The sequence below is a fragment of the Capricornis sumatraensis genome, chromosome 1 (genome assembly GCF_032405125.1).
Source record: "Capricornis sumatraensis isolate serow.1 chromosome 1, serow.2, whole genome shotgun sequence".
NCBI classification, from domain to species: domain Eukaryota; kingdom Metazoa; phylum Chordata; class Mammalia; order Artiodactyla; family Bovidae; genus Capricornis; species Capricornis sumatraensis.
Genome location: NC_091069.1, coordinates 35,720,733 through 35,792,821, shown reverse-complemented (window position 1 = coordinate 35,792,821; position 72,089 = coordinate 35,720,733). Strand labels below are relative to the sequence as shown.

General features: G+C 41.3%; 1 protein-coding gene, 3 non-coding genes and 1 pseudogene across 4 annotated transcripts; 1 reads left to right on the top strand and 4 right to left on the bottom strand.

Moving 5' to 3' along the window:
* Positions 1–24,926: 24,926 nt before the first annotated feature.
* Positions 24,927–62,412, bottom strand: WDR43 (WD repeat domain 43). The gene is made up of 18 exons (XM_068965502.1): positions 62,188–62,412; positions 53,347–53,484; positions 50,198–50,319; positions 44,667–44,787; positions 43,748–43,887; positions 42,436–42,538; positions 41,851–41,915; positions 39,151–39,322; positions 37,536–37,622; positions 36,502–36,633; positions 34,772–34,903; positions 32,316–32,402; positions 31,701–31,732; positions 30,587–30,650; positions 28,438–28,551; positions 27,881–27,950; positions 26,508–26,557; positions 24,927–26,406 (listed from the first exon to the last, which is right to left on the bottom strand). Exons 1-18 carry the CDS (start codon positions 62,410–62,412, stop codon positions 26,215–26,217), a joined length of 2,046 nt encoding a protein of 681 aa, XP_068821603.1. The 3' UTR covers positions 24,927–26,214.
* LOC138093885 (small nucleolar RNA SNORD53/SNORD92) lies at positions 36,231–36,306 on the bottom strand. Its single transcript, XR_011146168.1, has one exon. It is a non-coding gene; the product is annotated as a small nucleolar RNA SNORD53/SNORD92 (small nucleolar RNA).
* Positions 36,974–37,051, bottom strand: LOC138093880 (small nucleolar RNA SNORD53/SNORD92). The gene has a single exon (XR_011146167.1). It is a non-coding gene; the product is annotated as a small nucleolar RNA SNORD53/SNORD92 (small nucleolar RNA).
* Positions 44,176–44,260, bottom strand: LOC138093893 (small nucleolar RNA SNORD53/SNORD92). The gene has a single exon (XR_011146169.1). It is a non-coding gene; the product is annotated as a small nucleolar RNA SNORD53/SNORD92 (small nucleolar RNA).
* LOC138087566 (large ribosomal subunit protein uL15-like) lies at positions 45,522–45,973 on the top strand (annotated as a pseudogene).
* Positions 62,413–72,089: the final 9,677 nt, after the last annotated feature.

Genomic DNA, 72,089 nt, shown 5'->3' with positions numbered 1-72,089 from the left:
CTCCACCGTCCAAGAGGCCTCACTGATTTTATGCAGCTGTGCAAAGAGCCACTCACCCAAAGATGCTAAGAATCTTCCCAGGCAGATCCCCCTCCCGCGTTCTTTACAGAAGAATCAGCAGGCATGTGTAATACAGAGCAGAGAGGGTTGGCTGGAGGCTGTTCACACATCCAGGAGGCCTGGCAATTGAATCGACATACACTTGCCACTTGCACCCACTCCCGGCCTTCCTGGCCCTTTCCTGGGCTTCTCTCCTCTTCTCAGAGACATCACTGAGGTTGAGCCAGTAGGGGACTCTCCTGAGGCCCTGGGAAGAGCAGCTGGCAGTAACCAATCTCCAGGAGGGCCAAGGAGGACCAGGCAGTGAGGAGCAGGAACAAGATCCCCCGTGGCAGACACTGGCCCTGAGCCCACAGGCCTGCTGGGCCTCTGGGGGAGACCTTCACCATGGCCCCTCGGGAGGCAAGCTGGTCAATGGGACAGAACTTCTGAACTCCTTCCAGCAGAGGCCCCAGGAAGGAGGCACACCCTCGAAACCAGGACCAATGGCTGCAAGAAGTGAGGAGAGACTTAACTCCGCTTTGCACTGGATCCATGAAGAAAGGTTGGAAGGCACGAAGAAACTGGCATGAAGATGAGGAAACAGATGGGGAAGCTGAGACCCAGCATGGTAAGCCCTTGTCCATGTCCCACAGCTTGTCAGTGAGAGCAAGTCATCAATGAGAGTGCCAGATAGGGAGGAGACAAGAGGAGGCCAGCCTCTGTGTCCCTTCACTCCACCAGGGGTTGGGGGGAGGGGGTGGTTGCGTCTCCTCCCACACTCACCCTCGCATCACAGTGGGAGTCAGAGCTTCTGAAATACAGACCCGATGGTTGCTCCCCAGCTGGACACCTCTCAGGGCTCCCAGTGTCCTTGGGGTAAAGGCCACACACAACACCGCGGCCAACAAGCCCCTCCAACCTGGTCCCAGCTCTCTCTGCTCCTCACTGACTTTCATATCTAATTTTATCTTCTTTCTTAAAGAAGCCCCCAAGTTATTTAAGCATCATTCCCCACAGATGTAGGCAGATGCTCTAGAGAGACCTGCTAGCCAGGGCAGAGCGTGGAGGAATCCAAGTGGGTGGGAGCTTTCAGGGAAGGTGAGGAGAAAGGAGAGACCAGATCACAGGGCCTCCAAAGCCACCTTCAAGAGTGAGTGCTCACAGGCCCCAAACACGTGGCTCTTAGGCCTCTTAAGTAATAGCTCTACCCCCAGCCCCACCACAAACACACACACACACAAACACACGTGTGTTTGTCTGCCTGGTGAATCCTTATCCATCTTTCAGGACACACACACACATACAAGTGCTTGCCTGCCTGGTGAATCCCTACCCAACTTTTAGGACACAGGTTGTGACAGGTTGATCTGAATCTCCTAAAATTTAATACATTTTAGTACTGGCCTCCAAGAACTTAGAATGAAACCATATTTGAGATGTAATTAGCTAAATTAAGAGATGGACCCCAAATCAACATGACTGATGTCCTTATAAAAAAGGAGACTTTGGACACACACATAGGGAGACCGCCTTGTGAAGACTAGAGTGATGCTGCCACAACCAAGCAACTACCACGAACCAGGAGAGCGGCCTGGAACTTCCTTCCCCAGCACCTTCAGTGGCAACGGGCCCTGCCAACAGCTGATTTTGGACTTCTGGCCTCCAGCACTGGGGACAGGACATTACTGCTGTTCCGAAACACCCAGGGTATGGTGCTCTGTGCTGCCTCCCCCCAACCCTGCTCTGTGCTGCCCCCACCCTGCTCTGTGCTGCCCCCACCCTGCTCTGTGCTGCCCCCACCCTGCTCTGTGCTCCCTCCCCCCAACTCTCCTCTGTGCCCATCAGCAGATGGAGGCTCACCTTTCTGGGCTATACCAACAGGCCCTCTTGCCTTCTGATTCCCTCGGGTTTAGCTAATGGAGGCGAGAGAAGAGGGGCCAAAGTTTGGCTTCCCCCACTTCCTCCACACAGTCCTGCTCTTCACATGAAAGTCCTGGCTCCTGCCAGGTGGCCTCTTTGTCTTGGAGGACTTATAACTACTCCATTCACGTCCATGAGTGATGGAGGTTCCCAGTGTGACCAGCAAGCTGCTGTACCACCCTGCAGTTTTTCCATATCCTGCCTGCACCTGCATAAACCCTCTTGACACTTCATTCCAACCACCCAACTTGAGGATGCTTCTGTCTCCAACCAGTCCCCATGTTCCTATCATCGCACTCTTTGCTGAGCTTGATGACTCCATGTCTGTGTCCCTCCACCTTCTGCAAGCTCCCTGAAAACAAAGGTTATGAGTGATTATTTACAAACATTCAGCTCAGGGATTGGAATGAAAACTGACCTTTTCCAGTCCTGTGGCCACTGCTGAGTTTTTCAAATTTTCTGGCATATTGAGTGCAGCACTTTCTCAGCATCATCTTTCAGGATTTGAAATAGCTCAACTGGAATTCCATCACCTCCACTAGCTTTGTGCATAGTGATGCTTTCTAAGGCCCACTTGACTTCACATTCCAGGATGTCTGGCTCTAGGTGAGGGATCACACCATCGTGATTATCTGGGTCATGAAGATCTTTTTTGTATAGTTCTTCTCATGCTAGTAAAGTAATGCTCAAAATTCTCCAAGCCAGGCTTCAGCAATATGTGAACTGTGAACTTCCTGATGTTCAAGCTGGTTTTAGAAAAGGCAGAAGAACCAGAGATCAAATTGCCAACATCCTCTGGATCATGGAAAAAGGAAGAGAGTTTCAGAAAAACATCTATTTCTGCTTTATTGACTATGCCAAAGCCTTTGACTGTGTGGATCACATTAAACTGTAGAAAATTCTGAGAGAGATGAGAATACCAAACCACCTGAACTGCCTCTTGAGAAATCTGTATGCAGGTCAGGAAGCACCAGTTAGAACTGGACATGGAACAACAGACTGGTTCCAAATAGGAAAAGGAGTGCATCAAGGCTGTATATTGTCACCTTGCTTATTTAACTTCTATGCAGAGTACATCATGAGAAACGCTGGACTGGAAGAAACACAAGCTGGAATCAAGATTGCCGAGAGAAATATCAATAACCTCAGATATGCAGATGACACCATCCTTATGGCAGAAAGTGAAGAGGAACTAAAAAGCCTTTTGATGAAAGTGAAAGAGGAGAGTGAAAAAGTTGGCTTGAAGTTCAACATTCAGAAAACGAAGATCATGGCATCTGGTCCCATCACTTCATGGGAAATAGATGGCGAAACAGTGGAAACAGTGTCAGACTTTATTTTGGGGGGCTCCAAAATCACTGCAGATGGTGACTGCAGCCATGAAATTAAAAGACGCTTACTCCTTGGAAGAAAAGTTATGACCAACCTAGATAGCATATTCAAAAGCAGAGACATTACTTTGCCGACTAAGGTCCATCTAGTCAAGGCTATGGTTTTTCCTGTGGTCATGTATGGATGTGAGAGTTGGACTGTGAAGAAAGCTGAGCACAGAAGAATTGATGCTTTTGAACTGTGGTTTTGGAGAAGACTCTTGAGAGTCCCTTGGACTGCAAGAAGATCCAACCAGTCCATTCTGAAGGAGATCAACCCTGGGATTTCTTTGGAAGGAATGATGCTAAAGCTGAAACTCCAGTCTTTGGCTACCTCATGCGAAGAGTTGACTCATTGGAAAAGACTGTGATGCTGGGAGGGATTGGAGGCAGGAGGAAAAGGGGACGACAGAGGATGAGATGGCTGGATGGCATCACTGACTTGATGGACGTGAATCTGAGTAAACTCCAGAGTTGGTGATGGACAGGGAGGCCTTGAGTGCTGCGATTCATGGGGACGCAAAGAGTCGGACACGATTGAGTGACTGAACTGAACTGAACTGAACTGAACTGAACAGCTCAGGGCACAAGGCCCAGACTACCCAGAAAGCACTGAATAAACACTTGACATGAATGAATTAAATGGACTAACCAACCATGCAGTATCACAAGCCAGGAGAAGGGCTCTTGAAAATACCAGAGACGTCGTCCCCACCACCTCCACAGCCCTTGTCTACCCAGAAAGCAGCTCAAGATCTCAGAAACTTACACTCTGTAATTTCCCATGCTGATGAATTTTCTCAATGGAAGACGATTACATGTTGACCCTATTCTCTCAGTAAAAATGTCACGGAGGTTCTCCTGGTCCTTATTGATTTGCAAAATAAATTAGATTGCCTCGGTCCAGCAGTGCCCAGACCTATATGTTCCATTGTAAAGTATTGGATTCCCTGGTTTAAATATACAAAGAGGCTTCTCCATACACAGCTGGGCACTCAGTAGGGACTTCACTGAGGGGTGCAAGCGCCCACACTCTTCCTTACTCCCGGCCTCCGCTCATGCTGTTCCCTCCACCTGGAAGGCCCTTCCCACACCTCTACATACACAGACCGCCCCTGGTCAGCCCTCTCTGGGGATCCCTTCCTTACTCTCCAGGGCCTCCTCTGCTTCTTTAGTCGTGTTGTAGCTCCACACAGCACACCTCGACCTGCTACGTGGGAGACCCAGGTTCGATCCCCGGGTTGAGAAGACTCCCCTGGAGGAAGGCATGGGAACCCACTCAGTACTCTTGCCTGGACAATCCCATGGACAGAGGAGCCTGGCGGACTACAGTCCATGGGGTCGCAAGAGTGACTAACACTTTCACTTTTCACTTTCCCTTTACCTGGACATGCATGCAGATACATACACACACATACACACACACACACACATTCACACACACACTAGGCTGTGAGCTCCTTGCCCACACAGTTCAAATCTTCAGATTCCCTAGAAGCAGCACCAGCCAGAGGGCACAGCAGACACTCAGAATACACAGTGGGAGTGACAGTGTGAAGGGGAGGGAATGGTTAGAGGGATAGAGTTCCCCTTCCCTACAGTGTTAACTGCTTTTCCCAGGAGCAGGCATGGGGACTGTTATCTCCAGGCTACAGACCACTCTGGGCACCACATTTTGGGTGGCAGATGTGGGGAGGGGATTCTAGCCCTTGGTTGGCACTGCCTTATTAAAAACTAACACTGTCCTAGCCACTCAGAAAGGTTAGGTCACATGGACCACTTGGGACAAGGCCCCCCTGGGGACCCCATGGAGGAGAATGCCTAGGCTCAATTTGTAAAATGAATTAAACTGCCTCTTTCTTTCTAAGCCTCCAGCAAGCAGGGCCCAGTAGAAAATGGAACTTCCATCTCCATTCACTGGCAGTGAGACAAGGCTTGGCAGTGTGAGGCAGTGACCTGCTTCTACTGGGATGGTGTGAGTGGGATCCAGTGGGAAACTGAACATCCATCCCTACTTGGGTCTGTGGGCTTCACCTAAACAGGGTAACTGCTTGCAGAGAAAGGGTAAATAGGATCTAGAGTCTCCCAACATAACACCCAACACCCAAATGTCCAGGATAAAACTGAAAATTACTCATCATACCTACAACAAGGAAAATCTCAACTTCAATGAGAAAAGACAATCAATGATGGAACAAGATGATATGGATATTGGGATTGTCTAACAAGGATTTTTAGCAGCATCATAAAATGCTTTGATTATGAACATGCTTAAAACACATTAAAAAAATAGGAAGTTTCAGCCAAGAAATATAAGATATAAAGAAGAGCCACCTAGAAATTTAGAGCTGAAAAATACAACTGAAATAAATAACACAATGTAAATATGACTATCAGAGGAAATAATCAGTAAAATTAAAGATAGAGTAACAGAAATTATCCAATACGAACAACAGAGAAAAAATAAACTGAAAGGAAATGAACAGAATTTCAGGGACCTGGGGGATTACACCGAAGATGTAACATTTGTACTGTTGGCTGAAGAAATGAAAGTGTGGGGCTAAAGGATACTCAAAGAAATAATTGCTGAAAACTTCTCAAACTTAGTGAAAGACGTTAATCTAGAGATTCAAGAAGTTGATCCAATTCCAAACAAAATAAACCTTAAAAAATCTGCTTCAAAACATGCCACAATCATGGAATGGATTGTCATGCCCTCCTCCAGGAAATCTTCCCCACCCAGGCATGGAGTCTGCACTTCTTACAGCTCCTGCATTGGCAGGTGGGTTCTTTACCATTAATGCCACCTGGGAAGCCCTATCATTACCATATCCAATGTCAAAAAAAGAGAGAGAGAGAGAGAGAGTGAGATTATAGGTAAATAGAAGAAATTAAAACTCTTGAAACGAAACAAAATGAAACAGCATATTTGAGGCATTTTAGGCTACTGCTGGGGCTTCCCAGGAATGAAAACATGACCGTGAGGAGCTCTAGACCACGTTACATGAGCAACACAGAAGGCATAGAAAAAAAGCCTCCAGAGAGGAATGTGAGGGCGCCACTGAGCCGCTGATGGGATGTGTGTGTGTGTGTTAGTTGCCCAGTCGTGTCCGACTCTTTGCGACCCCATGGACTGTAGTCCACCAGCCTCCTCTGTCCGTGGAATTCTCCAGGCAAGAGTACTGGAGTGGGTAGACATTCCCTTCTCCAGACTGAAGGGATAACAATCCACAGTGGATTGGGCTCGGCTCCGTGACTGCAGGGGCTGGGACACCACTTTACAGATGTACAGGAAGGTGAGCTTCGTAACAAGCTCGCAATGGATCCCGCAGGAAGCAGTGAAGTCTCCAACCTTAGGCCTGTGTGAGGAGAAGGCAGACAGCCCTCTTCCAGGCTCTCCCAGCCAGCCTCCCATTCCCCAATCCATTAGCTGTGAGTGTAACCAAACTGACACCATCTTGGGTCCATTCAGTTCCTCCTGTCCTTCCACTGACCCTCCCCAGGACTGCACTGAGCAGTAAATCACTTCACTGTTGGCAGGGGTTTTGTAATTAATAGATACTATTTAATAATCATTAGAACCAGGTGGACTCTAAGCTCTGTTAGTCCCTAAACAATGATGAGGAACTTTGCTGATATTTTCCCAGCACCCACGAGACTAGTTACCTGTCATAAATCTTGACTTAGAAATGTGTGTCCAGTTTCCAGGCACCTACCCCCTACCTTAGGTTAACTTTCAAACTTTGCAGCTTCTAGATAGTTGTCTGCCCAAACCTACCCTGTCAGTAAATTACCCTGTAATAAACTGATCCATTGATTATATGGAGCTGCCTGCCTCATTTTTCCTCAGGATACCTTCTCAGTTCAATGGGCATTTTTCATTCTTTCCAACCTCCAACAACAACCTCACTAAGAAGACTTACAGCTCCGTGATTCTGGAATATGGGGGAAATGGGCCACACAGTCCTCTTCATCTCAGCTAGATCCTGTGTTTCCGCCCAGCTGTATTCTGAAATCATGCTATTGGCAAGACCTGCATTAGGACCAGTGGGAATCTCCATTTCAGCCATTCCCCAGGTTTGTTTTATGGAACAAAAGTGAGTGCAAAAAAAAAAAAAAAATTCTGGTAAAGAATGTTTGGGAACATGAACTTAGATAATGCTGCAATAGTTTCTCTAAATATACCACATCTCTGGGCATTTTCACACGTTCTATGTGTTGTAATGTTCCAATAAAGGGATAGAGTATGGGAAAGCCCTGTACGGATTCCCTTTATGGGCTTCCCTGGTGGCTCAGACAGTAAAGAATCCACCTGCATTGCAGTAGACCTGGGTTCGATACCTGGGTCAGGAAGATCCCTTGGAGAAGGAAATGGCAAACCACTCCAGTACTCTTGCCTGGAAAATCCCATGGGCAGAGGAGGCTGGTGGGCTACGGTCCATGGAGTCACAAGAGTCAGACCCCACTTAGCAACTGAACCACCTTGGGAAATTCCCAAGGATCCAGTGATAGAATCAGCACTTTCACTGCTATGGCAGTCAAAGTTCGATCCCAGGTCAGGGAACTAAGGTCCCTCAAGCCAAGCAGCGAGGTCAAAACACAAAACAGAGCAGAGTATGAACCGATTTCCAAATGTATGTAACCACAGACCTGTTTGTTCACGAACTACCTCTCAGGACCAGAGTCTTACGGAACGTAAGTTACAAAACAATGCTCTGATCTGTCTCAAAGTTTCCAAAGCAACCAGCCCACGACTTAAGCCCAAATGACTAACAAATTTATAAATCAAATCATATTTTACCCCTTGGGCCCATCAAGACAAATCAGATCTCAACAAAGCTGTCCAGATCAATCAGGGTGTGGCTCTCCCCCTCCATTTGGTACCAGAACGTCCTTACTTCTCTACAGAGAAGTTTTCAGAAGCAGATGAGGATGAAAACCCCTTCCCATAAAAAAATACCTCAGAGAAGACATGCCAGCAGCCTCAGGAGTGAGGAGAGAGAGGGAGGAGGCCTCCCCACCACCAGAAAGTTCCGTCAAGCATCTCCCCTGCCCCCTCCACCACCACCAGTCTTTGGGGGCAAAACTGTCAGCTACCACAAATGCAAGCTTTTTGAGCAATTCGGCCTTATCTGGAATATGATGGATTTCCGAAGCCTCCCACGCAGTACCTGAGGGGCCAGGCTTCAGGGAAGTTTTCAAAGGCAGGAAGGCTGGGTCCTTGTTCTCTTGCCTTCAGGTCTGCCGATCTGCAGCCTCGAACCATAAGCTGGGGCTCCCTGGGAGGGAGAGATGAGGAAGAGACATACACATCTCTGGAAAGGCAAGCTGGGGCCAGCCAGAAGGACAGCCAGGCCCGATGGTCCCTGGGCACTGGCTCTGTTTGACGAGGATGGGAAGAAAAGACTCTTTTTCTCACTGTTCCCCTGGGTGACAGTTACCATGGATATAAATCAAATTCTGGTGCCTGTCATTGCCAGTTGAATATTAAGAGTGGACTCTCTCTGAGCCACTGTCACAAAAAGATACATACACGTGGGAGATGGCGACTGATGGCGAGCTCAGGTCTGCTGCCTGAGTGATGCCTGCTCCAGGGAGCCCACCTTGGTTTCTAACAACACACGTGCACTCACAGGCCCACGCAGTATACCCTCTTGTCAGGGGGAAATAACTGGACATAGATGGATACTGATTAACTCCCTTTACCCTTCATTAGGGCTTTCCTGGTAGCTCAGCTGGTAAAGAATCCGCCTGCAATGCAGGAGATCCCAGTCCAATTCCTGGGTCGGGAAGATCCCCTGGAGAAGCGATAGGTGATCCACTCCAGTATTCTTGGACTTCCCTGATGGCTCAGATGGTGAAGAATCTGCCTGCAATGTGGGAGATCTGGGTTCAGTCCCTGGGTTGGGAAGATCCCCTGGAGGAGGGCATGGCAAACCACTCCAGTATTCTTACCTGGAGAATTCCATGAACAGAGGAGCCTGCTGGGCTACAGTCCAGGGGGTCACAAAGAGTCAGACACAACTGAGCAACTAAGCACACCACAACAGCATCCCTCATTAAGATTCAGGACACACAGAACTCAAAAGGACACTTTCCCAGAATGTCCCAAGAAAATATCCAAAAATAAGCCCCTGAGAGAGGGCTTTGTAAGTCTCATTTAATCATCAGAGCTACGGTTTATTATGTGCTTCCCAGGGGGCACTAGTGGTAAAGAACTCACCTGCCAATTCAGAAGACATAAGAAACGCGGGTTCAGTCCCTAGGTCAGGAAGATCACCTGGAGAAGCGAATGGTAACCCACTCCAGTATTCTTGCCTGGAGAATCCCCATGGACAGAGGAGCCTAATGGGCTACAGTCCATGGGGTGGCAAAGAGTCAGACTGGACTGAAGCACTGTTTAGTATTGGTCAGTTTAAGCAGTTTATAAATATTAGCTCCTTTATCCTCACAATAACATTTGGACGTAGACTCTCTTATTATCCTCACTTTACAGATGAGGAAACTGAGGCTCAGGGAGGTCACCCAGCAAACAGGGGTAGGGCCAGGATGAAAGCTCAGCTTGTCTTCTTCCATAGCAGTTCTACTGCAGCATCAGTTTCTGGGGTCCAGACCCAGCCCTGTTCCTGTGAGCTTATGCAAATCCCATTTTCTCATTTCTAAAATGGGAATACAAATATTCTCCCTGTTTATGTCCAAGGATTGCTATAAGAATAATGTCAAAACACCCCAAGGAACCTAGAATTGAAAGAGACACGTGTACCCCAACGTTCATCACATCACTGTTTATAATAGCCAGGACATGGAAGCAACCTAGATGTCCATCAGCAGATGAATGGATAAGAAAGCTGTGGTACATATACACAATGGAGTATTACTCAGCCATCAAAAAGAACACATTTGAATCAGTTTTAATGAAGTGGATGAAACTGGAGCCGATTATACAGAGTGAAGTAAGCCAGAAAGAAAAACACCAATACAGTATACTAACACATATATATGGAATTTAGAAAGATGGTAACAATAACCCTGTATGTGAGACAGCAAAAGAGACGCAGATGTACAGAACAGACTTTTTGACTCTGTGGAAGAGGGAGAGGGCGGAATGATTTGGGAGAATGGCATTGAAACATGTATAATATCATATAAGAAACGAATCGCCAGTCTAGGTTCAAGGGGCTGGTTCACTGGAATAACCCAGAGGGATGATAAGGGGAGGGAGGTGAGAGGGGGGTTCAGGAGTGGGAACTTGTGTACACCCATGGCGGATTCATGTTGATGTATGGCAAAACCAATACAGTATTGCAAAGTAAAATAAATAAATAAATAAAAGAAAAAAAAAGAACAATGTAAAAGATAATCCAAGTTTAGGAAAGAGAAAAAGAAAGGATATTAACATTCAGTGATCACCTACTATGTGCAGAGCAGTCGCATTTTTTTTTTACTTACAATGGCTAACCTCTAGTTCTACAAGAAAGACAAGGAAGCTAAGGGGAGAGCCACCGTCAAGGACCTCACCGTCGGGAAGTCTGGATTCCAACAGAGGTTGATCTGGTTTCAAGATCTTTGGTTTTTATGTTTCATTGCTTGTTTTTGTACATCAAGACGCCGTGAGTACAAGAAGAACCCATTAGCACTAATAACCCAGATCTCCTTGGTACTCCAATCCTCTAGTCTCTGCCTTACAGGTGTGGGCATGTCCTGCCTCACTGGCCACAGAAAGGTCAAAGCCTCTGACCTCCCACCTGGGAAGGTGGCCATCGTGGGCTAAGACACCCCACCTCTGAGTCCTCTGAGGTACCCCCTGACAGGCAGTGACAGACCCAATACTATCACCTATGAATGGCACTAAACCAGAACTGAAGGTCACATGGCCAATCTCAATCCCCAGAGGCAGCCGGCAGACTTTGAGGAGTCCCCAGAGCTCAGCTAGAACTCTCCTAAAACCATCTGTGCAGAGAATGTCCTGACACTTCGTCATAAATGGGCATTTGCCATTCTTGCCTCCAACAGTGATGGCACGTTCTTCCAGTGAGATCGAGGAGCAAATACCCTGTATTCCTCTCATGTTGATCTTCCTGGAGCTCTTGGGGCTGATGGAGGCAGAGTGAACCTGAGGGGAACTGAGGGGGTGCGGGGAGGGGGAAAGAGTGCCTCTGGAATGCTGATTGAACTGCAGTAATGGAAGCAATGGCTCTTTAAATTTTATTTATTACTTTCTGGCTGCACTGGGTCTTCAGTGCTGCGCTCAGGCTTTCTCTAGTTGCGGTGCGCGCACTCCTCTTTGTGATGGTGACTCTTGCTGCCCAGCACCAACTGTAGGTGCGCAGGCTCAGTAGTTGGGTTGTGAGAGCTCTGTTGCTCCCAGTGCGTGGGATCTTCCCGGATCCCACATGTAGGTGGATCCCTAACCACTGGGCCCCCAGGGATGTCCAGCAATGGCTCTTTAAGGACTAAGTGGGTGACACAGAGGAGTGCATCCCCCAGAAGCACACCCAGCACACACACTTTTCTTAGGGTATGTGGTTGGAGGAGAGTCAAGATGGCCTCCCCTCCACCAAAGAGACACACAGCGGAAAAGCGGCAGAGGAGGGGAGCGGAGGGGAGGGAAAGACAGACAGACACGGAGAAAATATCCATGACAGCTGAGCACACCTGACTGTGGAAACCAGGGGCTCATGGATAGAGTTTTCAGTGTCCTGGAAAAACATAACAGCTAAAGTGTCTTAAAAAAAAGAGAGACTTTAGCTGGAAAATATATGAAGATAAAGGGAATATACACTCTGAGGGCTGGAGAAGGCGACTTTGTACTTGACACTCTGCTGGCTCTCTGATCTGGAGCCGGTTTTGTAATACCTCTGAGGTTTTTTACTGAACACCTGTGTGGTTTTGGTCACTGGACACATTACAAATTTTATTCGTCTTCACAGTCAGCCTCTGAGTCACACTTATCTTCATTTTGTGGATGAGGAAATTGCAAAGGTCTCAGCTAGAGTCTGGGTCCTCACGACTCTAACCTCAAAGCTTTTGCCATGCTCACTCCGTGCTGACCAGTGGCCACTTCTGATCTGGCTAGTAGAGGGCATTTTGTGAAAAGAGCTACAGAACTTTAATTTGTACCTTCTTCTTTTTTTAGCAGGGTAGCTTATTTATTTCTTTTTAACTTTAAAAGGTCCAAATTAATAAATAGTCCAGACTTGAACAAAATTCTTGAAGTCTGACAATCCATAAAAATAATTCGGTCTTTGCCCACTCAAACAGTGCATTTGATGACAAGCCCCTTTGAGGCCTAAAAATATGATACTAAATCTGTCGCTGTTTGTTCTTTTTCTCTTTTTTTCCTTTTTACTTGGGGGGGAGGTTATATAAAATTTTTTCTCTTTCAAAATTTTACATTTGCAGACTTGCAGAATTTTATATATATACACACACGTACACACAGTTTTCTTTTATGTGTGAAATTTCTCAAATCCAGAGTCTTACAAATGTGTCTGAAATGTAGGAGGCTCTCCTATAAAACTCATGAGTTGTCATAATGTGGACAAAAAATAGTTGCCATTTCTCCTGTGTTCCTGGGGACCAGGCAGCCGTTATAAACCATCATTTCAGTGGATAGTATAGTCTTAGTTTCATACTTATAGATACATATGCACATAGAAAAGTCTGGAAAGATATATGCTAAAACATTATTTCTGCTTACTTCAGGATAGAGGAGATTATGGATGATTTTTAGTTCAATGGGCATTTCAAGGATTTTCTGCTATGAACATAGATTATTTATATGCATTTTTAAATTACTATAATAAAGATTATGTAGCCACATAAAAAAGATCAATAATCAAAAGTTAAATGAGACTTCTCTTTATGACATAAGAGAATAACATAGGCCAGATTTACCCTCCCACAATAAACAATTAGAAAACCAGACAAAACATATGAAACACTTGTTCAGACAATGGACAACAGGTAGCACAGTGAGTCCTAAAAGAAAGGAAACAGATGAAGTTAGGCTGGTAGGAGTCCTCGCTTTCTTCCTGGAGGCGCCCTCCAGACCACACAGCAGGGACAGAGAACCCCAAGCCAGTGTGTCGAGGAGACAGAGCTGGGGGTTCAGAGAAGCTGAGATACCTGGAAGTTGAAGGACTGAGTTCTGATGGAAAGAGGCAGGGAGAAAAACAACAACAACAAAACCCTTCCCAGGAGTGCCCTTGAGTTTTACTGAATACAAGATGCTCACACGTAGAATGAAACTCCAGGTCAAAGAGCTACCAAGAAACACTGAGCTGAACTGCTCCCAGAGATTACACAGCGCTTAAGTCTCAACTAACCAGGAAGGAGAGAGTCCTTGTGATAACTCAGGGCGTTCACTAGGGAATTCAGTAGGACCATGTGATGAATATGGCAAACCCCAGAGCCATCACTAAAGAAATAAAACAGAGAAGTAGAGCAAATTAGCGAGTAGTGAAGATAAAGTGGAATTTTTAAAATATTCACCCAAAGTCACAAAAAGAGGAGGAAAGGAGGAACAAAGAACAGAGGAGACAAATAGAAAACAGTTAGCAAAATGGTACACTTAATCCCAATCATATTGATGACTACATTAAATGCAAACAGTCTAAACATTCAAAAAAAGGAAGAGAGTCAGACTGGGTAAAAGCCAGACGTAATTATATGCTGCTGACAAAATGAAAGTGAAAGTTGCTCAGTTGTGTCTGAGTCTTTGCAACCCCATGAACTATACAGTCCATGGAGTTCTACAGACCAGAATACTGGAGTGGGTAGCCTTTCCCTTCTCCAGGGGATCTTCCCAACCCAGGGATTGCACTCCCGCCTCCTGCACAGATGGATTCTTTCCCAGCTGAGCCACCAGGGAAGCCCAAGGATATTGGAATGGGTAGCCTATCCCAGAGTGGATCTTCCCAACCCAGGAATCAAACAGGGATCTCCTGCATTGCAGGCAGATTCTTTACCAACTGAGCTACTAGGGAAGCCCATGCTGCTTACAAGAGATACACTTTAAAATTTAAAACACAAGTTAAAAGTAAAAGGATGGGAAAAGATTTTTGTGCAAACAGTAAGCATAAGATAACTGAAGTTGTTACATTAATATTAGATGAAGTAGACATTAAGATAAGAGATATTACCAGGTATGAAGAAGGGCATTTCATGATGACAAAGAGGTCAATTCATCAAGAAGATACAGCAATCTTAAATGTGTCTGTAAGAAATAACAAAGCTTAATATACCTACAGAGAAAAATGGAAGAACTGAAGAAAAACAGACAAATCCACATTTATAGTTAATACTGCAATAGACTTCTTTTGATAATCAATAAGATAAGTAGATGCAGAACATAGAAAACCTGAACACTATCAAAAAAAATTTTAAGGGGTATATACTTATTTAAATATTTATATGTTTGGCTGAACTGGGTCTTAGTTAGGGCATGCTGGATCTTCACTGAGGCATGTGGGGTCTAGTTCCCTGGCCAGGGATCAAACCCCTTAGCCACTGGGCCACCAGGGAAGTCCCTCAAACAATTTGACTGAGTTGATATTTACAGAACAATTCAGGCTTCCCTGGTGGCTCAGTGGTAAAGAATCCACCTGCAATGCAGAAGACACACATTTAATCTCAAGGTCGGGAAGATCCCCTGGAGAAGGAAATGGCAACCCACTCCAATATTCTTGTCTGGGGAATCCCATGGACAGAAGAGTCTGGTGGGCTACAGTCCGTGGGGTCACAAAAGAGTCGGACATGACTCAGCGACTATACAACAAACGTAAACGTAGAACACTCCCCCCAACAAGAGCAGATACGCATTCTTTTCAAGTGAATAAGAAACATTCACCAAGATAGATTGTATAACGGGGCCCTAAAACAAGTCTTAATAAGAATTTAAAAATAATTTACAGAGAGGAAGTTCTCTTACCACAATAGAATTAACTTAGAAATTAACAAAAAGATCTTTGGAAAGTCCCCAAGTATTTAGAAGTTAAAGATCACCCTTCTAAATAATCCCCGAGTCAAAGGAGACCTCACAAATTGAGCCAATATTTTATAACTTCAAATGGAGTATAGTCTATAAAAATATTGAATCACTATGTTACACACATGAAACATATAATATTGTAAATCAACTGTAGTTTTTAAAAAGGAGAACTCTTAAGAGAAAAGAGAAATCAGAGAATGTTTTGTATTGATTGAAAACACAGCCTATCAAAATTTGTCAGATACAACTAATCTCCATCAACAGAAGGGATAAACAAATTGTGGCATATCCATACAGTGAAATACCACTTGGCAATAAAAAGAACAAACCATAGATACATGCTACAACATCAGTGAATCTCAAAACATTCAGTTGAGTATATTTCATTGGCAGCTCAGCAAAGGAGACAAAGACAAAGAGAACAGACTGTGGATATGGTAGGGGGAGGAGAGGCGGGACAAATTGACAGAGCAGCATGGAAACATATACATTACTGTATGTAAAATAGATGACCAGTGGGGTTTGTTGTATGATGCAGGGAGCTCATCCTGGGGCTCTGCAACAACCCAGAGGGATGGGATGGGGTGGGAAGTTCAAGAGGGAGGGGACATATGTGTACCCATGACTGATTCATGTTCAGTTCAGTTCCGTTCAGTCGCTCAGTCGTGTCCGACTGTTTGCGACCCCATGAACCGCAGCACGCCAGGCCTCCCTGTCCATTACCAACTCCCGGAGCTTACCCAAACTCATGTCCATTGAGCCGGTGATGCCATCCAACCATCTCATCCTCTGTCGTCCCCTTCTCCTTCCTTCAGTCTTTCCCAGTATCAGGGTCTTTTCCAATGAATCAGCTCTTCGCATCAGGTGGCCAGAGTATTGGAGTTTCAGCTTCAACATCAGTTCTTCCAATGAACACCCAGGACTAATCTCCTTTAGGATGTTAGTGTACAGCAGAAACCAACACAATATTGTAAAGCAATTATCCTCCAATTAAAAATAAATTAATTAAAAAAAAATAATGCTGCTATATCTGCTCAATGTTATGTGGCAGCCTGCGTGGGAGGGGAGTTTGGGGGAGAATGGATACGTACATGTGTATGGCTGAGTCCATAAGAGTCCAAAGCTCCAATACCGTGGCCACCTGATGTGAAAGCCAACTCACTGGAAAAGACCCTGATGCTGGGAAAGATTGAAGGCAGGGGGAGAAGGGGATGACAGAGGATGAGATGGTTGGATGGCATCACTGACTCGATGGACATGAGTTTGAGTAAGCTTCGGGAGTTGGTGATGGACAAGGGAGGCCTGGCGTGCTGCAGTCCATGGGGTCGAAAAGAGTCAGACACACTGAACAACAACAATGGCTGGGTCACTTTGCTCTCCACCTGAAACTATCACAACATTATTAATCGGCTATACTCCAATACAAAGTAAAAAGTTTAAAAAAAAAAAAAAAGAAAAATAGTACATTTATTGATTTTATCTATATGAAGCTCTTTGAAAGATAGCTAGCTATTCCATAGTGTCAGAAGGCATATCAATGGTTGCCCCAGACTTGTTAGGAGGGGGCACATTTGGGTCAACTGGACATAGGCACAAGGGAACCAATTGGGGTGATAGATGTTTCCTATATCTGGATCGAGTCATGGTTATACAGGAGTAAACATTTGCTGAAACCTATTTACTATATACTTAAAATGCTTTTATTGTCTGTAAATTATACCTTGATAAAGATTTTTTTAAAAACTACTCTGACTCATAGTGGGACAGTGTGTTACTATCTTAGCTCCCGATGAGTTGCAATGTAAAATACACAGCAACACCTTTGGTGTCTTCAAAACTATTAAAGCTAAATCTAATCAAGCCTTAAGATCCATGCTGTTCCATACCATAGCTACCAGCTATGTGTGGCTATTTAAATACAAGTTAATGAATGAAAATTAAATAAAATGTAAAATCCAGTTACTCAGTCACACTGGCTATATTTTAAGTGCTCAGTGACCACACGTGGCTAGTGACTACCATATTGGATGTTGCAAGGAACATTTTCATCATCACAGAAAGTTCTGTTGGGTAACACTGAGATATAACATCCAGATTATAGAAAATACAGCGAGAGGGAAATGAATTAAACCCACAACAGTGAAACAAATCTAGCCTGTGTCTCATTCTATTAATACAAGACAATAAGCCTGGTCTCTGCGATGTGTCATGTCAGAAAAAACTGAAGGGGGAAAGGGGAGGAGTCAGTCTTAGAGTCTCAAGTAACCAAAAAAGACTTAATAGAGGATTCCCTGACTGACGGTCTGGTGGTTAGGACTCTGCAGTTTCACTGTTGAGAGTACAGGCTCGATCCTTGGTCAGGGAACTAAGATTCCCACAAGCTAAGCAGCAAGGTCAAAAAAGAAAAGACTTAACAACCAAATCCAATGGGTGCTTTTGACTACCCTGGCTTGAGAAAAGCCGACTATAAAAGATATCTGGGCAACGATTGGGAGAAATTGAATATGAACTAGATACTAAATGATATTAAAAAGCACTCTTTGATTCTTTTGGTGTAATATGGCATTGTGATAATTTTAGAGGTCCTAATTTTTAGAAAATTTACACTGAAGTATTTAGGAGTAAAGTGTCATGACATCTCCAACTCACTTTCTAAAAGGTCAGCCAAAATAAACACACACACAAATGCAGATGAAGTGAAATATTAACAACAGTTCAACCTAAGCAGTATGCATAGAGATAATGATACTACTCTTTTAACTTCTGTGTATTGAAATTTTCATAATGTGGGAAAAGAAGTTAAGAGAAAAAAACTTTGCCTCCACACTGTCATTGACAGTGTAAAGTCCTGGTTTTCATGGACAAAGTCTACTGGGGAAATGAATGTAGTTGATGAACAGTATTGTGATTTTTCTCTGATTTTGCCTTATTCTAATTACTTCATTTTTGAAGGAAATGCAGGGAAACATCAAGCTTCCTATGCTCCCTCTCACGGTGGTTTCCCTGATGGCCCAGATGGTAAAGGACCCACCTACAATGCAGGAGATCCAGCTTTGATCCCTGGGTTGGGAAGATCCCCTGGAGAAGGAAATGGCAACCCACTCCAGTACTCTTGCCTTGAGAATCCTATGGACAGAGGAATCCATGGGGTCACAAAGAGTCGGACACAACTGAGCGACTAACTTTCTTTACTCATGTTCTGGGACTCAGAGACTAAGAGCTGCTGCTGCTTCCCTGTCAGCTGAGCCCATTGTCAGACTGGTGTTTGGTAGTCCAGGATGGAGGTAGACCAGTTGCCTGCTCCGCGGGTGCTGCCCAAATCAATATATCTGGAGGTGCTGGCCCACAGCCTAGACATTCTATCTCCTCTGAATTGAATTCACTTTTGGTCCCTCTCATGATACATGCTGCTGGGCTATAGACATTCAAGATTCTGTTCGGGGACCAGGACACCAGAAGAGAGAGCTGGAAGCACCTCAGACCCTTTCTGGGCCAAGCCCAGAGGTGGGGTTCAGAAAACAGAAGCCCCAGGCGCGTCATGGGAGTTTACACAGGAAGAGAAGCTTTTTCTCAAGATGCCGGGCTGCGATAAGAAATTTGCACAAAGCAAGGCTGACACCTAGTGGCTGTTTTCTGCACTGACATCCCTCTAACGAGAAAGTGCTGTGCTGTCACTTCAGTTCAGTTCAGTCACTCAGTCGTGTCCAACTCTTTGCGACCCTATGAATCGCAGCACACCAGGCCTCCCTGTCCACCAACTCCCAGAGTTCACTCAAGCTCACGACCATCGAGTCGGTGATGCCATCCAGCCATCTCATCCTCTGTCGTCCCCTTCTCCTCCTGCCCCCAATCCCTCCCAGCATCAGAGTCTTTTCCAATGAGTCAACTCTTCGCATGAGGTGGCCAAAGTACTGGAGTTTCAGCTTTAGCCTCATTCCTTCCAAAGAACACCCAGGGCTGATCTCCTTCAGAATGGACTGGTTGGATATCCTTGCAGTCCAAGGGACTCTCAAGAGTCTTCTCCAACACCACAGTTCAAAAGCATCAATTCTTCGGTGCTCAGCTTTCTTCACAGTCCAACTCTCACATCCATACATGACCACAGGAAAAACCATAGCCTTGACTAGACGGACCTTAGTCGGCAAAGTAACGTCTCTGCTTTTCCTGTCTAACTCTGTGTGGCCCTTTCGACTGTAGCCTGCCAGGCTCTGTCCATGGGATTCTCCAGGCAAGAACACTGGAGCGGGTTGCCATTTCCTACTTCAGGGGATCTTCCCGACCCAGAGATGGAGCCCATATCTCTTACATCTCTTGCATTGGATATAATGTAAAAATACGTTCTTAAGTCTCCTGCATTAATGTAATGTAAAAATACATTAAATGTATTTTAATACATTAAAATGTTTAATACATTTTAATATATTTTAATACTTTAAATACAAATGTATTTTTAATACATTAAAATATATTAAGCTTTTTTAATGTATTGAAATACATTTAATGTATTTTTTGAATCTGTTGTTTTAAAGTAATGACATTCATTGAGTAAACCTTGGAACATATCAAAAAGCATAAAGAAGGAAAATAAAACTTTGAGATAATCATTTGTAATGTTATATTGTATCTATCTCCTTTTACTATTTTTCTCTTTTTTAAAATAAATATTCCTAGCATTTTACTTATTTATTTAAGCCACTGTATGCCACACAGGATTTTAGTTTCTCAACCAGGGATCACACCCGTGCCCTCTGCACTGGGGAGCATGGAGTCTTAACCACTGGACCTCCATTTGTATTTTACAATGTATTTAAGACTTTTTAACATATGAAATGCATTTATGTGTCTTAAAAGTACATTTAAAAGATTTAAGTTCACTTTCTTAGCTGTGGAAAAGAGGAATTGTTCTTATTTTGTCTGAATTTTTTTAAAATGCCAGGGATAGAAAGAGATTTCCCTTGGAACTTGTGCCCCTCCTCCTCTTCCATAAGGGAAAATGCCCAACAATTAATTGTTCCAAAACTCAGCCCTCTGCCAGGCCCTGTGCTCCAATGTATGTGCTCACAGCATCCTTGCAACAAACCACATTGCCCTTACTCTCCTGTCACAGGCCAAGCAAAAGAGAGGTTTATCGTCACCATGCTGCAGTGTGGACTCATCGTCGGAGCTTCTGGTCCCAAATCCAGTGTCTCCACAACAGACTGATGGATTGTATTAGTGTTTGCTCTTTCATTTCCTGGATTTGATCCTTCCACAAAAATCACCAATTAAGAGATTTTGCCAGTTGAACCAGCATGTACTTAACGATACAGAACTACACACTTAAAAATGGTTAACATGGTATGTATATTTTACCATAACAAAAGAAAAAAAAGTGAGGGGAGCACAGTCTTTGACAGGTTGGGAATAATTAACAAAATCAAAGTTTGCTGATGCAAAGAACTGACTCATTGGAAAAGACTGATGCTGGGCAAGACTGAAGGCAGGAGGAGAAGGGGACGACAGAGGATGAGATGGTTGGATGGCATCACCAACTCAATGAACATGAGTTTGAGTAAACTCCGGGAGTTGGTAATGGACAGGGAAGCCTGGCGTGCTGCAGTCATGAAGTGACAAAGAGTCAGACACAACTGAGTGACTGAACTGACTAAAAATAGTGAGCTTGTTTCTTAGTTGTAACCATGTTTTGTGGTACTCATGGTCCCTGAACCACGAGAACGCACCCTAACAGGGAGCCCTCAGTAGGTGCCTGAGGAGACACAAACACCAACCTTCTACCCACAGTAACAGTCCTGTTTACTACAGGAAGGACCAGAGCAACACAGGGAAGAGTTCTGACCCTTTCAGTACAGACGATACACGGTCCACTACGCTCAGCTATTAAGACCATCCAGCTCATTTTTCCATTCCAATTCCACACTCTGGTGCAAAGACAGTCTTCCAATTACAAAACTGGTTTTTACTGCATGACTTTTCTGTGCAGGTCACCACTCAATACGGGCACTGCTCCACTGGAGAGATGTAGTGTATTTCTATTAATAAATACACCATTTAAATATCAATTTCTCTTGGAAGCCTGGCCAATGTTCTGACTGTATGAAATTACAACAGCACTATGGAGGACAAAATGAAGTTTCTGAACCTGTAAGGCTGTGGCCCAGTTTTGGACCATCACATCCACAAAGGGCCCGCTGAGGCGGCTGCCCAGTTGTCCCTGACCTCAGAGACTGCACTGCCTGGCAACCACAACCCTTCCCCTCTTTCAAACTAGAACAAAACATACAACAAGGCCAAAGGCAAGGCTGTAACAAGATGTTTTCCTTCACATTTATTTCCATTAGGAAATCCCTTTTAAACTTCAGCATCCAAAAAGTATAGTATCTCCTCGCCCTTTGAGCCATTATTACCTAGAAAGAATATGCCAGGCAATTTTCTAAGTGATGACTTTCAATTTGGGGATTTTTCATTTGACACTCCTCACCTCATAAAGTGCAATTTATAATCACCCTGTTCTTCTCAGAACTATTTTCATCTTTTAAAATGACCCACACATACACATGAATATTCATTATACTGCTGACAAGTACAATTTCACTTTCTCACACCAAGTCAGCCGCCCCGTATAGAAGAGAGGGCGCCACCTAGCCTATGCTTTCTTCCACACTGTTCCTTTTGGAATGATGCCTGGTAGCCTGTTTACAATGCTGTGGTCTTTCATTCTGCCTGTCTTGTGATCCGGTGTACAACCTGGACACAAGGGCCGGTGCTGAGGGGCCACTGAACAACATGGTACTGGATTACAAGGAAAACGAATTTTACACCTGAGTTGCTTTCAAAGAAAGGATCAACAAGCAGCCATAGGAAGGGCATCACAGAAACCTGGCAAGACCCACCAGGAATATCAGTTACTGCTGAAAGAAACTATAGCTGAGGGATGTCGTGAATTCAGATTCAAAGAAAATGGAAGGGCAAGCCAACCCGATTTTGCCTACCTCACCTTCACCCTTTGTGTCCCTTGGGGTTTCTAACTCTGATGCTCGGGTCTCTTCCTTCGCATTTACTCCCTGGATAAGCTCACCTGGTCCTGTGGCTTTACTGACATTTATGAATCTCTCCCTCCACCCAAACTCACCCCCCCTCCCCACTCCCCGTCCCAAATCAACTGGGAATGGATTTATATTCCCAACAGGTATCTGTAACTTAACATGTCCCAAAGCCAATTACTGATCTTCCTTCCCAAGACAGTTCCACCCACAGCTTCATCCTGGTCTCCTCATAACAAGTCATACCTGACTCCTTTTCCTCACACCTCACCAAAATCCTACTAGTTCTAAACTAATCCCTGAAACAACCAATTATCACCGAGTCCGTTACTACCACCCTAGCCTAAGTCTCCATCACCTCTCACTTACACATTCTCCCTTTCTGGTTCTTTTCCAGTCACACTGGTCTCCTCTCATGTTTCAACACATCAGGACATGTGCTGGCCTCTGCTCCTGCCATTTCCTCTGCCTTGAACACTCTTCCACTGATACCCGCTTAGCTAACTTCCTCACCTCCTCCTAGTCTGTGTTCAAATCTCATCTTCGCAATAAGCCCTATACCGACCACGTATTTTAATTATGCAACTGTATTCCCCCATACCAACTCATGTCCTTACTCCTTTCCCTGGTGCCTCAGACAGTAAAGCGTCGTCCCGCAATGCGGGAGACCCAGGTTCAACCCCTGGGTTGGGAAGGTCCCCTGGAGAAGGAAATGGCAACTCACTCTACTCTTATCTGGAAAATTTCATGGAATGAGCATGGGGTTCCACAGCCCATGGGGTCACAAAGAGTCAGATACGACTGAGCGACTTCACTTTCACTTTTCCCCAGTCACCATATCTTCTAACATACTGAACAGAATTACTTCCTCTCCATACCTTACACATCGTATATTGTCTACTGCTTTAAAAATTTTTTTACTTCTGGCTGCGTTTTGCTGCTGCTCCATGGGCTTTCTTTCAGCAAGGGCTACCCTCTAGCTGCAGCGCACGGGCTTCTCATTGTCGTGGCTTCCCTTGCGGCAGAGCACAGGGTTCTAGAGCATGTAGGATTCAGTAGTTGTGGCCCATGGGTCTAGTTGCCCCTTGACACGTGGACTCTCCCAGGAGCAGTGATTGAACCCATGTCCCCTGCATTGGCAGGTGGATTCTTAACCACTGAACCACCAGGAAAGTCCCTGTACTTTTCTGATAGAATGTCAGCTCTGTATCATGTAACTGAATGACAATAAACAAGCAACTAAATAATCCCTGAGAGAGTAGGCGATCGGTATGTTATGTGATTAAATGGACACTGCTGAGAATTCACTTCCACAAAAATCATAACAGCCAGGCTTCCCTGGTGGCTCAGACAGTAAAGCGTCTGTCTGCAATGCAAGAGACCCGGGTTCGATCTCTGGGTTGGGAAGATCCCCTGGAGAAGGAAATGGCAGCCCACTTCAGTACTCCTGCCTGGAAAATCCCATGGATGGAGAAGCCTGGTAGGCTACTACTGTCAAAGGGGTCACAAAGAGTCAGACACGACTGAGCGACTTCTTCATGTGTGTATATATAAAATATATACATATATATATCAATGTACCCAAAATGATCTCACTACATAGATCCCATTTCTGACCCTAAGGGCTTCAAAAATCCCAAACCTAGAGCCTCACATCTACTTTCATTGAATACATTCATCCATACCCAGAATTTATTTTTACAAATTAATCTCAAATATTGTCACCTATTTATAGTTTTCTCACCAAAAACATTTGAACAAGAATCTACATAAGGACATTTTATAAGGACATGTAGGACATTCTATAACACAGCTTAAATTATGTGGGTTTACTTAAATATCAAAATCATGAAACACACAAGGGGGAATATTCTGGATTAACAAAGCAATGACAACCAAATACAGTATGTGATCCTTGATTTGATCAAGGGCAGAGGGTTAATTTTTCAAAATAAAAAAGCTAAGAAAAATTACTCTCAAAAAAAAAAAAAAAAGACACCACCACATCCTCAAAACTCTTGACTGGATTAGGAGCAGAATACTCTGAAACTAGGAAACAGTCTTCGTAAGTTTGGGACTTAACTCTGGATTTGTCTAAAACAAGAAATAGTGAGCATCCACCACAGTTCTCTAGGTGGTCGGGCAGAGAGGAAATCTGACTCAGACCACTGAGCAGGGCCTGACGCATGACCACATGCGCCCTTGACCATCACGGCAGCCTTGGTCTGCAGGAGCACGGCCCGGCCAGGTGGGACTGGATCAAGGAGCCACCACTGGGTTCTGAAAGTTCTTAGGTTCTTCACTTTGATACAAATTCTAGATTATCCAAAAAGCCTTGAAAGCATGTGCCTATTAATGCTAGTGGAACAAGACCCTTTTTTAAAAAACCTTCACACCGCAAGCCCAAACCTGTAGCTGTGTTCCCCTGCATATACCACAAGACAAGCACTGGGTAAAGATGAATATTTATTCACTTTACAAAGAGAATGGTATTAAATTGCCATAAACAGCTCCATTTATAGACAAATATAACTATACATTACACCAGTAGCTGACTCTAACTTTCCCAAGATGCTTGTATAGCTCCAGCTCCACTAGTTGAGCACGGAAATCTGCCATTGAAGTGACAAGTCCCTCAGAGATAATGGTTTTATGTTTTACATATTCACAGGTGGGAAAAATAAACCCATCTCCCCAGCCCTTTCTTAAGAGTTGAGCTTCCATCTGCATGTTCCCTACAGAGCACTGAGCAAATACTGGCTCATTCTTCAAAAAAAAAAGTTACTGATAATTTGAAAAGGCTTTTATAGCACACAAAATACTTCTTTATACATACATAAAAAATCTTGAGTCAGATTTGTTTTCAGGTAAACATACCCTAACACTGCCAAGAGTGGGTGATGAAAAGGAACACATTAAATTACGGAATTATAAAAATATTTTCTTTGGAAAAAAATTCCAACAAGGTCATCATTAATATCTAAAACCAAAGAGAAAAAAATAAACAATTGTTCTTTGATCCATTAGTAGTTTAAATAAAAATGAAAACCTCTTCAAAAGCAGCTGTAACTGAATCTTTTAAAAAGTTGCAGGTAATGAGCACTTCTAAATCTATACACTGGTGATTCTTTACAGGCAACCTGCAGTCAAGAAAAATCCTTAATATGGCTAATTCTTTACTTTTTAATCATCATGATTTCTGTGTATTTTAAAAAAATATTTCACATGACAGCTTGAAAAATAAGTGGTTGTTTTGGGGAAGCACTCCATATATTCAATCTGATTCAAATCAGATTACCACAGTTGAGAAGCTAGGAAAACTGGTAATTATTACTTTTTTAATCACAATCATTTTTACTCCAGTTTTCAGTTTATCCCTTCATGTTTTATGAAAATGTACCAAATTAAAATTGTCTCTCTAGTGCTGCTTTGTACCAGGATGTGATGACAGATACCAACCTGAGACAGGAGCTGCCTCCTTCATTAAGGTCCAGTTCTTGAACCCCTACGTGGGAAATGTCTTTCCATTTATGTCAATTCTTGGCATATCCAATCATACTAGGATATTATATTATAAAAATATACCATATATTGGACACTCATGTCAGTACATTGCAGAAAATGTGTCTATTTACTGTGTAAAGTTTATTAACATTTGAATGAAACTCTCTTATTTACACAGTTAGGTCTGGGGTGCTCAGGACAGCAAAGTGGCATAGGAACCACCATTAGGAATCTGGAAATGTGCGGCGGTCCTTGGCGTCTGTCAGACAACCCTCCCCAGGAGAACTCGGCAGCAGTGGGTAAGGTGAGCCAGTTTACACAGTTCGTTTGGCCTGCTCTTTTCTGTTCATTCTTCTTCACTTTCATTCTCAGGATCTAAATCAGAATCTCCATTTAATTCCTTTTCACTTGCCACATCTCTGTCCTCACCATTTTCCTCATCTTTGTCTTCATCATCCCCTTCTTCCTCTTCATTCTCTTCATCAACATCCTCATCTTTTTCACTTGCTTTCTCATCCTCATCTTCATCCCAATTATCCTGGTGGAAACAGTAAGCAAAGAAAGCATGATTGAAGGCCTCGTTCTTACAGAGTACAAGGATATAGGGCATATTAATCTACCAGGAAACAAATTACTCACATCAGAATCCTTATCTGCTATTTCATCATCAGATTCCTCTTCAGAAGATTCTGTAAGAAGAGGGAAACCTAGTTTTAATTTTGTGATCAAAGCAAAAGGCACAGCACTGAAAACTAATAAATGGAATCAAACTCCTGAATTTACTTTTAGAAATGTTATTTAGCTGTCCTCCATCTAAGGATTATGTCGTACTTCTGAAAGGAGCACAATGTTAGGCCAACTATATCTCAACAAAAGTGGGGAGGAAGGGTGGGATCACAAAAAGTATAATTAATTCAGGTATGTTTTTATGTTCTTCAGTTATGTTTTATAGCTTTCTCTATAAAGGTTTTGCTTCATGTTTTAGAGGTATTTCTAGATAGTTTTGTATGCTGCTGTGAAAGGGATCTTTTTTCCTAATACATTTTCCGAATGGGACATTATGGACATACATTACTGGGACATCATAATGCTACCAATTCCTTTTTTGCTAGATCTTGGTATCCAGTAAGCTTGCCTATTTGCATATCTTAATAACAGTGCAACTGCAGATTCTGCTGTATTTTCTATGTGGAGAAGAATAACAACTGCAAGGTCCAATGTTCTAGAATTCATTTCTTTCGTAAAGTACAAGGCAGGATATCCAAAAGTAGTAAAAGTACACTATTGTCTTGTTAATGACTTTATGGGAATGCTTCTAAACTTTATGTCTGATGTAGATTTATTAAGGAAACTCCCTTACTTAAAATTCTAGGTTACTTAATATATAGTGCTCATGGTAATCTGCTAATGTGGTAACAACTACAGTGATAAGGTTGCTTGACGCTATTCATGTTATAATACATTCTACTTGGCAACGAAACATGACTTTACTTCTATAATTAATCTGCTACTTAGGATATTTGAGGATGGCCTAAAATGATATTTTGACTACATTTTTCTGGTTCTGATTCATAAAATGCCTGAATTATTCGTATATGACAAAAATGACTTGTTCCTTAAAAGACTAATAAAATTCATTTATAAAACCTGTGTCTGGTACCTTGTGAGGCAAGATTTTGACTAAGTAAATTCAAAACTATTACTTCAAGGTTTCTCTTTCCAAGTCAATTTTGGTCATTGAAGCTTCCCAAGAAATTACCTATACCATCCAGGTTTTCTGTATCTGCATGGCTGTTCATGGTGTCCTTCTATTTAAATCTCTTCCATACCTAATGCTCTTTTTTTGTCACTATATTTGTGCCCTCTCTTTCATTTGATCACATTTTTGCCGGTTTCGCCAAGGGCTTGTCCATTTTATCGGGGAAGGTGTGCCAAAGCACGATCTTACTCACAAATCACAGAGTTGAGTCAATGTGAAAATGAACTGTTCAGCATATACCCTAAGTCTTTACCTTCTTCATACACCAACTTTGCCTTCTGAGCAGGACAAGTCGTTTCCTTTGTCTTCTCGGACGCTGTGACCTTAAAGATAATCAGGCGCTATTGTGAAGTGGAGCGTAAACTTACCTCAAGCATCACCCAACCTCCCCAACAGTGAGCCCACCCTCAGCCACTGTAACGGGCGACCCTAACATGACGTAGTTCAAACACCAGGCAAAAGGCAAGTGCGTCAAATACAAGAAAGAATTGCTTTGTGTAAGCTGAAAATGCTTCTAAGGTAAGATTTCCTTCTGTGACCAAAAGCTGTAGCAATACCCTGCGACTCTTGTTCACAGCACCACAACCATTCTAACTGTATTAACAACTGAAACATTGATGGTGATGAGTTAAAGCTGACACAGGTACTATCAAGTACATAACACTGCCTAGTTAAAAATTAGATCTTCATCTACCAGTTTTTGTTTTAACTGAAATAGGGCACTTTCAACAGTCAGGCAAACAATCCTTATTCCTCTCTCCATTACTCTCACATTCAAATGTTTAGCACAAAACAATCTGATCTACTCACTTGTGTGATTAGAAGGATGAGCTTTCCATGAAGGTGGGAGAGCTTCTGGAAAGTTTTTACTCTGCTTTCCATTAACTGGTACAGTGTCCCCAGCTGGGGTACCAAGTCAGGCAACTACAAAAAGATGACAATAAAAACGATACTTTGACACTATCATAATAAAACATAGATAACAAATACAGAAGTCATGCTCACATATGTCTGCCTATTCAGCCCCAAAGAAATGCCTGCACTTCTAACGGCAGTGGCAGCCTATCACATAGCCTAGCAAAATCTCAAACTTTCAGAGGCCTTCACTGTACTAACAGCAAAAACAAATAATACATCTTTTAAAAAGAATGATAGAAGGTCAGCAGAAACTGCAAGGCAAGACAAACTGCAGGGTGGGACCTCTTTGTGTTCATCATACTATTTTTGAAAACATCAATATAAAGCAGACACGAAATAAAAAGTACCCTCAACCACATATTTCTTAAAAAGGACTTCACTCTGAAACTTCCTCTCTGATGATATCACAGGATCAACCTCTACCATTAGGACCCAGTAGCTACAGGAAGCTTTTCAGAGCTTCCAGAGACCCACAGGACAGAGTGACAGACCACAAAGCTGACCTTAGAGTATTTCAAACATACTTCCTGTTAATGAATCCTCTGACTTATGCTTCAGAAATTAAAGCAGGAAATTTCTTTATCCGTCCCTCCAGAGCTGTAGAAATAGGGACTCCACTCTTTGTCCTTTAACTAGCCTTTACTTGCCCTCCTATCCGACACTAAATAAGAGTATTTTATTCAAATGTTAAATTTTAAACAATAAAAATGAGTGTGTGTACATTACTAAAGCCCCCATGCCTAGCAGTCTCTGACTTAAGACAAAGTGCTTAAAGATACCTGATAAGGAAGAAATTAAGGGAAGGTGGAAGAAAAGCACTGTTCTCTGAGGAAGAGAACCGTTTTGGGCTGCAGAGTCTACCCTATACTGTACTTTCATAGTCTATTTTGCCCTGACCTACGTTATACAACTACCATTCCAGTAGTTGTAACTTAAGGGTTGAATCCAGAAGGGATTCACTTCAAGTCCTCCTAAGGCTGTTTTCACCTCTAAGCAATTCAACAAGGTCACAAAGTAAGTGCTGTACTATGCTTGTGGTGATCTCTCCATTCCCATCACCATGCCACTCAACCACCACCCCCCAATCTCCCAAGGCTTCTGTAAGCTAGGAAAACCAATATGCATTCTGTTTCCTGTCTCTTCCCCCACTTTCACTCCGTGACAGAGATCACCACAGACGTTCAGAGAATGAACTGCCAAACTCAAAACAGGTTATCCAGTAGTCTTTCCTATCTCAAAGTACTGAAGGAAAAGGAGCCTGAGAACAAGGGACAGTGATCAGGCAAGAATCGAGTGAAACTGTGCTAAGAAAGGAAAAACTAAAGAGCAATTAAGAATTTTCAACTCTCCATTAAAATCTTTCAAGAAAACCTACTGAAAGATGCTAGATAATCAAATAAAAGGAAGAAAAGGCCAACTGCATGATTTTATTTCTAGTTTAATGTAACTGAATTAATGATGTGGTAATAACACAACTTCTATTATGAGATTTAGAACTGTTTTTTTTCTGGTGCTGCTTTAAGATTTTACACTCCCTCCCTTACATCTATATAGGTAATATGGAGCTGACAGTAGCCCCAGCGAAACATCAGGTATTAAATATTTATATCATTTTTATCACAAACCACCCATTTAGCCTCCTGAGGCAATGTACAACGGACATGTTAACACGGGGGATATAAACTTTTAAAAGTTACTAAGCTTTTTAGCAGGAGGCGGAGAGATACATACAATGTACAGATAATTCTGCTAAACAGGTTGTGTATATAGAAAAACATCTGAAGGCTCCTATGTAACTTTTCTCCTTTCTGCATTTTTCAAGCTTCTCTACAGAATATATATTACTTCTAAAATCTGGGTCAACAAAAGACTGGTTTATCAAAGGTAACAACAATGACAATATGATATTGCACCTGGGGAAAAAACAAAATCTTTAAAAGAAGCGGCTGATAGTTAAAGGGTAGATGGTTTTTGTTAAGTGACAGGTTTATAATCCTTATCAAATCCAAATTATTCAACAACTCCAAGTGAACAGACTTACTGTGGATAAGTAGGATGCATGGACCGTTAACACACATTTTAGCCACTGAACCATTAAAATAGCACTGAAAAAAAAACAAACACAACAAATCAGCTAATATTCACAAATCCCAAAGTAAATACAACAGAGTTATAAAGATCTAGAAAATGACTCCAGTAATAAACCACTATTGAATATGACAGTCCTTTCATTCTTCCACTGGGTCTATTTGAGGTCTGTGTAATATAGGAATCTCTTGGGAAAGGGAGAGGGTAGTAAGATGGACTAGGTAACAGGACAAAAACCCCTTCCTCTAAAAATAATTCAATTCCAGATATAAAATGAATGTTTTACTTCATAATTAGCTGATACCAAGGCAGTAAACTGGGCTCAGTTAACACTGCATTTTATGCTCATGTATCTGAGCCCATCTCTTCATCATAAGGTACAAACAGCAGAAGATTTCCAAACCAGCATTAAGACAAACATAGGCCAAAAACGTAAGTCAGGCCCTAATTAATGAACTCTTCAACTTTCCTCTGTGAGCTCCAAAGTCTAATGGAGTCTATCAGTAAAAACAACTTAGAAAAGAAAAATCCATTATAGACACTGATGATGCCATAGTACAAGCTTAAGATCTTTGAGAAAACAACACCCCCTGTGTGCGTGCTAAGCTGTTTCAGTCATGTCTGACTCTTTGCGACCCTATGGACTGTAGCCCGCCAGGCTCCTTTGTCCATGAGATTCTCCAGGCAAGAACACTGGAGGGGGTTGCCACGCCCTCCTCCAGCGGATCTTCCTGACCCAGGGATTGAACCTGTATCTCTTATATCTACCTGCGCTGGCAGGCGGGTTCTTTACCACTGGCACACCTGAAGGAGGCCATCAACATCCTATCTAAATACTTAGTCATCAAATTAACAAAAGATGACTCATAAGATTTAGTTATATACAATCTTTTCTTATAGTGTCTTTTAGCAACTACCAGAGATTGAGCAAGTTCTACAAATGGCCAGTTTTACACATCATAATTAGGCCTAAATTATTAAATATTAATCCAGTAAATGACCTGATAATAAAGTTGTTTTCTAAAAGAAAGGAGAAAAAAGCAATTTAGATTGCCTAAACGTCTTACCTATTAGGATGTCCTTGTAATCTCTTTGTAAGCTGAGGAAAAGAAAAACAGTATCAGTCACAGTACTTCAGAGCCAGCCAATCTGAATCAATTCACACGAAAACACATCCATAGAACCAAAAGAAAAGCATAGCTGTATTAGGAAATCATTATTCTTGTTTCCTAACTCCTAAATGTTTGACCAACTTAACACCATCTAGGAATACATTCCGAAAATAACAGTAATTATCTGATAAAAAATCTAGGCTAGGATTTATGAATGAATGTCCAAAATAGACACAAAGACAGAAAATAGATCAGTGGCTGCCAGAAACTGGGGAGTAAGGACAAATGGGGCGTGACTAATGGGTACAGGCTGTCTTTCTGGTGTGGCAGTTGTACAGTCGATAATATACTGTGCAACAGTGGACACTTCAAAGGTATGTAAATTATATCTCAATTTTTAAAATATATAGGAAAAAATCAAGGTTGGGGAACTTTCGGCTGAGGAGACCTAGTGGTCGTCTATCACGCACTCTTAAGTACCCTGCTTGTTACATACTGCAAACCCATGTCTGGATTTTCATCTTCGAGTCACAGCATTAGGACCTTAGAATGAAAAGTGTACTCAGTTACCTCTTGCAACAACGGAATAACAGCATGCAGGGGCATCCTTAATACAGTTCTCTTTATTAAGTTTAAATTCCTAGTTTGAAGTACTTTCTGTGAGGGGGGAAAAAAAATATAAATAAGCATACTCAGAAACTAAGGACACTATAGGAAATAGTCAGTAAAAATGATTTTAAAAACCACACACTGAAGAACCAACTGAATTTTAGCAAATAGAGGTAGGGATTAAATGAAGAATGCACTATTTCTTATGGCTATCAGACAAGTACAGTCGGCAAGTTATCAGGACATTTACTCCTTGGACTCTTTCCCTTCAACCCACCTCCCTCATGCAACTACTGAACTATATATTTGGTTTGCATTTCCTAGAATTTCTATATAAATGAGAGCAAGTTGTATGTACTTTTTTGCCTGGCTTCTTTTAAGTTTGACATTCATCCACGTTGCTGATGAAAGAGTACACACTTTTTACCCTGCTAGATAATGATTTGTTCATCCCTTCGCATGTCGAGGGCTCCTTCCAGCTTGGGGCTGGTAGAAATAAGGTTGCCCTGACCACTCCTGTACAAGTCTCTGGATGAACACTGGTTCTTGCGGTAAATGCCTAAGGATGGAATGGCGCATTCCTGTGTCCCTAAGACAGATGTGTCCCTAAGAAACTGCCAAACTGCTGAGAGTCTCAGTTACTCTGCATTCTCCCCAACAGATGGTACTGCTTTCTACATTTTAATAAAGCTATAATGGGCATGCAGTTGTCATTCATCTCATTGTGGCTTTAATTTGCATTTATGATGTTTAATGATGTTTAACACCTTTATATGCACTCACTGGCCATTGGAATATCTGTGAAATATCTGTTCACACCTTTATCAATTGGTTTTTACTTGAGTTGAGTCTCACAAATGAGTTAAAAGAGTTCTATAAATTCTGGATATGTTATTTGTCTGATATATAAGTTGCGGTTTTTTTGCCAACCTATGGCTTGCCTTTTCATTATCTTAACAGTGCCATTTCAAGAAAGAAGCTTTAATTTTTTATTAAATCCAAGGGACCAATATTTCCCAAAGTGTGGATTCTGTTGGAATATGGTTTTAAAGAAAGAGAAAAAATAAAAGTTTACAAGACAATCAGCCAGAGGTAAATATTAACTGGATATTTGATAATTTTAAGAAATCACTATTTCCTTTTTTAGGTGTGAGAACAGATTGTGGTTATGTTTTTAAAAAGAATTGCTAATGTCAGAGTTGAACAGGGATATATTTGTGGTTGAAATAAATAATAGGTCTGAAATTTGATTCACTATAACCTGGGGAGGGGTGTGGCAAACAGATAAAACAAGAACAGACAGGTTGGTTAGTGTTGATAATTTCTGAAACTGAGTGATGGGTTCACTGTGGCCCACTGTACTATTATGAGATGTTTCTTTAAAAAAAAAAAGATAACTGATTCACTTGTACTACTAAGGAATTTTTCAAAGCACAATTAAGTAAGCTATGATGGCAAATAAGTCATATTTTTTAAAACACTGTCAATTGTTTTCTGTAGCTTATTTTTCACCAAATCCTCACCAAGGTTTCTATACCATGTTAGACTAAAATCGACCTCCCGAGATACATACACTCACAAAGTGTTTTGAAAGTAATTTTAGGTTTTCATATATGTCTGGTTTCCCCCCTCATTTTACAAAATCACCTTAAACATAGGACATTCCCATTTATCAAAACATAAAGCAGAGAAACATTATTCATGGGTTGCCTATTCAAGTCACATCTATACTAAGTGGCACTAAGAGTCCCTAATAACAAATGCACTTAGCAAATGTGAACCTGCTTTAATCTAGTCTGGTAGTGCTTAAGGCCATTTTTTTTACACTTAAATTTTCTCTACAGACCACTTTCAAATTCTGGAATTTAAGAGGACCGAATTAAGCAACATACAAGCAGTCACCAACTTACAAACACAAAAATAGCAAATGCCTCCCTTTAATATACCCCCAACCCTCTTGAATTTTTCCCTCAAACCTCCTATCCATTGCCAAGGTTCCACCTCACCGCCCCCTCTCACGGCCAGGGGGAAATAAGTTTCTGGAATCCAGAGTAAAAACTCAGGAACGCATTTTCCTACAGAAAAAAATATAAATTGTGATCTAGAATGCTGAGTATTATAATTCAGCTACACAACGTTTATAAAGGCTTTTGTGAACTAAAGCCTAAGAACCCAGTAACAAGTCACAACAATATTTCTATGAGAAAATGCATTCCAGGTTCAAAATAACTCAGTTCAATCCCTTTGTAGGTTGGTGACTGTCTGTATAGTGCCACCAAGAGATAGACATTTGACTAAACGCACAAAACATTAGATTCAAGACAGTACATGACTATTCATTCTGTAAATGTGCTGTCAACTGCCTCCTAAGAAAAATTAACCATCTTATTTCCTTTAAAAACTGCTATAATACTTACATTTAGAATTTCAAAATCATTACTTTCTAAGCCCTGTGTGAGGAGAACTGGAAAACTATTTGTCTGTGGAAGGTCGTCCTTTTCTTTTTTTGTAGCTATATCCAGGGCTCCCAGGCGTTCTTCAATGCTAACCTACAGAGCATAAATGACCAGTTAATGTTCCACCAGACAAGACCTTGGCAACCCACTCCAGTACTCTTGTCGGGAAAATCCCATGGGTGGAGGAGCCTGGTGGGCTGCAGTCCATAGGGTCTGCAGAGTCGGACATGACTGAGCAACTTCACTTTCACTTTTCACTTTCATGCATCGGAGAAGGAAATGGCAACCCACTCCAGTGTTCTTGCCTGGTGAATCCCAGGGACGGGGGAGCCTGCTCGGCTGCCGTCTATGGGGTCACACAGAGTCGGACACGACTGAAACAACTTAGCAGCAGCAGCAGACAAGACTTAAACCAGTTTGGTCAAATTACTCTGTGTTTCTGTCTCAAGAGACAAAAAGCTCTAACTGATTCACAACTCAACACTGAAAAACACAGACATGCTCTTTCTTACTCCAACAGAATCTCATCACCATGAAGCCAATGTTGTACACAAGTGCAATATCTATAGTCCAAATTCACAAATTTTAGGGGGGAAAGAAAAAACCTGAAAAATCACAATTTGAGAATGTAATTCATAAAAATCCCTCTATAAGATTCAAAAAAGATAAGGGTCTGGCATCTGATTACTACAGCCTAAGAAAAAACCTATAATTTCCCCCTTTTATAATTTTCCATAAAAGCTTCCCCCTTCTATAACTTTCTCTTGCCATCAACCTCAAGTCTCTTGCTAACAAATATTATCAAAAGAGCACAAAGACAGGTTCCCCTCAAAATTTAGAAGATGTCTTCCTATTTTTCTTTCTATTTGCTACTTGTACTTAACCAAACTCACTTGTACTTAACCAATCCCTTCTGAGAGCAAATCTAACCACTATGTACTGCCAGCCTCTTGGTACATGAATCAAAATACAAATGTTCTGTTATTACCAAAACAAACAACTATGCTTTGGTAAAGCCTCCTGTCTGGGATATGTTTTATGAAAAACAATTTTTAAAAGGTAGGATGCAATTAAAGGGTTGGATCCAGGCCAAGCCAGAGAGAGTTGGCCATTATTTTTACATACAGATACCATGTTATTGAGGAATAATTTTTATGAATAAAGCAAGACATTTAAAATCAGGTAAAGAAACATAACATTCTTTCTCTAACGATAAAACAGTTAAAATTTTAGACTATTTAGATGAGAGTGACAAGTGAATGGAAGACAAAAAAGAGGACTTTTCATTGACAAGAACAGTAAACCATAATAGGGTTTTAAAAGTTGCAAAAAAAAAAAAAGAAAAAGAAATGTGTAAGTGCTTTAAAAGATTATAACGATGATCACTTTTAAATACTAACTAGCACTAAACCAACCAGGAATGCTCAGACAGCCAAGAGAAAAGGCATCATTGGAACTCAGCAACATGCGAAACCCAATGAAAATCATCACAGCAAGTCCTGGTTTAAACTACAATTACCTTACGCAGCTAAAAATGAACAAACGGCCAGAAGAGTACCCTCTTTAGTTAACAGTTTTGTCCTCTCCATTTTCTGAAGTCTTCGGCTTTGGCTCCATCCAATATATTCCGTTAGATTCTCCCAAGTCATCTTAAATTTCAAACTCAAAAATGGTCAGAAGGATTGTATTACCTCCTTTTCCCCCAATTTCCTCTTGCTCTCTACTTCCTTGGTCTGTGGAGGAGCAGGCCTGACAGCTGCGTGATGACCAGGTATCCCGGGCACCAGAACTTTTGCTTCGGAATTCATCACTGGTGTCCTCACCTGTTGCACAGGAACAGGAGGCATGTGACAAAGGAAATTATGTCTTTAGTCCTGTAAGATTTATCCCCAGTGAGAAAACTGACAGATTTTAAAAGGTTTTTCTACTGAAAAGTTTAATACAACTAACTCATAGGATATGAATTAAAGATACATTTTAATTGAATATGGGCATTTAAGTACAATCTGAACATTCATGGTTTTAAACCTTTGAACACTAGGTAAGGGAAAGAATCAAGAAAAACAAAAATCTACCTATTACCTAATGACACAATGACTTAAAAACGTTAACAGTGAAGCTGTCCATTTTACTACTACCTTCAATAATTGATCTTTGCCAGAAATGCTCAGACAGCCAAGAGAAAGGTGTCATCTCTGAAACTCAGCCAGAAGCGAAACCATATGGATGTCATCATAGCATATCTTGGTCATTAGACTGCCAAACACAAGTCTACATGTAGATGCCACACTATATTCAAAATAGAGCATCACAAGAATGCTCTTATATATGGTATTTAATTCCAGCCCCATCACGGATTCAGGTTTTATTTCACCCTGAAACACAACAATCCTCTCAACAAAGTTATGCTGCTTTTTAAGTACAGAAACTGAGGAAAATAATTTATCAACAAATCTGATATTTACTCAGTGATACTGCATGGGGGGATAGAGGAGGAAGAATTAAATCCAAGGTTTTCAACTTCTAGTCACCTATGCACTCATTCACTCAAATTAAGAACACACAGAAATGAATAAAGTTTTACAATCTCGATATCTAAAACCTAATCCCACAAAATTAAGACAAGATCACAAATAAAGATAATATTTAAAGTCTAAACATAATATTACATAACGATTCAGTTCAAATATCTTTTTTCTTAACTTCTAATATACAATGCACTCACCTTTGTTATAGCTGTTTCTACTTTTGGGGCCCAGCAGTTTGAAATATCTCTTATTAAACACATATGAGGTTCTTTGGAATTCAAAGCCTGGGGACAGGATTTTCAAGGGGGACAGAAGGTGGAAGAGGAGGGAAAAAAACTGTTAAACAGAATAACTGGGAGTAAGAATAAAGTGAAAAAGAAATGCCTACTTGTGCATATTTATAAAAATACAAAAAGGTATAGAAGGCTTCCAGAAAAAACTCCTGGTCACTCAGACTGATCATCATTCAGACTGGGGGCATTTGAGGAAAACGGATAATCTCTGAAGACAGCAGACATAATGTTTACTTTCCTTAGTTATGAACTGCTCAAAGTTTTCACACGTGCAGCTTCAAAAGACTGAGATTTTTTTTTAATGATTGAGATTTAAAATGTAACAGGTTTTAAAGAAAATATTATCAGCTCATTGCCCTTGTAAATAATAATCTGCTAAAAAAGACTAAAATTTCCTAATGCTATCCTTCTACAGGCTAGTCAAAGACAAGCACTGGCTCAAAGGTGAATTTCCATGTCCTGATACAGTAATAAACAGGAGGTTTATGCAGCAAAACCCCTATATATCTATAAGGCTTTAAAGTTATAGGTAATTTCCTATATCCACATAATCAGTCAATATCTGAAAGACACCAAGCAAACAGGTAACAGGCTGCATCTGGACAGTGGGATTATTAAAGGAGTCACATATGGTAAGAAGACTTACGTTCACAGCTTAACACTTCTCTCCCCTTTTTATCATATCATATCCATGTATTATGTTTTTTTAAAGTAAGTAAATAGTTTTAAATCGAATCAACAACAGATTGCCTGAGCAAGAAATATTCTCTCACAGCCTCATCTACTGGATATGCTCATAATTACACACCAAAAGTCCTCAAGAAACTTTTGTAATCAAAAAATTTAAATCATTGCCCCACCTATCACATTTCCACTTGGAATATTCAATGTGTGATATTACCACGAAATCTTATTTATCTTTTGGGTAACTGGGCAACATTCACCCATACCTGTGGCTACTGAGTACCTGAAATGTGACCAGCCCAAACTGAGATGTGCTTACAAGTGAATAATACATACCAGACTTCAAAGACATAATAGCAAATAAAGGAAGGAGAGTAAAACATCTCAAATGTTTTATATTGCCTCAGCATTTAAATGCTATTTTGGATATACTGAGTTAAGTAAAATTACATAGGTGACCCTTGAACAATGCAGAGCCTAGGGGCGCAGACCTTCCATGCAATCGAAAATTCATCACTTATAACTTAAAATGTATCCATAGTTCTGCAACTGTGGATTCAACCACCTTGGATGGTGTAGTAGTATAGTACTTACTATTGAAAAAATCCATGTAAAAGTGGACCCACACAGTTCAAATCTGCGTTAAGGATCAACTGTAGAACCAAAGTTCTCACAAGTTAAAATAAACCACCCACTGAACGGTCCCTCAGTTAAAGGGAAATGTATGACATCTTCTTAAGCATTCCAATAAACAGAGCAATGTACCCTTTCACATTCATCATCTACCAGAGATGTATTGAAGTTATACTACTTTACTTCAGGAACATCTACGTACCACTCGCTCAATGGTGGGCTGAAACCAATTGCCATATACAAGCAACAATGACATTTTGTCTGAGCAGAAACCAGCTGCTAAAATAGGGATAGGTTTTGGTGTTGATTTCTTGCCTTTCCCAGGTGATGCTATCTGAATTGTACAGTTCGAAGTCAAAGGCTTTTTGCAGTACCTAGAAATGGAAAAACAATTACATAAGAAAATGTGAAAACAGTACTTCCCTGGTGATGCAGTGGATAAGAATCTGCCTGCCAATACAGGGGACATGGGTCCAATCCCTGATCCAGGAAGATCCCACATGCCAAGGAGCAAATAACAAGCCCATGAGCCACAACTACTAAGCCTGTGCTCTAGAGCCCGGGAGCCGAAACTATTGAAGCCTGGACACTACAGAGCCCATGCTCTGCAACAAGAGAAGCCACCGCAACGAGAAGCCTGCACCCCACAAGAGTAGCCCCCGCGATGAGAAGCCCGCACAGCACAAGAAGAGTGGTCCCCATGTACCACAACTAGAAAAAGCCTGCACAAAGCCATGAGGACCCAGTACAGCCCAAAATCAACTAATTAATTAAATATAAAAAAGAAAATGTGAAATAGCATTTCACACGAATTCTCAGAAGTTGGTGTCAAGTAAAGAAACGGGATCCTCCACTGGCCTCCATGTCACTACCAGGAGTGAGAAGGTCCCCAGAGCACCAGTGTTTCTGTCATCTATCCCCACCCTGCCAACATTCAAGACCTCACCCCCAAAATCTGCCATGAGGTACACCTGCTCCATCCCCACAACAGGCCCCAAAGCTCCCAAGTGTGCTGTCAGCACCATGAGCTTTCGGCCCCGAATGGCTCTGTCCACATCCCACTCCCCTAAGGCCCATCTCCAAATGCTTCCAATCTCTGAACACTCATCATGACCTCTGCAACACACCTCCAGGAGCAAAATAATCAGCAAAATATAAATGAAATTAGATCTTCAACTTCAGAGCTCCACTCACCTTGCTCCAGGCTGCTCACCTCAGCAGCCCTCTCCACACCCTTGTGCCAGGACCCTTCACCATGACTTAAAGTGTGCACCTTGTTCTTCACTAACATTCACTACAAGCAGTCTCCTCTTCCACCATCTCTAAAACCACGGAAATTGTCGTCACCAGCTAACCCTAACCCAATGGCCTCTAGATCACTTAGCACTTCTTAAAGAAGTGGAGTGGCTAACTGTCATTCTGTCCAACAATTCTGCTGAAGAATTCCTTTCTTGGTGACTTTCACACATAGCGTGCAGACGGATGATCCTTCTGACATCCCCCCTCCCTCCCTCTCAGCCCTAAGCCTTTTGCCTCTGACAACCTTATCCGTCCCTGTATCTCAGCCACACACACTCACACCACAGACATCTTATCACCAGTAAGTACATATCCTCCATAAATAACTCCAATTCTAAGCACCCCACTAGCTTTCCAACTCTCTCTTCCTAGTTTCCCAACTCCACAACCATCTCCAGCCAGGATTTTTGGCCTCTGCTTTGGCCTTTACACTTCTAGGGCCTATTCTCTTTGCAATGTCTTAAAATTTAGGTCAAACCCCATCAATCATCAGTTTAAAATCCTTTAATGGTAGGCTACCGCCCAAGAAGAAATGCCCCAGTCCTTACTGTGGCCCTCTTCTGGGCCTTCAGTTATACGTTCCACGCACACATATGACTATGTGAACAAAGGCCTCGAGGGCTACACACCAAAAGGTTTACAGCTACCTCTAAGGAACTCAATGGAGCTCCAGAGACTTGGGTTTTATAATCGTCTATGTCTCCTGAATGTTTTAAAACAAATGTATACTGCTTTCATACTTCCTATTGTAAAAGGAAGGGTAGTGGTGGTGGTGGTTTAGTCACTAAGCCATGTCCGACTTGCAACACCGTGGAGTAAAGTCTGCCAGACTTCTCTGTCCATGGGATTCTCTAGGCAAGACTACTGGAGGAGGTTGCCATTTCCTTCACCAGGGGATCTTCTTGACCTAGGAACGAACCCAGGTCTCCTGCATTGCAGGCAGATTCCTTACTGACTGAGCTATGAGGGAAGCCACCAACTGACAATAAAAAGTTGAAACCATTTTAAAGTTTCACATCATTATGCACATTGACTGAGTCTCAGACCATGTTCACAGCATATGGCAAGAGTTGGCAAACTTTCTATAAAGAGCCAGATAGTAAAGTTTTTGCTTTGGTGGGGGCCATATATGGTCTCTACTGGATGCAGCCTGCAGGCCATAATTTACTGATTCCTGTTCTATGACTACTATACATAACATCAGCAACATCCTCTCTGTCCACCAGAATACAAGCATTCGCTGACCCGCCATTGTGTGACAAGGGCAACACTATCAACGTTAGAAATTAAAGCTTCACCAAAGCTCACAACAAAGTTTTCCTACTAAGCTAATTTCTTTTAAAATTTATGTTAGAACTAACAAAATTTACTAAACACACAGCACAAAAAGCCACCCTCTTTAACCACAAATATGAACAAATAAGCCACAACTCCAAAACTCAAGTTTTCACGGGAATGTATATATTCATACAGACAAAGAATTAAAACTTTCAGAATGACCTAACTGAAAAGGAACAAAGCAAAGAAGGCTGAGGTGGGAGTATAAACAGTAGCAAGTCACGGGAAGAAAATAAATTTCTGACTTGAGAACTTTCTTACTTACCCATTAAGTATGTGTTCAAATAGATGAACTTGACCATCTTTGCAAACAACAGCTAACTTGACAGGCTAAAACAAAAACATAACATTACTCTAATACTTCAGTCTACTCTAATAATTACTTATGAAAATCCGACTACCCTCTCCACCCTTCAAATAATAACCAGAGATAAATCAGAACAGTAAGGATGGACAACTTTCAAATTTAAAAATAATCCCTCCATCAAAAGAACAATTCAAGTAGAAGTTGTCAAGCTTATAAACGGAAGTTTAGACTATGAAGACAGCGTAGTCAATGACCACACAGCCTGGAGGTTAGAGGCACTAAGTTACTGCCAAGTGCACTGGCTGACAACAGGGAGCCGGCGGGCTTGCAAATCTGAATTACTGAAAGCGCCACCACGCCCTGTCCTTTGCCCTCATGAGCACTCAACACAGAACTCAATGGTTACGTCAAACAGTCTAAGATTTTTGTTTTACTTCATTCTCTTTCCTGAACCATCACATCATCAAAATCCTGATTTAAAAAGAGTATTTGTGAAGTCCAAAAACAAATTCTCAAAAAATAAAAATAAAACAAGCCACTTACCTCCTCTTTGTTTTCTGACAAAGTCAAGTCAATAAAGATAGGTTCATCTGTAACTGTAAAAGACATCACTGCATTCTTCTCTTTGTTTTCTGACCGGACCTGCCTAGATAATAAACCAAGGTTTAGAAGGCGAGACACTGGGAGGGGAAAAAAAGGGGCCAAAGAGCATTTTCATCTTTTGAAAGCTAAATAAAGTAATTAAAAAATAAGCAAAATATTTGTGTCACTATCATGTAACATGGTTGCATGGGAAAAGAGAAAGCATTCATGTGTTTGTGGCAGACTTAAACAATGAGCAACCTCTTTTCCACTAACCTATTTGTCTATCTTGATGGCAATGCCAACTTTCTTATCACTACAGCTTTCCAAGTCTTGAAGTGAGTCCTCCAACTTCTCTTTCAAAGTCATTTTGGCTACTCTACGTGCTCTGCAGTTCCACTTGAATTTTAAAATCACATTGCTAGTATTTTGACTGAGTTCACTCAGTATTTATAGATTAATGTGAGGAAAATTAACATCATAGTAATATTGAGAAAACAGAGTTCAGAAATAAACAGATAAATGACCTCATTATTTGTTGATTCCTTATTTGAGAATATGCCTACTTGTTAAAATTTATTTGCAGACCCCAAAACCAGTTATTTGCGGTGATTTCATGGTCTTTAACAGGAATATACAGAGAAGTGAAGAATGTGAGCAGCCCAACACCCATGAGGTTAAACAAGGCAATGCTGCCTTTTTACTGGAGCTTTCATACTGAGGATTCTTTTCACAGCCCGCTTAGTGCCACGCTTTTTGCTCCTGTGCTTTTGGTTGGTGATTTCTGTTTAAAATGGCCCCCAAGAATAATGCTGAGGTGAAGCCTAGTATCCCTAAAGGTTAAGATATTCTTATAGAGAAAGTGTTTGAGTTCGATAAGCTGTTAGTTCATCACCTATGTATGTGTGTATTAAACCACCAGCAAATGGACATTACTGAACTAATCCAGTAGTCATTTCTTTCAACAAAATAAGAGATTTTTCTAAAAAAAAAAAAAAAAAATTTTTAAAGGTTTTTAAATTGCCCAGTCACAAAAATATTCAGCCTAGTGTATCTTTAAACAAGCACAGAGGAAGTTCTATAATATAACACTCTTAAATTTTTCTCATAAAGATCTGATTTTTAGGCAGGCTCAATTTCTCATTACAAGTCAATGTAAATCTAACATTAGATACAATAAAGCCAATCTCATATTCATCATTTATATTAACCATGTAAATGTGACCAATCCTTTCAAGGTAATGTTACCTCCCAAATCCAAAAGACTACATACCAGACATTAAGTAACCGGTCATGGACTGCTCCAGATAAGAAATAAAGACCTGTAATTCCATCAAAGGGTTGGCTCTCATTAGGAGGTCTGATAGTAGTGAACGTGAGTGATGAAACTGGTGTCGCATGTCCTGTGAAGTGCTAGAGAAAGTTAAATCTCATTTAGGAGAAGATGGATATAAAGCAGTTAACAAAAATTAAGAGTTCACATGTACCAGAAATAATACAGATAATACATATCTGAAATCAGAGCTCCAGACTACTAATTATTTGTGCTATATTCCTCTCACTTTAAAAAATTTCATCTGAAAAATGTTGAACATTAAAAATGTCCCTTCCAACTCCCATGCCTCTAGCCCATAATCTTTTTTTCCTCCATCTTTACCCTAAAGACTCACTTCATTCTACCCATTTTAAAGGGGTGCTTGGGTGCTCAGACACAGCCAAGGAATTGTAGGTCTTCATGTTACTCTCAGTGAGTCGAAACCACAATTTTAAGGCATCATCACAGCACCAAAAGTTCAGTAACCCAAGTGCACTAAATCGTAAGTCTACATCTCCACAGTTAAGTATTGTGTTAATTCTAAACTTCCTTAAATACTAAAAGTGTACCAAATACTGGATGCAAGCTAGAAATTAAAAATTACTATCATTATTACACAATTATAATTATCAACAGAGACAATTCAAATTCTACTCATTTCTTCCATTTATATTCATTTTTGCAATGCATGTGAAAAAGACATATCTAATTTATTTCCACAGATCTGAAGGCTAAGTTTTGTCTATTAAAAATCTACTATCTCATATGCTTCAAAGTAACAAATCTTATAAAACAATATTCTCTTGTTCAGATTCCTGCCTTTCTCCATACTTGCTCCAGACCACTGTTATGCTTACAACTTATTTGATTCACTCACTCTGTAGACTTCTTTGGTCTCCAAAACCCATAGTTTGATTGTTCGACCAGCTGAAAGCAACATCTTTCCATCTGGGCTGATACACAAGGAACTGACACTGCTATTATCACCTTTCCATTTGCTGTATTGAAGAGAAATAAAAACATCTCCGTAAATGGGGAGGAACCTTTACTCAGAGCAAAAATAAAATACAAATCAGGCCTTAAAAATGCCTCTTAATATTCTAGGCCAAATGGCAATCCCCCAAAACTTGAGTCAAGTAACCAACCCTGGACAGATCTCCAAGGTCCTGCCTCCCCAACAGGAAAGAGAATCTGGAGAGGTACCAGGAAATGGGTGAGTAAGAGCTGTGAGAGTGTATAATGGGTAGCTGTGTATCCTGTGATCCATCAGGTAGATTTTATTAATACCCAGGAAACTGGGCATGCTGGCTGGACCTCTGCAAAGCCACTATTCCCTCCAAAGTTCCTGCATTCTCTGAAAGAGAATTTACTTAGCAGCACAAATGATCTCAACCTATGGTACAAAAAGGCTATTTCTACCCCAAATGCACACAGATATGCCCCCATCTGATAGAGTAAAATAAATTAGGTATAGATGATCCCTTTCTAATATCACAAATACGATTAGCAGCAAGAGTGTCTGCAGACTGTCACACACGTTAACAAACTTTCATAAGCAACAAGGAGCTTGGCCTGGCTATTCACTTATATAATAAGAAATAACAGCAGCAATTTTCCTACCAAAAAGGGTTAATTCTAAAGTGGAAAATATATTGCTCTGCTAGTCACATTGGAACTGTCAAATAACTCATTCAGAAAAACAAAATTACTCTTTTTTATCTAGGCTGCCAACATGCCACCCAAACTAAGGAAGACCTGAAACTTAGGAGCCACGTGAGCCACGGCCACAGTCACCTCAGCAAACACCGGAAACACACAGAAGGCCAAGGTAATGCTGGTGGCATGTACCACCACAGAATTAACTTCAGAAAACATCACCCAAGATACTTCAGGAAAGCCGGGATGAGGCAGTAAAAGAGGAACCAGGGTTTCTGCCCAACTATCAACCATGATAAATTATGGACCTTGGTCAGTACACAGACACGGGTAAATGCTGCCAAGACCAAGACTGGAGCTGCTCCTATCACTGATGTGGTGTGATTAGGTTACTACAGAGTTCTGGGGAAGGAAAAGCTCCCAAGGCAGTCTGTCTTTGTGAAGGCCAAAGTCAAGGCCAAACTCTTCAGCAGAAGAGCTGAGGAGAAGATTAAGGGTATAGGTGCAGCTTGTGTACTGGCAGCTTGAAGTGACATGCTGGGAAATTCATTAAACGGTAACAAGTGCTTTTCAAAAAAAAAAGGAAAAACAAAATTAGATTCTTAAAATACACAATGAACTTTAGAAATTAAATCAAAACTGATGAAAAATAAAGAAATATTTATGGAATGTTTTTATAATTCTGGGGTTAGAAAAGGCCTTCCAAAGCAATTACAAATAAGGAATCACAAAGAAAAAACAAACAAACAAATTTAATTAAATAGAACTTCTTACCACAAATAAGTCATAAAAATTAAAAGCAAAAGCCTAGGGGGGAAAGATATAAAAAATATATAGGCAACTGGGGCTCTGTAACAACCTGGAGGGGTGGGATGGGGAGGGAGATAGGTTTGAGAGGGAAGGGACATATGTATATGTATGATTCATGTTGATCCTTGGCAGAAACCAACACAATTCTGTAAAGCAATTATCCTTCAATTAAAAAATAAATTTAAAATTTAAAAAGAGAATTAATACTCAGAATATACAAATATCTCTTTATATTCAAGAACTCCTAGGGACTTCCCTGGTAGACCAGTAACTAAGATTTCATGCTCCCAATGTGGGGGCCTGGGTTCAATCCCTGATCAGGGAACTAGATCCCACATACTGCAACTAAGACCGGAGTAGCCAAATAAGCGTTTTTAGAAAGAGAAAGAACTCTTTGATTTAAAAAAAAAAAAAAAAAACCTCAAAATAAAAACAGACAAACAAGGCTTCCTTGGTGATCCAGTGGTTAAGAAAACACCTCCCAATGCAGGGACATGGGTTCAATCTCTGGTCTGGGAAAATACAGGTCTTGAAGCAATAAGTCCAAGAGCCCTAAAGCCTGTGCTCCGCCACAAGAGAAGCCACCACAATGAAAAGTCTGTGCAAGGCAACCTGACAATCAATGTGAAAAACTCATCCTCACCAACAATCAAAGAAATGCTGCAATAACGAGCAAGAACTTTTCCTTTACCCTCGTTGGTACCAAATATTCTTGACAATTTTTCACCAAATCCCACAGCTTCAGCACTCACCTATATTCCTTATTTACTATCTGGTCACTGAATTGAGAGACTTTAAAGAAAAAAAAGACATGATCACCATCCTGACAAGCTTTCTGAATCTGCTTCACCACTGAGCACAGGAAACGCCAGCATAGAGCTAACACCACCAAAGCCCGCCCCCCTCCCCATTAAGAGCTTTGCAACCTAATGTGTTAACTTCCCTCCATCAGCAGTACCTGGGAATTTGTGTGAATTCTGAAGCCCCAACCTGGACCCACTAAATCAGACCTGTAGACACAAGTAGCGTAATGTGCACTTTAAAGATGGAAAAGCAATAGGAAATGTGACTGGTTCCAGAGGAGTGAAGGCCTCCCAACCACTCGACAAATGAGCCCAGCAACTGAGCCACACACCCACACAGGCTTTCCAAGCAGCTTTTTAATGTTTCATTTTCAAAAAACAACAGGCAGTCAAGGATCTCCAGTCACTTGAAAAATGTCTTTAACATGAAAGAAACCAAACAAAAATCAAAACACATCCTCAAGAGGGACGTAAGTAAAAAAAAACTTAAATCCTGCACTACTTCAGAGAATTAGAAAATATTATAGGCATGAAAGAAGCATGACAGAATGAAAAAGAAATATTCAAAGAACATAAAATAGCTCCCAGAAGTTAATAATTTAGTTTGAGGAACTTAAAAATTCAATACAAGACTTAGAAGGTGAAATTGAAGCAATTTCCCAGGTAACTGAAGGAAAAGACAAAAGAGTTAAAATGAGAATACAGTAAGAAACTTAAAGGATTAGTCCAATCTAAATAACAGTATGTAGAATAAGAGAGGAGAAAGCAGGAATTAAATTTTCAGATCTACAGTACAAGAAGAATGAAGAACATGAATTCCCAGGCTAAATAGTTCCTCAAGGGCCAACACAATGCACTGACTAAAGAAAAAAATAAACAAAACACAGAATATTTCAGTGTATAAGAATAATTAACAATGAAAGCCAAAAAAAAAAAAAAAATGAACCAATGCTTCAAAATCCTGGGGGAAATTATTTCCAACTCAAAGTCGGTATCTTCAAATTATTAATCAACTGTGAGGACAGAATAAAGACACTGGAAGACATGCATGGTAAATGTATTGAGATTCTGCTTGTCTTCCAGGAAGCTACCAATTTGTGTGTGTCACCAAAAGGAAGAAATAAACCCACGAAGAGAAGAATGGGATCTAGGAAACAGAGGTTCCATCTGACAAGAAAATTTTCAAGAGAATGAAAGGAAATCTCAGGATAATCACCAAAATAAAGCAGAGAAGTCCCCCAAGAAATAAATGAAACTGGAGGAAAGCCTACAAAGATTAAATAACTGATTCATCAACTGATGTCTGAAAATAAATGAAATTTACACTATTGCAGGAATGAGACTGAACTAATGACAAGTATATACAAAACTAAGCAAATGAAGCAATAATACACCCCAAAAGTTTGTGCCCAAAGATAATACAAACAGTACAGTCCAAGTCTCATCTAAAACAGTATTTAGGTAGGTATAACATGAACAACGAATATTGTTTAATCAAAGTGTGACATTACAACACTGAGAAAATGGGGATGGAAAAAGGTAGGGACTAAGAGCTAAATCCTCATCTTCCTAAAATGGAAAATAAAATCAATTAACTATAGCATAAGAATGCCAAAAATGAAACTGTAAACACAATACTGTATGAGAGAGTGTAGCTGGGTGAAAGCTCAGACTCTGATTCAACTTCTCTCTTAAGCCAAAGCAGGGACGGAGACCACCTTGCAGTGTTACAAAAACAATACTGTGTATAACATGTTGAAGAGTGCCTTGAACATTATCAGTCACTTCTGGAAGGACTGGCTTGGTGAACTCTCATCTAGATGGCATTTAAAAGTATAGCTGAATGGGCCCCACCCTGACCTAGTGGACAAGAACCTCCACAGGTGTCTCTTTACAACCACGAGTGTGGTTAATGGAACACACTGCACCTCTAGGCAGATGACTCACTCTGCACCACCAGCCCCAAACCTGTGAGATTTTAAGCCTCTCTCACCACCCCTTCTGCTGGGTCTAGCTACTCTTCCTCTGAACTAGCTTGTCTGATTCTGAACTAGCTCCTTCCCATATATTTTACACCATCCTAGAAGATTTTCTTCCTAAAACATTATTTGGGTTATTCTGCTCCTATGACGTTGACCTTCAGTGTCTCCTGCTTACCAAACAATCTAAAACTCTAAAAAAGTAGCTTTAGTACAGCAGAAAAACACTGTGCCAGAATTCAAGAGAGCAGGATTAGAACTCCCCTGCCACTTATTAGTTGTAAGACCATGAGTATCATTATCCTCCTTAGGATCTTCATCTGCGTAAGTTCAACTACATTCAACAGTCCACATTAACTAAGCATCTACTACATAGTCACTCACAGGTTTAGGTGCTTGATCTAGAAGACTGTCTGAGATTTTTATCAAAAACTTACGGCCAGACTCTTACACAGATATTTTGGCTCATATCCTCTACCAGCAATTATTCCCCAGCATGGCCCTCCTCTTAAATTCCACTACTCCATTCCAAGTAAATCTTTCACTTTTCTTTCTCCTAGCCTTTGCTCCTGCCATATCCCCACGCCAAATTCCTTTCCCCACCCTCAAAAAGATTCTCCTGCCCTATCCATCTTACCTCTCTTAAGAAGACCAGCTGAAATTCTTCTCTTCCACCAGGCCTTCCCAACACCACCCTACTCATCTGACCAGTAATTTACATGCTGCTGCCACTAAGTCGCTTCAGTCATGTCCAACTCTTAACGATCCCATGGAATGCAGCCTACCAGGCTCCTCTGTCCATGGGATTTTCCAGGCAAGAGTACTGGAGTGGGGTGCCACTGCCTTCTCTGAATTACATGCTACCTTATGGCATCTCTTATGCAGTTATCCCGTACCATTATTTATATATTAAAATCCTCTTTTATGTATTATATATTTTTTATGTATTTAATACATAAACTTTGATGTATTAAAATCCTCTATGTCCAATTTGATTAAACATTCCTTGAGAACAGTCTATAACCTTACCAGTGTCTACATTCCCCATTGTATCCAATATCCAACTTTACTTATATCAAGAATACAGCCATGATTTGTCAAAACACTAATGCATTCCCAAATAGTCATCGAGCTATCCCAAAAGTATCAATGTTACTCACCACTTTACTTTGCATGTCTGTGTGTTCCATTCCACAATATGTTTATCATCTGAACAACTATACAAACAGCCATTGTCTTGATGCCACTGTATGCAATTGACTCTGTTGTCATGTCCACCACTCTGCAGATGTTTTTAAAAATTTAAAAGAAAAAAAAAAAAGCTCATCTGGTATAATGTATAATATGCACCCTAGATTCATTACTGAACACTTAACTAAAATGTTAGGCCTTAACCTAATAAAAAAAAGCCTACCCATTAACCTCATTAAAATGAGTATTCATTTCCAACATTAAAAATGAGATAAATCTGCTATAATTTTATCAAATATTAACTTTCTCTTCCCCTCTGCTGGAAAAACATACATCATAAGTCAAAGTATTAGTCCTAAATGCCTGCTGCTTTTGATAGGAATGTCAGCACTAAGCATGATAAAATACTTCATGTATAGTGGCAACAGTCTGGGACACTTGAGTGAATTAGTAAAGTCAAATCTTAAAGGGTTTAAAGTCAACACTTAAGGTAAAATTCACTTCTAGTTAAAACTATCCTTGAAAATCCCTTTGCAAAAAAAGTATCAAACACTCTCTCAATTTTAAAAATCGTTGTTTCTTCAGGGAAACATTGAATGTTTCCATGTGTCATAGCTCATACCATATGGATGTAAGTTTAAATATACTTAGCATAGCAAAATGCTTGCTTACTCAGAGGCACTGCATAGAAATGGAGACATCAACTGCAGAAAGACAAATTCAAGTCTCCCATCTAACACATTCCAGAACAAGCTCATTCAGCAGAATAAGGTGTTAAATCTTAGGGTAAAACCTACCCTCTGAGCAATTACTGTTTTTTCACTCTTTCCACCTAAATTCACATTAAATATACATACAGTTAACAACTGTATACATAGCTAAGCATAAAGGTAAACTCACTACTACTTTCATACAGATTGCTCCCACCAAAAAAGAAAAATAATTTTAAACGTTAAATTCAATACTTCCCTTCCTTCCTAACAGCTATCTACTCAAAGCCCTACTTTATAACCACACACAAAGAAACTGAACAAAGGATATGAATGGAAAAATTCATAGAAAGAACTCAGTAAGAAATTTTTTAAAACTTTCAGTAAGTAATCCAAGAGATAAAAGCAAAACAAAGCAACATTTTCAGTCTGTTCATCTACCAACTTTTTAGCACTGTAATATCCATCCTGGTACGGCTACAGTGAAAACGGCAAATCACATGTTGCTAGAGGGCTAGCATACCTTTTTGGAAAGCAATCTAGCAACTGTCCACTCATTCATTCATTTACTCATTCAACAAACATTGATTGACTCAATACCAATTATTTCTAATAAACTCATTCTTTGTCAAAGATTTATATATAATCCTGCAAGGTATCAAAATGACCTAAAAAGGAGTTCAAACCTCCATCAGTATCATGTCTGTACCTGACTGAAACAGTATCACCATGCACCCAATGGTAGGTCCCTGCTGATCACAAAAGACTGACCAAATCAAAAGATGGGATCTGGGGTATAGTGGGGTAAAAGCAAACATGAGGCCCACACTCACCTTGCAGAGGAAAGAGGAATGAAGGGAGTGTCCCTTTACATATACTTCTGAAAGATTTTTTTTCAGTTGTATATTATTTTTACAGTATTTAATATAAAAACAAGTGATATTTTTAAATGTAGATTTAAAAATCAAATAAAAAATTTCACCTATTAAATAAGCTTGGGTTTTTGGTTAATCTCATTGTTGTTTTAACAGAATAATCAATGATGACAAAAACATTGCTGAAACACAGGCGCCCTGCCACCGCTGAGACAAGGACAAATTAGGAAAACTTTCAGAAAAAATTTATACTATGTATAAAAACACCTAGCACACACCTTGGACTCATTTGTTATAGGTAACTGTGGGAAACTATGTAAGAAAAAAAAGTTTTATAACAAAAAAATCAGAAACGACCTCAATGGTCAGTAACAGTAATACCAACAAGGGACTATCCAATTTATAGGACTTTAGGCAACTAGGTCTGAACAAATATAAAAATTACTCAAGCTGTAATATAATGGGAAGTATCAGGATACAAAATTAACTGACTACAACTATCAACAGAGGATCTCTCATTGATCAATTTAGGTACAGGTGGGGGGTTCAGGATGGGGACGCATGAATACCCATGGCTGATTCACGTCAACGTATTGAAAAACCACTACTATACTGTAAATAATTAGCCTCCAATTAAAATAAATTAATTTTAATTTAGATATAATTCTTTTCCCTAACTTCAGGTATTCAAAATTACCTATGGATGGATGTTACTTAAAAGAGATAAGTCTTTCATTTATAAATACAGAAAGCACTCCTATATACAGATAGGAATTAAGTGGACATCAAAAACATACTCTAATAGATAACTGTCTGAAACAAATCGTGCCAATTAATGTCTCTGCTCTGGATGCTGGGCTGGGGCTCTGCAAACCCCATTTCTGCTTTGCCAGTGGGATCATTAGTGGGCTCCAGACCAAGGGACCTGTTCCCTTCCTGTCTCCCAGTTTGCATCACCCTAACATTTCTTCAACCCAGCAGGAGCAATCCTTTCAGCAGCAGCTGAACCTAAGATTCAGCTTTTTCTACACTTGGAGAACCAGTCTCATCAGCTCCTTTTAAAGATACCAGCAGCCAGCTTGTGCCCACTCCCCTCTCCCAGAAGTCTGGACCTCAAGTCCATAGGGCCAATCTCCCTTGACAGACATCATCAGCACAGAGAGCAACATCTGCTTCTCAGAGGTCTGAGTTTCAGCAAAAATCTCACAGCTTCCCTTGTTCCAGAGCCCTGGAGGTGGTGTGCTCCTCCTTTCAGCTACTGTCTGTGATACTCAGAATTCTCCCTATCCTTTCTTATTTTAAGCCCATGCAACAGTTCTTCACACTCTTCATATTCTGACCTATAATAATGACGAGGTTACCTATCACAGCAATTATCAAATATTACTGTTCAAAATTTTAAATATGGAAGGGGGAGAAAAATGCCCCTATACTACAGATCCTATAGCATATCCTGAACTGCTTTGTTTTTCATAATCAGTTTCCTAGCATCTCTCTTTTATATAAAACATACACATACAGATATGTACTTACTATCAATTTACTGTGTAATTCTCCTTTTACTGTGCTGTATAATAAAATACTACCAACTGCTGTACCAAGAGCCAACAAGTCGGCCTGGTTACTTGTTCCTATAGCTTCTGATTTCCTTTTTTTCCTCTGTGGACCTTCCTGGGGGGGAAAAAAAAAGACAATTTTTTATTTTATTATTTCAAACACTGAACCATCATTAATGCATAAATGCAAATGCCCTCAAGCCCACAAATGAAATGTGCCTGCTTCTAAGAAATGTTTTTTTAAAGTGGAGATGGGATTTGCTCTCAGATGATTTCTTTCTCACTACTTAGAATATAATCACTCCACAGGAAGAACTTCTAATACCTGTCCCTGTCTCCTACCTCTCTGAAAGGAAGGCAAACAGGAGAACTTAGAAGGCTCTCGGTAGGGTTCTAAGGGTTCCAAGCAGCCTGTTTTCCACTTCTCAGAAACCAACCATTCCCAACAAGTCCAAGTGAAGTGTCCACTCCAAAGCAAAGACATTACAGATCCAAATACAAGCAGCCAATACTTTCCCCTTTACCCACAAAATCTTTCCTTGCCTTGTGGCTTCATTTTCAGGAAATGGGATTCAAATGTTTTTATATTTATAAACATACAATTACTTCAATTTGAGTCAAAAAATTGTTGAACTCTCAGAGGAGCGCAAAGCACACACCAGAGAAGTTGCTCCAGTGACTGATTAAGAGTCAATCTGAAAGTTCCATGCTGTGTTCGTGATTAGTGTCAAATGGTCCAAGCCTTCTTTCTTAGACTTACTTCAAAAAATGAAACTAATAGCTTCTATCTGTCCATCAAGAAGACAACCAGTGAGTACAACTTCAGAGTACTATTTTAGAGTTTATAATGCTGAATAATCATTATAATTTTGCAACTTTTCTTCCATATATTTATAACTTTTTAAATTAAAGCTCATTAGCCTATGTTTTAACATAAAGAAATTCTGAGAAATCCATTGTTTTCATGTAAAAGAGACCAATACCATAAAAAAGAGAAATTTTTTTCCTCAACACTGCAAGATCTTTGCTCTACAGCACATAAAAAATAGTTCACAATACATAAAATCTGCCCAACCCAAAAAACCACCAATGAAAACTGATGTTACCCGTGCACAGACTATCAAGGAGCAGATTTATAAGGCATTTTCTTCTTTTTTTCCTCTTAATTATCCTGTAGAGATGTTACATTTGAAGAATTTGATGCATTGGACATACTAAGTCAACAAAAAATTATAAGATTTAACAACAAAAAAGATATCTTTAAATATGGAAAAAATAATGCATATTTTACAAGTCTTGAGAAATGTATTTACATTAATAAACCCAAAAGAGAAGTTACAATTAAAGTCAAAGTCTAAGTCTGATGGTTTCATCAGTAACATTTCATTTGATTGAACATTGAACTTAATCACAAAGTGTCCCAGGTTCCACCTTCAGTTACATGAATTTCTAAAGCCACCTCTGAATGATCCCAGAGGGCAAATGTGGCTTCTGCATAAGGTTATGAACACAGACACCAAATTCAGGCAAGGGAAGCAGGGGAAAGTGTACCAACCTAATACTACCTCATCAGAAAACTCTTCTCTGAAAGATTCTAGAAAGTATCTCTTCTATTCTTGGTTTTCCCCAAACCAAACTAAAATTACCTACACTGAGGTTTCTAACATGTGGCACATGGGCTGATCCAAATATGTGTATGTTTTTCTGTAGATACGCATCTGCATTAAAAAGCACAGAGGGCTTCCCTGGTGGCTCAGTGGTAGAGAATCTGCCTACCAATGCAGGAGACATGGGTTCAATCCCTGGCCCAGGAAGATCTCACATGCCATAGCACAACTAAAGCCTGTGTGCCACAAGTACTGAGCCTGTGCTCCGGAGCCCTCAAGCCCCAACTACTGAAGCCCACATGCCCTACAGCCTGTGCTCCACAACAAGAGAAGTCACCCCAATGAGAAGCCCACGCACCACAACCAGAGAAAAGCCTGAGCAGTAACAAAGGCCCAGCACAGCCAAAGATAAATGGAATTATTTTTTTAAGCACAAAGAAATTTTAGAAATTAAACATTAATATATTCAAAGCCCTCATTTCCCTATCAGCAAAATCTCTATTTTGGGGAGAAGCAAGCAGAGGCTAGTGGTAGGAATATTATAGAAAATATGCCCAATTTTGAGGATCATTGGTCTAAACCTAAATAATAATCCAATTAGTTAACCTCAAACAACTAACAACGCACATACATTTTCTCCAAGTGAGTGATCTTTTTTAAAACTAACTTCTCATTCAGTAGGATGCATATATCCAAACAAGTAACACATGCAACCAGATAAGTTTATATAACCAATGTGCATTTTAGTGAAACCTAGTATTTTAACGATGGTGTGATCACTCACCTAGAGCCAGACATCCTGGAATGTGAAGTTAAGTGGGCCTTAGAAAGCATTACTACGAACAAAGCTAGTGGAGGTGATGGAATTCCAGTTGAGCTATTTCAAATCCTGAAAGATGATGCTATGCTAAGTGCTGCACTCAATATGCCAGCAAATTTGAAAAACTCAGCAGTGGCCACAGGACTGGAAAAGGTCACTTTTCATTCCAATCCCAAAGAAAGGCAATGCCAAAGAATGCTCAAACTACCGCACAATTGCACTCATGTCACATGCTAGTAAAGTAATGCTCAAAATTCTCCAAGCCAGACTTCAGCAATATGTGAACCTTGAACTTCCAGATGTTCAAGCTGGTTTTAGAAAAGGCAGAGGAACCAGAGATCAAATTGCCAACATCCTCTGGATCATGGAAAAAGCAAGAGAGTTCCAGAAAAACATCTATTTCTGCTTTACTGACTATGCCAAAGCCTTTGTGCGGATCACAATAAACTGTGGAAAATTCTGAGAGAGATGGGAATACCAGACCACTTGACCTGCCTCTTGAGAAACCTGTATGCAGGTCAGGAAGCAACAGTTAGAACTGGACATGGAACAACAGACTGGTTCCAAATAGGAAAAGGAGTACGTCAAGGCTGCTTATTTAACTTATATGCAGAGTACATCATAAGAAATGCTGGGCTGGAGGAAGCACAAGCTGGAATCAAGATTGCTGAGAAATCAATAACCTCAGATATGCAGATACCACCCTTATGGCAGAAAGTGAAGAGGAACTAAAAAGCCTCTTGATGAAAGTGAAAGAGGAGAGTGAAAAAGTTGGCTTAAAGCTCAACATTCAGAAAACAAAGATCATGGCATCTGGTCCCATCACTTCATGGGAAACAGATGGGGAAACAGTGGAAACAGTGTCAGACTTTATTTTTGGGGGTTCCAAAAATCACTGCAGATGGTGACTGCAGCCATGAAATTAAAAGATGCTTACTCCTTGGAAGGAAAGTTATGACCAACCTAGATAGCATATTTAAAAGCAGAGACATTACTTTGCCAACAAAGGTCCGTCTAGTCAAGGCTATGGTTTTTCCAGTGGTCATGTACGGATATGAGTTTGACTGTGAAGAAAGCTGAGCGCTGAAGAATTGATCCATTTGAACTGCGGTGCTGGAGAAGACTCTTGTGAGTCCCTTGGACTGCAAGGAGATCCAACCAGTCCATCCTAAAGGAGACCAGTCCTGGGTGTTCACTGGAAGGACTGATGCTGAGGCTGAAACTCCAATACTTTGGCCACCTCATGTGAAGAGTTGACTCATTGGAAAAGACCCTGATGCTGGGAGGGATTGGGGGCAGGAGAAGGGGACAACAGAGGATGAAATGGCTGGATGGCATCACTGACTTGATGCACGTGAGTTTGGGTGAACTCCGGGTGTTGGTGATGGACAGGGAGGCCTAGCGTGCTGTGATTCATGGGGTCACAGAGTCGGACACGACTGAGCGACTGAATTGAATATTTTAACGGCGTTACTAAATATTTCTGAAATCAAGAGTTCAGTGGTACTAATGATTATAGATTATGACAGACTTCTGTTGGCATTTTCTATTAGAACCTATTATTTCTGTGATCAAAAATTTCAATGACACCCCAGAGAAATAAATAAAAACAACTGTTAGGCATTCAAAGGCATCCACAATTTGCCTCCAGTCCACCTTTTCTAGTCTCATTTCCAATTCCATCCTTATATTACACTCCCTGGTCAAGAATGTGCGTTAGTTGCTCAGTTGTGTCCGACTCTTTGCAAACCCATGGATGGACTGTCAGGCTCCTCTGTCCATGGAGTTCTCTGGGCAAGAATACTGGAGTGGGTTACCATTCCCTTCTCCAGGGGATCTTCTCGAACCAGGGATCTAACCTGGATCCGCTGCACTGCAGGCAGTTTCTTTACCATCTGAGCCACCAGAGTCACGAATACACTTTCCCATCTGCTTGTCCCTCCTTTTGGGAGAGAATTTTTCCTACCCATCTCAATTTTCAATTTGGTTAAAAAAAAAAAAAAATCAATCCATGCTTCAGGGTCGACCTCAAACATGTTCTCTCCACAAAAACCTCTTCTTTCTCTTAAGACTCAAGTCATACTCTGCTTTGCATTACAGACACAGTATATCTGAATTGTCTTTATTTCTTCTTTAATGTCTTGTCATATTACTTTGTTTCAGGTCATGTGCATGTTAATGACATGTGTAAATATATAAAGTAATGGAAAAGGTAGGCTAAAAATTTAGTTCATCTATCTGTGATCAGAAAATCTGAGTTACAGGGACTTTCCTGGTGGTTCAGTGGTGAGGACTCTGGCACGTTCACTGCTGGGCTCCAGTTCAATCCCTGGTCAAGGAACTAACATCCAACAAGCCACACAAAAGGGGAAATTTAAAAAAAGAGAGAGAGAGAAGAAAATCTGAGCTCCAGAAGGTACCAAAAATGAAGACCAAAAGGATTGGGTCTATTACTCAGACTACAGAGTCTTTGCCAATGTGAAGGGCTGGCTGAGCTAAGCAATAAATGCCAACAACAGTTTCAAGAAAGCAGTGTTTGATCTAGAAGGCAATCGGAAGGCTGAGTGAGAATCTGCATGTGTGTGATTCATAAAATCAAGGCATAGTATAGACGTGAAGACAGCAAAAGCACAACCAGGTGATGAGAAGTCTGATTTTGATCAATTAAGCACTGACTTTTTAGGCTGAGATCCCCGAGTAAGAAGAGTTTACACACATACACGCTCATAAAAACATGTGTGTATACAGCTGAAACAGGTTTCACCAAAAAACTTAAACTTTACTATGCAAAATACACTCTATATTGTCTATGCCATTTCTGTAATGCTATCATAATCCAGTAAATCTATTTCACAATCCACTAATGGTTTGAAACCTATTTTTGAGAAATACTGACCTCTAGTCACTGAAAATCATGGCAAAGTTTCAAGTTTCATTCTGCAATTGGTCTCCTATGCCACCATTTCTTGGCCTATTTTAGCTGTCCCTTACTCTGGCAAATGCTAAAGTTTCATGGATAACAATGAATAAAATGTGTGCATTTTACATGTAATTACCTACAGTATGTGCATCAAAAATAAATCTTAACACAGAGGAATTTTTATTTCTGCCACTTAGATCTAATACGCAAACCTTACTCTTTTTAAGTTTAAACACTGGTGATACCCTAAGACAGAGCATTATATCGTAACACAAGTAGATTGTGCTGCTTCTCTAAAAGTTAGGACTGGGGTTGCTCAAGTCTTTCCCAGAAACATGCTTAATGCTACTATGCCTGCCCCGTCCAAAGCCTGAAATGCCACGTGCTTCATTCAATAAGCACTAAGCTATGCAGGGTCATTTTAACTGCAGTGACAGCAAAGCAACATAAATGCATTTACTGTGGTAGCCAGTCTGTTTCTTCAGGACTTGCAAAAAACTGAAAAGTTTGGATCTTAAAGGAGCAATGAAATAGCTCAACCACTAAGGTGGCTCAACCACTTAATGTGTGCCTCTGGCATATACTAACATCTCAGCCTTAAACACACAAACCTGAGACTCTAAAAACAGCATTCACCCAGTCCATCAACCTGTCTCCTTGCATGTTCCTCATCACCATTTGCGGTCCTCTTCCTCCAGGCTCCATCACTGAAATAAAATGCTTAGCTACATAATACATACAAAAAATTCCTAAAGACTACTGTGACATAGAGGCAAAGAATTATAATCATTCTGTGACCAAGAACAAGCAGCAGCAGTCTAATCTTTCTAAAAATTTATGAACCACTGCTTTAACTCCTGTCATCCAAGAAACCCAACACCAAATCATTTTTCTTCACTAATAAGTGTAATGTCACCAAATTTTGTCCTTGGGTGGCAAACTGCCAATTACTAAACCAGAGAATACTCGTATAAAATAATATAAATCTACAATAAAAGTTTATGAAAACATGTTAGAACGTAAGAGGCAAGGATCATAACCCAGGGACCTAGGAGCAAAGGTAGAAAATGAAGATTTGCAGCAACCACCATCTTTAAAAATCACCTGACTTTAAAATGTTACAAAGTACACATGCAAGTTTAATACAGGAAAATCACTTCTCTCCCTAATTTTCATGTCAAAATGATGCTCCAAGAGAATACAATCCCAAGATGATGAACACTGGATGTCTCTACATTGCTCCCAGTTCTCAATTCTGTGACTCAAGATCTAAGGTTCAAGTAAGAGCACTGGATCAGGAGTCAATGCCCTCGACTCTAACGGCCACGACTACTTCAATGGTTATTAAGGCTTTGGTGAGGTCAGTTAAACTTTCTTAGTTCTGACACTCAAGTTTTAAAAAATGTGACTTTAGGGCATTTCATAGAGTCAGCTGGCTAAAGTGAGAGCATACAAGTAAAAGGATACTGAAGCCTGTAAGAACTTTTTTTTAATGTAGCCCAACTCTTTTTCAAGGAGGCCTCCAAAAGTAAAGTGACTTGCTCAATGTGACAAGACAAGTTTGGCTCATGGGTATGAAACCAAACCCATTTTTCTACCGTATCATTGTGCTGTAAATAATCCCAAACTGATTTTAACAGGAAGTTTAAGACTAGGTAAAAGTTTTATTCCTCAGACATACAATTGCAAGGCAAGAGAAAATCAAGTGGGTGACAAATGTCTGCCAGCCTAATAGTAACGATTTGCGGCTCATAATGAAGAGCTGAGCGCTAAACACCTGTATTCCAGTCCTGGTTCTATTTTTGGTGTTTTTCAAGTTGTTTGATTTTCCAAAACCTGGTTGTTCTTCCTGAACAAAGCAAAAAGTTAGTTGTTAATCTACTGTGCAGGACTAACCATGCAAATAAGAGATAGTAACATAATACTTGCAGCACTTGCACACCAGGAACCCCTCTAGACGTTTCAGGCATTAAGTGATACTAACCTTCACAACCACTCTTGAGGTGAGCACTATTACTCCTATTTTACAAATGAAGAACTAGAGGCACAAATACAATGACACCAAGCCTGGATTCAAAGCCAGGAGTCCAGTTTGGGTCTTTGCATCTAACCATTGCTCCACATTTCCTATCACCATTAGAACTATTATCATTTTACAAGACTGTTAAAAAACACAAACACAGAAATCTGAAAAGGAGAAATATGCTGAGTGCTGTAATCCTGATGACAACTGTGATTTTTTAAGTCCTAGTTTTGTGCACTGATAAGGTTTCTTTAATAGCCAGAGTTACTTCATCTAGAAAGTATAAAAACCTAGCTTAATATCTGAAAAGTATCTAAACATACTCATGCAAAGTGTAACAAATTAGTTGTATCCAGACTTTCAACCTAAAAAGTTAGAGGAAAGTTTCCTGGAATAGTCAGAGGGAGTTAAGATCTGTACTAAACAGTTTTTTTTTTTTTTTTTTTCCTTTTTAGTGCATTTGTGTTTAAACACTGACTTTGAAAGGTTGAAACAGAGTGTTAGCTAAACCCCACATATCTCAGTACTGACATTTTCAAATCACACTGCACTGATTCGGGCTGGCTACCTTATAGGCGCAGTACCCACGTGCGTCTGAGTTAGCGCAGCCGTAGTCGAGTGACTCAAAAATGAGTGGCATCTTAATTGAGATGGGTCCCTAAGAGTGAAAAGCTTTCCCTAACTCAGCAGTAGCCCCGTCTAAGAGAAACTTCACTTGGACTCACGTTCGTTAAGCTACAATTTCACTTTACCTCCAAGTCCTAATGCAGACTTTAGACTTGGGGAAAAGGGAATGTATCAAAGGCGAGCAGCGCAGATGTTAAAATTTTAAAAGCAAGAAGGTTCAAATGGCTTAGAATGGAACCCAGGCTGGGAAAGTTAGGACTTTCAAGAGTCTCACATCCTAGACGTGGGAGAGAACACGTGGTGAGCCGGCACCCAAGGTGGGGGGGGGGGGTGGATGGGGGTGTCCGGAAGCAAGGAAACAGACAGACTTGTTCATTTTAACTACCCAAAGTAAAGTCGATGAGCTCGGTAAGGGTCGGAGAATAGTACTGCCCCAAAGCGGGGCTCTGTCAAAAGCCAGAGTTCTGAAGAGCGCAAGCAAGAGAACTGGCCGGGCAGCAGGAAGCCGCCCCTGGGGGGCCTGGGGCCTCGGCGAATATGGCGGCCCCAGCGACGGAGAGGCCCAGACAGCACGGAGCCCGCCGGTAGGGCTCAAGTCCACTGACCGTCGGATCTGGCCGCGCCCGTTCTCTCTGCCCTCTGGACAGGCCGCGCACGGGGGTGGCGGCACGGGCCCACCCTGCGCCGCCACCGCGCTCGTTGCCTCCTCGCCCCGGGCCTCCGAGGGCCACGCGCGATGCCAGACCGCGCGCAGCCGGGCCGGGGGGCAATAAGGCCGAGCTTGGGAGAGTGCCCGCCCCGCGCCGTTCTGCTCACTTTACCTTGGCCTGCAGCCTCGCTGGCGCCCAGGCCAGGCAGGTGCAGGTACCGCTGAGGTGCGCGGAAGGCACGTACTCCTGGTGTAGCCGGTTGTTGGCGGTCTCCCACACTCGTAGGTGACCGTCGGTAGACGCTAAAGCGAAATAGGCCTGGCTCTGCGGGGAGAAAGCGCAAGGGACCCCCGCGGGGGACAGGGGGTCCGCAACACCACCACCACCCGCCGCCATTGCTGCTCTGGCTCCGCGGCAGCCACGTGTTCGCTCGTGCGCAGGCGCATCGGGGAGGGGCGGGGCCTGGAGGGAGGAAGTAGGGCGGAGGGAGTTCAGGGAGCAGAGGGAGTACCTCTTCGAGACGCAAGCGAGCGTTGGACCGCCTACCCGTGGACGGTGGCCCGGTGGGCTCAGTGCTAATTTGTTCTGGAGACGAGTGAGTGGAGAATGACAGGACTCTTGCCTTAAAAAAAGAAAAGAAAAGGTGTTTTTTGTTTTAATTTAAATAACATGATTGAACGAGATGGTTGAAACAAGCGTTCAGTTATAATTACTTGATTATGACAACCCTTTCCATTTTTCCTTATCCACTTACAATCTGTAATCCTGCACACTTTAACAATTTAATCAGTCATAATAGTATTAAAGTAAAGGTGGGAGAGTCTATTCAGCCTTCTTTGGTCAAGATTTACCCCATGTTACCGCACCAAATATTCAGTTTTTAACGTCTCCATAACATTTCACCAAATCTGTGCGTTCTGATTCAAGAAACGTCAGGTAATATTCAGCCACACAAAGTTTATTGATCAGCAGGAAACACACACACAAAAGAAACCCACTGCCCTCAGGGCTATAGGAGACTCTGAATCTTTTATAAGTAGAGAGAGTCATGGTAAAATCTGCATTTTATATTATCTGGAATGACATAAACTGATCTACATTTTAAAAGGCCTCCTGCATGTTTCATGGAGACAGTAGAGGGGCAAGAATGAAAGCAGAGACAAGAAAGAAGGAGGATTGTGGGTTGTGGTGGTGAGAATTGGTCCAGATTCAGATATACCCTGAAGTTGGAGCCAACAAGACTTGCTAAATGGATTGATTATGAAGGAGGAGGAAAAGACTTGAGTGAAGGATGACTCTAAGGCCTGAGAGAATAAGTGAATGGTGATACCACTGGCTGAACTGGGGAAATGGGTCTGGATGAAGTGGAAATCAAGACTTCTGTTTTGGACAGTTAAGGCTGAGATGGCCATTAGACATCCAAATAGAGTTAGGAAATCACAGACATAAATTTTGCATGCATTAGTATTCAGATGCTATTTGAAACTGTAGGACTGCTCAGATCATCTAGAGTGTAACTATAAATAGAGAAAAAAGCTTAGCCCCAAAATGTGCCAATCTGTCAGGAACAGAAAGAGAACCCAGCGAAGGAGATTAAGAAGGGTTAACAGTGATTAAAGCCCTGGAGAATGAGATGCCCTGGAAACCAAAATTTTTATAAGGATTTCAGAAGCATGACATAATCAAAACCATGTCAAATGCTGTAAGATGAATACTGAGAATCAGTGAACTTGGCAAGATCAAGATCATTGTTGGCTTTTCAAAAGCATTTTTAGTACAGAGGTAGGGGAATAACTCATTGTGGAAAACAGAGTGGGGAATGGGAGATGAGAAAGGACAAAAATGTATAGACAGCTATTTCTAGGATTTTTGTTATAAAAGAGCTTGCACTAGTCTTCATGAAGACAGATTTGTTAGTCATAAATGAAAATAAAAGCTTGTTTTGCACGAATTATACATCAGGCAGTCTTCTAGGTGCTCTGTGTGTATTAATTCATTTAGTCCTTAGGATGTAGAAACTATCAACATCTACATCTTTCTGATAAGAAATTGACTTGTAGAGCTGGGCAATGGAGGAAGAGCTTGAGCATAGACAACCAGACCCAGTGAGTATATAGGGTTTATACAGATGACCCTCTGATACCCAAGCATATCAGTTCCTTGACCTCCTCCCTTTCAATGATCTCTATGCCACACCAGCCACTCACTCCCACTATCATGTCCCAGACCTTGCCATGCAATAAATGCACCTCTTTTGTAATCGCAGTTTCCACACACCAGTCTATACCACCAACTCCAATCTTTTCAGCTCAGTCACTCTAACTCCCAGCATTCAGCCAGTCCTTCTACCCGACCAGACCATCAATTCATTCATCCTGTAGTCTTTTCACCAGCCCTCATCTCTCCTCCCTGATGGCTGCACTTTCCTCTTAATTTATCCTAAATTTTCTTGTTACAACCCTCAACTCCCTTCCCTCTTTCCCTCATAAAAGTCTTAGGAAAACCACAAGCCTGGGGAGTTCCCTGGCAGGCCAGTGGTTAGGATTCCAAAATTCTACTGCTGGGGCCCTAGTTCCATGGTCAGTTCAGTTCAGTTCAGTTGCTCAGTCATGTCCAGCTGTTTGCGACCAAAAGGAATGCAGCACACTAGGCATCCCCGTCCACCATCAACTCCCAGAGCATGCTCAAACTCATGCCCATCAAGTCGGTGATGCCATCCAACCATCTCATCCTCTGTTGGCCCCTTCTCCTCCTGCCTTCAATCTCCCAGCATTAGAGTCTTCTCCAACATGTCAGTTCTTCACATCAGGTGACCAAAGTATAGGAGATTCAGCTTCAGCATCAGTCCTTCCAATGAATATTCAGGACTTATTTCCCTTAGGATGGACTGTTGGATCTCCTTGATGTCCAAAGGACTCTCAACAGTCTTCTCCAACACCACAGTTCAGAAGCATCAATTCTTCAGCGCTCAGTTTTATTTATAGTCTAACTCTCACATCCATATATGACTACTGGAAAAACCATAGCTTTGACTAGATGGACCCTTGTCTGTAAAGAAATCTCTCTGCTTTTTAATATGCTGTCTAGTTTTGGCACAGCTTTTCTTCCAAGGAGTAAGTGTCTTTTAATTTCATGGCTGCAGTCACCATCTGCAGTGATTTTGGAGCCCAAGAAAAGAAAGTCTGTCACTGTTTCAATTATTTCCCCATCTATTTGCCATGAAGTGATGGGACTGGATGCCATGATTTTACTTTTCTGAATGCTGAGTTTTAAGCCAGGTTTTTCACTCTCCTCTTTCACTTCCATCAAGAGGCTCTTTAGTTCATCTTCCCTTTCTGCCATATGGGTGGTGTTATTTGCATATCTGACGTTATTGATATTTCTCCGGGCAATCTTGATTCCAGCTTGTGCTGCAGCCAGTTCAGCATTTCGCATGATGTACTCTACATATAAGTTAAATAAGCAAGGTGACAACATACAGCCTTGATGTACTCCTTTCCCAATTTGGAACCAGTCCGTTGTTCCATGTTTGGTTCTAACTGTTGCTTCTTGACCTGCATACAGATTTCTCAAGAGACAAGTAAGGTTGTCTGGTATTCCCATCTCTTTAAGAATTTTCCACAATTTGTTGTGATCCACAGAGTCAAAGTCTTTAGCATAGTCAATGAAGCAGAAGTAAGACGTTTTTCTGGAACTCTTGCTTTTTCTATGATCCAACGGATTTGGCAATTTGATGTTGTTCCTCTGCCTTTACTAAATCCAGCTTAAACATCTGGAAGTTCTCAGTTCACATACTGTTGAAACCTAGCTTAGAGAATTTTGAGCATTACATTGCTAGTGACATGAGTGCAAGACAGTAGTAGGGGCGAAATCACGTTTAGAATCAAATCCCATACCTGACAGACATGCTCTGAGGGCTCAAACATACCTTGTATGCACCAGGACCCAGAGGCCCCACAGAGATTGAGACAGAACTGTGTTTGAGTGCCTCCTGAGGAGGTACCGGTCAGCAGTGGACTGCTGAGGGGCAGGGGCTCTAGGTGCAGTAGACCTGGGTATGGCATAAGCCCTCTTGGAGGAGGCTGCCATTAACCCCACCATAGAGCCATCAGAACTTACACAGGACTGGGGAAACAAACTCTTGGAGGCACAAACAGAACCTTGTGTGCACCAGGACCCAGGAGAAAGGAGCAATGATCCCACAAGAGACTGACCCAGACTTGCCTGTGAGTGTCCAGGAGTCTCTGGCAGAGGCATGGGTCAGTGGTGGCCTGCTGCAGGATTGGGGGCACTGAGTGCAGCAGTGCATGCATGGGACCTTCTGAAGGAGGTCGCCATTATCTTCATTACCTCCACCATAGTTTGGCCTCAGGTCTAATAATAGGGAGGGAACACAACCCCGCCCATCAACAAAAAATTGGGTTAAAGATTTACTCAGCATGGTCCCGCCCATCAGAATAAGAGCTAGTTTCCCCCTCAGTCAGTCTCTCCCATCAGGAAGCTTCCATAAGCCTCTTATCCTTCTCCATCAGAGAGCAGACAGGTTGAAAATCACAATCACAGAAAACTACTCCAGGCAGGAATACTGGAGTGGGTTGCCATTTCCTTCTCCAGGGGATCTTCCTAACCCAGGAATCGAACCCAGGTCTTCCACATTACAAGCAGACGCTTTAACCTCTGAGCCACCAGGGAAGCCCCATGTGGACCACAGCCTTGTCTAACTCAGTGAAACTGTGAGCCATGCCTTGTAGGGCCACCCAAGATGAACGGGTCATGGTGGAGAGTTCTGACAAAACGGGTCCACTGGAGAAGGGAATGGCAAACCACTTCAGTATTCTTGCCTTGAGAACCCCACAAACAGTATGAAAAGGCAAAAAGATAGGACACTGAAAAATGAACTCCCCAAATTGGTAGGTCCCCAATATGCTACTGGAGATCAGTGGAGAAATAACTCCAGAAAGAATGAAGAGATGGAGCCAAAGCAAAAACAACACTTAGCTGTGGATGTGACTGGTGATGGAAGTGAAGTCCGAAGCTGTAAAGAACAATCTTGCAGAGGAACCTGGAATGTTAGGTCCATGAATCAAGGTAAATTGGAAGTGGTCAAACAGGAGATGACAAGAGTGAACACCGACATTTTAGGAATAAGTGAACTAAAATGGACCGGAATGGGTAAATTTAACTCAGATGACCATTATATCTACTACTGTGGGCAAGAATCCCTTAGAAGAAAGGGAGTAGCCATCAGAGTCAACAAAAGAGTCCAAAATGCAGTACTTGGATGCAATCTCAAAAATGACAGAATGATTTCTGTTCGTTTCCAAGGCAAACCATTCAATATTACAGTTATCCAAGTCTATGCCCCAACCTGTAATGCTGAAGAAGCTGAAGTTGAACGGTTCTATGAAGACCTACAGCGTTATAGAACTAACACCCAAAAAAAGATGTCCTTTTCATTATAAGGGACAGGAATGCAAAAGTAGGAAGTCAAGAAATACCTGAAGTAACAGGCAGATTTGGCCTTGGAGTACAGAATGAAGCAGGGCAAAGGTTAATAGAGTTTTGCCAAGAGAACGCACTGGTCATAGCAAATACCATCTTCCAACAACACAAGAGAAGACTCTACACGTGGACATCACCAGATGGTCAGTCCTAAAATCAGATTGATTATATTCTTTGCAGCCAAAGATGGAGAAGCTCTATACCGTCAACAAAAACAAGACTGGGAGCTGACTGTGGCTCACATTATGAACTCCTTATTGCCAAATTCAGACTTAAATTGAAGAAAGTAGGCAAAACCACTAGACCATTCAGGTATGACCTAAATCAAATCCCTTACGATCATACAGTGGAAGTGACAAAGAGATTCAAGGGATTAGATCTGATAGACAGAGTGCCTAAAGAACTATGTACAGAGATTCGTGACACTGTACAGGAGGCAGTGATCAAGATGATCCCCAAGAAAAAGAAATGCAAAGAGGCAAAATGGTTGTCTGAGGAAGCATTACAAGTAGCTGTGAAAAGAAGAGAAGCGAAGAGCAAAGGAGAAAAGGAAAGATACACCCCTCTGAATGCAGAGTTCCAAAGAATAGCAGGGAGAGATAAAGCCTTTCTCAGTGATCAGTGCAAAGAAATAGAGGAAAACAACAGAATGGGAAAAACTAGAGATCTCTTTAAGAAAATTAGAGATACCAAGGGAATAGTTCATGCCAAGGTGGGCTCAATAAAGGACAGAAATGGTATGGACCTAACAGAAGCAGAAGATATTAAGAAGAGGCGAAAAGAATACACAGAAGAACTATACAAAAAAGATCTTCATGACCCAGATAACCACAATGGTGTGATCACTCACCTAGAGCCAGACATCCTGGAATGTGAAGTCAAATGGGCCTTAGGAAGCATCACTGTGAACGAAGCTAGCGGAGGTGATGGAATTCCAGTTGAGCTCTTTCCAATCCTAAAAGATGATGCTTTGAAAGTGCTGCACTGAATATGCCAGCAAATTTGGAAAACTCAACAGTGGCCACAGGACTGAAAAAGGTCAATTTTCATTCCAATCCCAAAGAAAGGCAACAGTAAAGAATGCTCAAACTACCGCACAGTTGCATGCATCTCACACACTAGTAAAGTAATGCTCAAAATTCTCCAAGCCAGGCTTCAACAATATGTGAATGGTGAACTTCCAGATGTTCAAGCTGGTTTTAGGAAAGGCAGAGGAACCAGAGATCAGATTGCCATCATCCACTGGATCATTGAAAAAGCAAGAGAGTTCAGGAAAAATATCTACTTCTGCTTTATTGACTATGCCAAAGCCTTTGAATGTGTGGATCACAACAAACTGGAAAATTCTGAAAGAGATGGGAACACCAGACCACCTGACCTGCCTCCTGAGAAATCTGTATGCAAGTCAAGAAGCAACAGTTAGCACTGGGTATGGAACTACAGACTGGCTCCAAATCAGGAAAAGAGTACGTCAAGGCTGTATATTGTCACCCTGCTTATTTAACTTATATGCAGAATACGTCATGAAAAATGCCAGACTGGATGCAGCACAAGCTGGAATCAAGATTGCCAGGAGAAATATCAATAACCTCAGATATGCAAATGACACCACCCTTATGGCAGAAAGTGAAGAAGAACTAAAGAGCCTCTTGATGAAAGTAAAAGAGGAGAGTGAAAAAGTTGACTTAAAACTCAACATTCAGAAAACTAAGATCATGGCATATGGTCCTATCACTTCATGGCAAATAGATGGGGAAATAATTGAAACAGTGACAGACTTTCTTTTCTTGGGCTCCAAAATCATTGCAGATGGTGACTGCATGAAATTAAAAGACGCTTGCTCCTTGGAAGAAATGTTATGACCAATCTAGGTAGCATATTGAAAAGCAGAGACATTACTTTGCCAACAAAGGTCTGTCCAGTCAAAGCTATGGTGTTTCCAGTAGTCATGCATGGATGTGGAAGTTGGACTATAAAGAAAGCTTAGCACTGAAGAATTAATGCTTTTGAACTGTGGTGTTGAAGAAGACTCTTGAGAGTCCTTTGGACATCAAGGAGATCCAACCAGTCCATCCTAAAGGAAATCAGTCCTGAATATTCATTGGAAGGACTGATGCTGAAGCTGAATCTCCAATACTTTGGCCACCTGATGCGAAGAACTGACTCACTGGAAAAGATCCTGACTCTGGGAAAGATTGGGGGGGCTTCCCTGGTGGCTCAGAGGTTAAAAGCGTCTGCCTGGAATGCGGGAGACCCAGATTCCATCCCTGGGTCGGGAAGATCCCCTGAAGAAGAAAATGGCAACCCACTCCAGTATTCTTGCCTGGAGAATCCCATGGACAGAGAAGCCTAGTAGGTTACAGTTCACGGGGTCGCAAAGAGTTGGACACGACTGAGTGACTTCACCTGACCTGGGAAAGATTAAAGGTGGGAGGAGAAGGGGACAACGACAGAGGATGAGAATGTTGGATGGCATCACCGAGTCAATGGACATGAATTTGAGTAAACTCTGGGAGACAGTGATGGACAGGGAGGCCTGGTGTGCTGCAGTACATGAGGCACAAAGAGTTGGACACAACTGAGCGACTGAATTGACTGACTGACTGAGATGAGTGCAATTGTTCAGTAGTTTGAACATTCTTTTTGGCATTGCCTCCATGGTCAGGGAACTATTAAGAAGCTGCAAGGTGGGGCCAAAACAACAACACAAACCTGGTAAAATTGGTAAAATCTAACTCTCCACCCACAAACAACTGAAGATGACTAGAGGAAAGCCACAACCACCTTCTTATGACTCTTAATCTACTTTAAATTGATCACAAACCTCACATGGGAAGTCAGTGCTAACCAGATCATCAAACAGTTGATCCCTAATTCATTCACTGTTTCACTGTTGCTGTTCAGTCACAAAGTCATTGTCTGACTTTTTGCAAACTCCATGGACTGCAGCACATCAGGCTTCCCTCTCCTTCACTATCTCCCAGAGTTTGTTCAAACTCATGTCCATTGAGTTGGTGATGCCATCCAACCATCTCATCCTCTGTTATCCCCTTCTCCCCTGCCCTCAATCGTTCCCAACATCAGGATCTTTTCCAATGAGTTGGTTCTTCCCATCAGGTGGCAAAGGATTGGAGCTTCAGCTTCAGCATCAGTTATTCCAAAGAATATTCAGGGTTGATTTCCTTTATGGGCCTTGATGCCATGATCCTTGTTTTCTGAATGTTGGTTTTAAGCCAGCTTTTTCACTAGCATGAACCTGGGAGAGAAAATGCTAGTTGCCTTCAAATCCATTTACCTCTTCTTCAGGATTAATATAATTTCAGATTTTTGGTTAGGGTGATATTCAGTTGTAATAAAGACTAAATTTCTCAGCTTTCCTTGCTGCTAGATCTGGCCATGCGATTAAGTTCTGGTGAATGAAATGTAAGCAGAAGTGATATTTGTGTTTTTAGGAAAGTGTTTTTAAAGAAAGAGGGCATGACCTTCTTCCCGCTTCTCACTTCTTACTGACTAGAACTGAGATGAAATGGCTGGAGGTTGAGCAGCCATACTCAATATTGATACTTTTAGATGTGTGCAGGACAAAATATTTATATCACTGTATTTGTTATTCAAACAACAGAAAGAAAGGAATGCTATTTACTGTTCACAATTTCAGAAATTATGTTTTTAAATGTACTTCGCATATTTTGTCAATGTACCTTCTAATTCTTACTCCTTCTGAAATAACATCCAAATATCTTAAATAACATTTAAGAGATAATAAAGTAGGAATGATAAATTTTAAAACAATTGTAAGGCTTAAGATTCAGAAGGTTCCAACTCAGACCCATATTTAGCAGTGATAATAAAAGGAACTTTTCTTAAAACAAATCAGAAACAAAAGTGACACATTCAGTTGGGAAAGGGAGAGCAGGGCTGTTTTCTTTTCATGTTTAGGATTAAAAGAGAGAAGTCTTGATGATGTAGTTTACAATGGTTGATGTTTTAGAAAGCACAGATTAAAAATAATTTATGTCTTTGAAAGTAATAACAAGACTTATTTTCTCAAATTTAAATTTAATTAGTAGCTCTCTGAACATATTCATTCCCATGCCAACTCTGAATTCAGTCGTACTGTTGACTGGTCTTTGAGAAGGGGTGTTACAGTACAAAGAGCATGGACTGCTGAACCAGACTGACCTAGATAGGGAACCCTGTCATGCCACTTGTCAGCTATGGGCTATTGCCCTAATCGTTTAATCTCCCTGGGTCAGTTTCCTTATGCATAAAACTGGAATACTTATTTCTGACACAGGATTGTTGTAAACTTATATTAAATAAATATCTAATGTGCCTTGTAATGCCGAACCCTCAATGAACTTTTATCGACTGAATTAACATTAAGCAAACAAGTCAGTGATATTTAATGTCAAATGAGATTTTGGACTCCATGGATAACTTTCCCCCTGTTATTAATTTTGTTTAGTTTTCAGGGTTAAATTCATTTTTATTTAAAAATGGGGGGGGGGGGTGTGTGCCAAAACCTGGAAATAAAAATTTTTTAAGAGATTCAGCATGAGAGAATTAGA

Excerpts from the sequence above, each read along its gene's own strand:
- WDR43 (XM_068965502.1), bottom strand. The coding sequence starts at position 62,412 with ATGGCGGCGGGTGGTGGTGGTGTTGCGGACCCCCTGTCCCCCGCGGGG. Across the intron at positions 34,904-36,501 it reads GGAAATTGGGGGAAAAGGAG|GTTAGCATTGAAGAACGCCT; the intron begins GTAATACAATCC and ends TATGCTCTGTAG. Across the intron at positions 26,558-27,880 it reads AAAGTTGGTGTATGAAGAAG|AATCTTCTGAAGAGGAATCT; the intron begins GTAAAGACTTAG and ends CTCTTCTTACAG.